Raw genomic sequence first — 72,089 nt, forward strand, 5'->3', positions numbered from 1 at the left:
GATCCTTGAAGCTTTAGCATTATTAGCTCCTGATAAATTCATCCCTGCCTCCACTGTACTTGGCATCCTAGTTTTTAATATTTTTGTCTTGACACAGTCTGTCCTGGTCTATTTTTTGTCTCTGTCTCTGGATTTTCTAGCTATAAGATACAGAGTTCCATTGAATCTTCTTGTTATTGAATGCAGAGATTTTATTTCATAAGAAGACATTTGGGGCGCCTGGGTGGCTCAGTCGTTAAGCGTCTGCCTTCGGCTCGGGTCATGATCCCAGGGTCCTGGGATCGAGTCCCACATCGGGCTCCCTGCTCTGCGGGACGCCTGCTTCTCCCTCTCCCACTCCCCCTGCTTGTGTTCCTGCTCTCGCTGTCTCTCTCTCTCTGTCAAATAAATAAATAAATAAATAAATAAATAAATAAATAAATAAAAATAAGAAGACATTTGATTTGGTCCTTCCCCATATTCTCCTCTTTTGAATTGCTATATATTTTCATATGCTTCATGATTACTCTGTTTCTTCACACTTATAAAGGGAATTGTACACTCAGATAGTAGTAGAAATTAGATTAAATCTCTTAGAAATTCTGTTGTTTTCTGTCCTGAATCTTTAACACCCATATAAGGTTTGAAATACTCATATATAACAGTATTATTTTGCCAGCATCCTATGCTTGTTTGTTTTCTGCATCCTTAGGTCATTTTGGCACTATCTTGGATACAATGCCCTCACTCCCTGCTTTCTGTATGACATTGTTTTCCTGTCATGAGCTAATTAGAGTCATGACATGTCTTTTTGTTTTCTTAGAGAAACACCCTCCAGTAGGAACGTAATGTGAGCACTAAGAGAGAGCCACACATATAATTTTAAATCGTCTGGTAGTTACTTTTAAAAAAGTAAGAAAAAACAAGTGAAATTATTTTAATGATATATTTTCCTTAACCTAATATATCCAAAATGTTATCATTTCAAGATGTAATCCATATACAAATAATTAATGAGATACTTTAAATTATGTTTATATACTGTTTCGTTGTTTGTTTTGAAATTTGGTGTATTTTAACTAGTCACTTTCAAGCACTCAATAGTCACAAGTGTTTGTGGGTACTGAGTTGGACAGCACAGGTTTTAAACTATGTCAAGTATAAAGTAATGGTAGCGTCAAGCTCACCTCTGGGTGAGTGGTGTATTCTCTGTTGTGTTACCAGATGCTCTGGAGTAACATAGGTGGTAAAACCTACCTTCCTTATATGCAACCCATCGCCTTTCCTTGTTAAGAATTTTAGCAAGTTTTCAGGCGCCTGGGTGGCTCAGATGGTTAAGCATCTGCCTTCAGCTCAGGTCATGATCCCAGGGTCCTGGGATCGAGTTCCGCATCGGGCTCCCTGCTCCTTGGGAGCCTGCTTCTCCCTCTGCTTCTCTCTCCCTCTCTCTCTCCCTCTGTCTCTCATGAATAAATAAATAAAATATTAAAAAAAAGAAATTTAGCAAGTTTTTTCTATCATATTATTTACTTACCTCCCCAAATAATGGCCATTCTGTTTACTATAGTAAGTTAAAATTCTGCTTAGCCTTTTCTTTAATCTGATGCTAGTTGTATTACATTGGTACTATTTTTTTTTTCAGCATTTAGCTGAAAAACTGCCATTCTTAGTTTCAAGAACAGATGCTGATCTTTTTACTATTTCTATGTAATTTATTATACTTTTTTATTTTTCAGTTCCAATAAGATCCATATTTTAAAACGTTAAACACTTGCATGCAGTTTTCATCTTATCCAGTAAACATATGCATATGAGTTTCTTTTAGAAACTCAAAAAGATAATCTGAATATATTATAGAAAAAATATTTCTTGGGTGCCTGGGTGGCTCAATTGGTTAAGCGACGGCCTTCGGCTCAGGTCATGATCCTGGAGTTCCAGGATTGAGTCCAGCATCGGGGTCCCTGCTCAGCAGGGAGCCTGCTTCTCCCTCTGACCCTCCCCCTTCTCACGCTCTCTCTCTCTCAAATAAATAAATAAAATCTTTAGAAAAAAAAGGAAAAAATATTTCTTTTTGAAAATCAGTTATTTATTTTAAAACCAGGCCCCACTAGAGAAAAAGAATCAGTGTGTTCCAGGCATACCAGCCTGTAGTAAAAAGAAGAGCAACAGACAAAACAAGATGATAATTCCTATTATGAAAAGAAATTCAAATATACTTTCCTTTGATGATGTTAAATTTTCTAGATTTCTTAACCAGGTTAAAGTTACCTTTATTATACTACATTTTATTTAACCACTCTGTGACATAATGTGTTTTTAAGACATCTAGAGTAATACTTTTCTTCTGAACTTTCAATGTGTGTGTGTGCTTTAAAATATAAAAAAGCTATATTTACTAACAGACTTTGAAAGCAAATGTATATTCAGTGCTTGGAAAATACACTTGAAATTGTTGGATGTCAACTGTCCAATAACATAATCAAAAGGTTCCTGGACAATTATCTAAAAAATGCAATGAATAGGTATAAGTCTGTATGTAGTTATAAAATAAAAATATTATTGATAGGTTCATGTTTTATTGCTATTTATACAGTTCATTCTATATGTGTACAATAGTTTAAAAATCATCATATATAATGTGCACCATAGCAGTTTGAGTTAGGTATCATCGCTATTTTACAAATAAAATTAAAGCTTGCAAAGAACAGATATCTTGTTCAAAAATACAAAACTCATTAAGCATTTCACTTCTATACCTAAGCCCAGGGCTCTTCCTAATGCACATTTTGTTCTGAGTTTTTATTTTTTCTTTCTTCCTTTTTTGAATAGTTGCAGTGATAATAGAAAAGAAGACAGACACTACTTTCCATTGCCCTTATTTACAAATTGGCTGAAATTATGGGGTAGAAAAATGTATAAATGGAGCATGGTTAAAAGAGAGAAAAATAACACATCTAGCAGCAACAGGGGGCATATTAATAACAATATTAATGACAAAACAATGCATTTATGTTACTTCTTACATTTGAATAAGCTTTTAAAACATTTTCACAAAAAGCCTTTTAGAGAAAGAAGGACACTTTGATTTTAGGACAGTTATTTTTAAGACAGATTAGTGTTCCTGATAAGGTGGTTTGGAAATCTCTTTCAGCATTTCCTTTCCTTGTGTCCATCCTGAGCTCGATATATATTATTCACTTGGGGTCAAGATTTATTAAAATGTCCTTGATTTTTACCGGGGAGTCAGATTCACATAGTAGCATATCTTAAAACCACTCACTGATATTACTTAGTGAAAGATGTAGAAATTTGAGTGGGGAAAGGAATTGGAAATAATGGAAGAATTAGAAAAGAAAAAGAGGTGGCGAAGGAATATTAGGCGAAAAATAAAGGGATTGGACCTGATAACAATACAATTGAAAATGACCCAAACTCTGAAATTTGGGAAAGTGAAAATTAATCAGATTAGATTTTCTGTCAAGATTTCACTTACTGTTGGAGAGGGGTTTACATCTCCTTCCAATTATCATGGGTGTTCATGCTTCTGTCTTTTACCACTTTAATTTTACTAGTCAGTGGGCTAACAATTACTTTAGCTGTTTTAATACAGATTGTTGATGCTCTTGGTGTTACTCATGGGTAATAGCTAGGCTGATGAAAAGTTCTCCGTTTGTTTCAATTCCTGCTATGGATACAGGGAATTACTTGCCTAGGCTGCTATAATGACCTTTCCTTTACTCACAAAGAGTAAGGTCATCCATGATGACCATTTCTTCTTAGATAACTAGAGGCAGAGAGAACTATAGACAACCTGTCAGTGAACTCTTCAGCTATTAACCAGTTACTCACCAAAATAGAAGTTCTCTTCTTTTTCTGCAATGTAACAAAACAGAAGTTTTAAATTACTGATTGCCTCTTGGTACCTCAAAATGTTACCTGACCTGTATTTTCAGCACAAAAATTTCATCAGTTTGTATAATAAGAGCTTCAGTCTCTAACAGAAAGTTATAGAAACTCTTAATGGAATTTGGGCATTAATCTATGTTCAACTGTGAAGAAATTCTTTAGGAATTGAAAATTACAGCCATATTAATACCCTTCTCTTGTGCTGTGAACAATAAGTGCCAAGAGGCTTTTTCCCCTTTAATGATTAACTGCTTTTTGGAAAGTACTGCCATTTACCACATGCAAATTTCTTGCTTTGTAGATCAGATGTGACTAAGAACACTAGGTGGTTGCCTCTTGTGAATAGATTTAGAAAGTACTAATTATAAGACTAACATACCACAATCATGCTTAATTTGTGTAACTCCCTTAATGTGAGATGACTGAACTCTGGGAAGCAAATTGAGATGGCAACAATAGGATTTTTACCTTTTGTCTATTTACTTCCTTACAAAATAGGATTGACAGCAGGAAAGAAGAATTCTCTGACTATATAACCTTTAAAAAGAGTTATTTGTTACACTCAAGCAAATAGAATTTAGACTTTTTGTATATCTTAAATTAAAATAGCTCTTAAATTTAATAGTGTTTTAAAAAGTACCTAGATGGGTTGTCAGTGTCCATGTTTAGAATTGTTACCTCTATCAGAGTTTTAAATATAATTTGGTCTCCTGTCCCTTTTTAAAGGTCATAATACCAAATAGATAAGTATTCTATGTTAAAACCAATAAAATACATGCTAGAAATTAAGTATTTATGAATAGAATATAAAAAGGAAATGTTATGGATTTTTTTGTTAGAATTCTAGTAATTATCTAATTCCATCAGTTAAGAGGGGGAAATGAGGGAATAAAAAAAATAAACAAATGTTCTGAATTGTAGTTCCATCAGTGCAATTTCTTATTTGAAGATCAGAAAACAAAAATCAGTTAAGTTGGAACTTACAATTTCAGAGAAAGATCTGCTAAAACTAATAGATTGTAGGAACGAAAGAATATGATTTACCTAAAATAATTCAAAGTATAGATTTTCATGTTATAGTAAAATTCAAATAAGCACATAAAATTGTGAATGCAGAGTTCAACAGAACTAAAGCTCTAAGCATGGACATATGCCAAGCAGGCTTTTAAAAGCAATAAAAAGTAAGCTGAGCAGTTGGCCAAAGCAAACATACAATGAGACAATCCCAAAAATTAACTTTAAAAAAATTAACATTTAGGTAACATGATAAAAATGATATTTAGTGATTTCCAAATAAGAGATGGCTAAAAATAATAATACTTAAACCAGGGACACCTGGGTAGCTCAGTTAGTTGTTAAGTGTCTGCCTTTGACTCAGGTCATGGTCCCGGGGTCCTGAAATCAAGCCCCACATCGGGCTCCCTGCTCGGCGGGAAGCCTGCTTCTCCCTCTCCCACTCCCCCTGCTTGTGTTCCCTCTCTCTCTGTGTCTCTCTCTGTCAAATAAATAAAATCTTTAAAAAATTAATAATAATATTTAAACCAAATCATATTAGATTTGTGCAAACTAACGCACACACATATTTACAGTACATTCTCCTATGGAGTTTATTATCTTTTGAGAAAAGAATTTAACTCTGTTGGAATTCTTTTCACGATAGGCAATTACATAATGGGATGTCTAATCAAACTACTGCACTGTTATAATGCAAATAATTTTTAAACAATGTTCCTGTTCTCAGACTGCCAACAGATTTTTTTTTTTTTTGGATTAGGATTCATCACAAAAAGAGATTGCCACATAAGAACTATTTTTAGAAATTACATAAGCTTACTGGTTGGAAGAAATATATCAAAGACATATCCATTTACTCAGTACACATAAAATCTCGGCCTAGTATATGTTAGGCACTCTGCTGGGGGCTGAAAGCCAGAAAGAACTAAGCAACATACAATAGATAAAATGTGTTGGGTATGAAGTGTGTTGTCAACCTAAAAACAAAAAACAAGTGGAAAAGAATTTTTGGGGGGGTCAAAGAATTGCATTTTGGAGTACAGAGATTTAGGTAGAAACCCTTCAAGTGCCAATTACAGGAGGTAGACTCAGAGTTTTCATGGGGGAAGGAAAGGAAGATTCAATAAGTTGTTTTTAAGCGTTCATTGGTACTGGAAAGCAGAGTTAGATTTGCACTTCCATGATTGGTCAGGCTCCAGGTCACTAGGCCAAAGTTCACTTTTATCAGTCTTTTCAAACAGGAGTTTCTTGTTTTTTCTGATTTACTGAAATTTTGGTGGTTTGACCCAGTTAAAAGTTTAGAAAACAGAATGTGCAAAGCAGTTCCTGTGATATGGCTATTCCTGTTTTGTTTAAATTGGTTCTGCTTACATCATTTTTCACAATATGCCAGCCATTATGCTAAGAACTTCACACAATTATTTCATTAAATTCATTATATCTTCACAGCAATTCTGTATGTAGTAGGTGTAATCATGCTCATGTTACAGACTAGAAATTTAAGACTGAAAGGAGTTAATAACTTTCCCAAGCTAGGCATCAAGAATAGTCTAAGATAGAAAATGTAGGGGCCAGAAACATGGTTTATAATTCCACGGCAGAAAAGTTTAGGAAATAGAGGATCTAGGCAAATCTGTTGAGAGTACAGCTATGAGTTTAAAAGTATAAATCAAGAACATTATTAAAGTCTATGAAAATTAAACTCCTTTGACAATATCATTATAAACTTGCCACTAGGAAAAGGTCAATTTGAATGTTTCAAGAATTTTTTTCCAGTCCACTAGAGGGACTAGTACCTTTAAACAATGTGCTGTCTCAGCAAGTTTGTCCTCCTGTAGTCTGCTGAAAGTCATTCCAGTTTCTAGGAAATAATTAATGCCAGGTGCCTACCACCTCTCAGTAGTTGCTTGTGAAATGTCAAGGCTCTTTCAGTCTGGTTTAAATATGGAAGGGGAAGAAGGACAAAGGATTACTGACTCTGGGTCATATAAAAGGACACATACACAGATTCGCCTCCTGGAAACCACCAGCCAGCTTGCAAGAGAAATCAATGTACTGTTACAGTTTCTCATTTATCATATTATACTGGCCCACCCTGGTGTATTCCTTAGGCATCCTGGAATCTGAGAAGTAGTGTAAAAAATTACTGACACTGTCTTCTCCAGCTTGTTATAACCACCTTCTCTTTCCCTCTGGCCTCACATTTCCAACAGTAGATTCATTTCTTTGAGTTAGAGCACAAGGATGGGGCATTCATTGCCTCTAAAATGTGATGGTTAAAATGGACATATTTTGACCAATGGGGAGAAAGTCCTTAATGGTAAGATTTTACTCCTATTTCACAGAGTATCTATGGAATTTTGAATAAATTACTTTATTTCTTAATTTCACTTCTCTACATCCCATTAAAATCATAGGAGAAGGTGATGTCTTCAGGTATTTTAGAACTGACATAGCAGGAATCTGTAAAGCTAGAAAGTAGTAAACATGAATGACCCAGGAGTCACCATTTATTTACTAAAAATGTATTAAGGAAGAGTCTCTCTATAATTTGGCAGGGAAATACATAGCACAAATGTTGATGGATGTGTCCTGGGTGGGTATATGTTGGTGTTATATATAGAATGGGAGGAAGCAAGCATAGTGACTTTTGTTTCCTTTAGGTATTAGATTCTTAAAGATAAAATGAAGAAAGGTAGAATCTTTCATGTAATAATACAGGATGTGTTTGCTGCTTCTCCACCCTTGGGGAAGGGGTTTTATTTATCCACTTGTAAGACATGAATAGCTCTGGGAGAGCTTGAGTTATCATGAAGATGAAATACTGCGGAACACTATGGGCAGTAATATTTTGTTTTTATGTGCCATACTTCTGAAATAATTATTAATGAACAAGTTACACCTTGAATGTATAGGAATTGTACCCCAAATTTGGACTTAAATAGCAAAAGGTACAGCTGCATCTTTTTGTGTAGGTTCTGTGGTAGTCCTTCTCACGGAATTCCATGATATACCACCTCTTTTCTGTAACTGTTAATGTTTGGGCACACTAGTTCTGGAAACATGCTAGTATTTAGTTATACTTTATTGTAATCATATCTTATTTATTTCTATTATTCATATTCTGAAAATGTGGCATCTACTGAGAGACATTCAAATCCTTCCACTTCTTCCTCTTCTTCCTTATAGTTTGATTCCATCTTTTCCTTCTTTACTCTCCCCCAACACCTTTTTCTGCTTCTGCCTTCTCTATTTCTGCAACTAGAACTAATTTTTGTATTCATGAATAACTCAAAATGAGAAGTTGAGTTAAAGGTTTTTAGCAGACCTCAGTTAGGTGATGTCATATTGTGTGTGCCACAGTAAATATCATTCTCTTTATTTTTTCCAAATCTAAGTTATAGCTTGATTGTGGCTATTGTTTTTATTATATAAAAATAGTAAATTATTCTCTCTATATTTTTATTCCATCTCAAGCAGATCTAGTCTTATTTACTTTATGAATAAATGGAATAGCTCATGTGGTCCACCTACTTTTTATATAGAAATTGTTCCTAATTTTTTCAGTTTTTTTAAATTAGAACATAATTTATAATAGTAAAGTCTACCCCTTTTAATCATAATTTTGAGAGTATCAGCAAACATATGTTTGTGATTACTACTGTAACAAAACACACAGTAGTTCCACCAACAGCAAAATTCTCAGTGTTAACTGTATACTCAATCATTCATCCAATCCCCAGCCCTGGGTGCAACTGATCCCTACAGTTTTGCCTTTGCAGAATGCCATAAAATGGAATCTTAAGTATCTAACTTTAAATTTGGCTCCCTGCACTTAGAATAATTCATTTAAATTTTATTTATATTGTTACACAGATTAATATATTGTTACTTTTTTTTAAAACTAAGTAGAAATATTTGTATGGATGTACCTTAGTTTATCTTTCCTTAATTAGGGACATTTGGGTTGTTTCCAGTTTGGACAGTTATGACAAAGCCTCTATAAACACTATGGTTTTTATTTACATTTCCCTAATGACCAGTGATATTGAGAATATTTTAATATGTTTACTTGCAATTTATATTCTTTCTTATGTAAAGAGTCTGTTCCATTCTTTTGACTTTTAAAAACATGGCATTTTCTTATTAAAACATTTTTTAATATGTTCTGGAAAAAGTAGAATCTATTCTGGTAATTAACATTAGCTATATAACGTGCAAGTTTTCTACCAGCCTGTGCCTTGTCTTTTTATCCTCTTAACAATAACTTTCATGAAGAAAAAAATTAATTTTGACAAAGTTAATTTATGTTTTTTCTTTCATAGATTGTGCTTCTGATATTGTACCTAACAAATTAATACCAATCTGAGGTGACACAGATTTTCTTACATATTTTCTGCTAGAATATTTAAGTTTTACACTTTACGTTAAGGTTTCTGATCAATTTTGAGTAAATTTTTGTGTAAAGTGAGAGCTGTGTGTTGAGGTTTATTTGTTGATTGCATATGGACATGCAATTCTTTCAGCAACTTTTGTCAAAAAGACTGTTTTCTTTCATTGAATTGCCTTTAAATTTTGTCAAAAATCAGTTCATTGTATTTGTGGGAGGATTTTTTTTTATGAGTTCTCTATTCTCTTTCATTGATCTATGCGTCTGTCTTTTTGTTAATATCACACTGCCTATCATTATAGCTTTATAGTAAGCCTTTGAATCTTGTAATGTGAGTCTTCCAATTTTGTTCTTCAGAATTGTTTTAGCGATCCTAGATTTTATACCTGTACCCTTAGGTCTCTTGGGAGTATAAGAAAATTGTGAATTGTTAGATTATCTCATATATTTTCATCATGGGATGGGAATGAAGCTTTTATTTTTAGGAAGAGAGAGCGAGTGCTAGTGAGGGGAGGGGCAGAAGGAGAGAGAGAATCTCCAGCAGACTCCCCACTGAGCGTGGAACCCGACCGCGACAGGGGGGCCTGTCTCAGGACCCTGAGATCATGACCCCAGCCGAAATCAAGAGTTGGACGCTTAACCTACTGAGCTACCTAGGCACCCGAAGCATTTTTTTCTTTATGTAAGATGTGATATAGGAGATGGGCCTGAGGTGGGCTATGGAGAAAAAAATGAATAGGAGAGTAAAAAAGTGACCATTGTTTTGTAGGTATAGATTTATTATGTTCTATAAGGGCTGAACTTTGTAGTTGATACAGAATATGTGATATTTTATACAGGAAAAGTAATAATGACTTTTGAAGTGAGAAATTTTTTTAAAAATCACAACCTTTCAAAAACCTTCAATATCTGTATTTAGAGAACATACCGACTTTAAACTAGGCAGATAATGAGAAAGGGTAAAGAGAGTGTCCAGGCATGATAAAGGTGCAACTAAACTACACTGGCTACTGATCTGATGCACTTAAGACTATTTGTCCTTAGGCTCCATCCCCCATATCCTAAATACAGGCCCATGAAGAGACATAGCAGCTGCCATTATCTGTGCTTATGAAGAAAACAGTAGCTGCTCTTATATCACAACTACAAGAACTTACAGTCTATACTAGAGCTATATATCATGACAGGTTCAGTGGTTCATAATTGTCCACTAGGATATCAAGATGAAATTCACCCCGCTTATCATATGTTTTCCTAAATAAATGAACAAAGTATAAAGCTCCATCCCTTCCACTAATTTTTAAGCATTTTCTTCTGTGTTATCTTCATAATTTTCTACCTTTTATGGTACTCACCTAACTCCCATTTTCTCCCTTCTCTCCCCAAATCTACCACCCTACTCTCCGTAACTCTTATATTCTAATTAGTAAAACCACTTACATCCTTGACATTTCTCAGAGAGTGTTTCCATCTCTTTGCCAAAAATAAAACTTATATTTACCTCATAGACTATTTCTTGTTTAACTCTATGAAAGTGTGGGTGGTTTATTTTCATATCCTCATGACTCGGAGCTGAGACTGATGACTTAATTTCTTATTGATGCCACACTGTTCCATTGAACTATTGGAAAAACTCTTCTCTCTCAGTGTTTATCTCCACCTCAACTTCTCTCTGTAACCTGTGAGGTTTCATCCTCAACATGGCCTCCTCAGTACACACACACACACACACACACACACACACACACACACACACACATATACACACTGGATCTTCAGTTCCTTGACCTCCTTAGCACCAATGACCATCTCCATTACACTATAGGAAATCAATCCTCTGATTTCATGAGCTCAAGTATCCCACTCTTACCACAAAATTTCTCTTTCCTGTTTGTTTGCCCAACCACCCGGATTATAACTGTTTCATAACATGATTGAAACATAAGGTCATCTTGTCTTAACACCCACATTTCATCCCCAATACACCATGTCCATGTCTAATGCTCTGCAGTTCAGGGTTGTTTCTTGACTTCTGTTTTTTCTTCTTACCGTGTATCTGAAACCCAAATATGACTACACTCTAATGCTTGTCATCTGTTTTTTTTTTCTCATACTACCAAAAATGAGTGATACTTAAAAATATTTATACCATAGGACAGATTGCTAACACTCCATATTCATTGTTCACCTTATGCAACAGTGTATTAAATCTTCTCATGTTTCTCACACACCCAACTCTTTCCCATTCCTCACTGAGCAAAAGGTCCTGTATTCAGAAATAACAGAAGCTGCCAGATGGGAACCCCTTTGGGTTCCTATCAAGCATTCTGCCTCCACCCCTCAGTTATTCAGTCATCCGCAAACTATTTATTGCTTCGCACTGGAAGCCTTTTGGTGAACAAAACAGATTCAATCCTCATCCTTATATATTTACTAGAGAAAAGAGAGATTAATCAAATGGAAAAAATATATACACTTTTAATTATAAGTGGAATACATTAAAAAAATATAGGACCTTTTTAGATTGGACAGGGATCTGTACATTTTCTGGAGAAGTGTCATTTAAATTTAGCCCTAAAGGATGAGTAAAAATAATCATGTGGACAGTGGGAAGAAAAGCATACCAAGAAGATGAAACAGCAAGTGGGAAAGCCTGAAAAGGAAAGGAGTTTGATACATTGTAGAAACATTAAAAATACCATTGTGGTTAGAACATAGGGAGCTCTGTATGAGAAGCCTATGGAAAATTATGCTGAGCAACAAACAGCCTGGGTAAAGCATGTAGATTAATATTGTCAATTCTGGAATTAGACAACCTGTGTTTGAATTCTGACTCTTCCAGTCATTGGTTGTATGGGCAAATTGTTTAATCTTCATGTGCCTATTTTTCTCATTTATGAAGTAATAATAATAGTAATAATACAATCGACATTATATAAGGCATAAGGTCATTGTGAAATATGAATCATTTAATATATGCAGAGTACTTAGAAAAGTTTCTGGCTCAAGATAAAAGTGGACTAAATGCTAGGTTTTGCTGTTGCTTTTGCTCTTAATTAAGTTCATATTAAGGAATTTAGTTTTCATTTTCAAAAGTGTGAATAGTCATGAAAGAGTTTTAAGTTGCAAACTGACATGATACTGTAGACCTTTTCAAATATCAGTTGGACTGATTATAAAGACTGGACTGAAGAAGGCAATAATTAAATCTGAGAAGATATTAGGAAACCAATGCAATAATCCAGGAGAGAAATGATAATAAATTAGCTAAGGGTAATAATTTAAGGGTTGGTGTAGTGTATGTACAATTAGAGAGAAAGAATTGACTTGAAATATGTTTTTGTGCCAACAGGTTCCAAACGTTGCAAAATATTGGATATAGTGACTTAAGAGAGGTGATGTAAAAAAAAAAAAAAGATTCCCAGGTATCTGGTTACCGTAGGCATATTTATATAGATAGAAAAGAATGAACTCTTGGGATACCTGGGTGGCTCAGTCATTTGGGCATATGATTCTTGGTTTCATCTCAGGTCATGATGTCAGGGTCCTGAGATTGAGCCTTGTGTCAGGCTCTGTGCTCAGCATGGAATTTGCTGCAGATTCTCTCTCCCTCTGCCCCTCCCTCTGCTCTACCCCCTGCTCACACTCCCTCTATCTCTAAAATAAATAAATAAAATCTTTTTTAAAAAAAGAAAAGAATGATGGAACTCTTAAGTTATTTTTCTCAAAGAATTACCTCCTTAAAAATTAAAAAAAGAAATTTAAAGTTTTTTTCCTATTCCTCATGTATGTTTCCAGTTCTGAGCTCTTCTAGGCTTATTTCTAAGCTGATCTTCTATTACTCTACCACTTGATAATTATGTTTATCTACATTATTGGAATATGATGTCCTCTCTAATTAGTGAATGATTACTTTTCCTTATCTCCTCTTTTTTGTTCCAAATATATTCACAATAAAAAATCCAGGAAAATGATGTATGCCAAAAACAATAGCTACATAACTCCAATTCTATTTTTAAAGTATATGTGTAACCCTGATTGTTTTAGGTAGTGATTTTGGTTTCTTGCTCCCTGTACCCACCCACCTCACCTGAAACCAAGATGGCCAGAAACTTAGAAAAATATAAATTGGAATGAACAAAGAGGAAACATGTGAAACTTTCCTGATACTAGCTGGTATCTTTCAATATCCCAACTCTGTTACCAGAAACTTCTCTCACAAATGTATATACTGTCAGAATATTGCAAGAGCATTGAATTAGTTGGGTTCAATCAGGAGACAGAAACCACACAGTAATATATATAGGAAAAGCTTAATATAAGAAATTATTAACTCAGACAAGGGATTTGATTAATGAAGGACTGGCTTATTAGAGTTCTCCAGTGAAACACTGTAAATGATATAGAGGGATAAAGACATGGAAAAATTTATTTTGAGGAATCAGATTGTGAGAGCAGCCAAATGAAACCTGTAGGGCAAAGTTGGTGATCTGGAGATCCAAGTCACAGTTGATGTTGCAGTTTTATTCCAAAGATGGAAAACTCAGGCAGAATTCCTTCCTCTTCAGGAAACCAGAGCCTTCTCTTAAAACCTTCAACTGGTTGGATGAGGCCTGCCCCCATTATGGACAGCAATCTGCTTTCCTTAAAGCCAACTAAATATACATGTTAATTATATCTAAAAACAATTGTATAACAACATCTAGAGCAGTGTTTGACTAAATCAACTGGTTAGTATAATCTTGCCAACCTCACAAGTAGAATTAACCATTATGGCTAGGAAGAAGTAATAAGAACTCTAAAGAATTTAAGAGTAACAGGTATAAGGAGTAGCCAACTCCTTGAGCTAAGACACAGCACCTTAAGAAGAGACCTCTGGACCCCCAGGGTTGAGTTTCAGACCTTGCAAATGAATGGCTGTTCCTCACTGGATGGCAGAGAAGTAGCTGTGTTGCTGCACAGTGGAACTTACTTGAAATTTATCCTCTAGGTTGCCACAGAAAATAATGTCACAGTCTGCCGAAGTGGGGATCTAGGGAAGCTACTGGTCACTGGATGCATCTGACTGCTGTGTAGTACAGAAATTGAGCACTGAGGAGGCTGCCTGTGCCGCAAGGGCTGGTGGTAGGAAAGTGTCCACACTGCAGTAGTGGACCCTGATAAAGCCTAATGTGCTGCAGGACCTTGCCAAAAAAATCAGAACCATGAATGTGAGTCTCTATTTCCTGTATTTATCTCTATCACCCTGTACTGACAAAAGCTTTATACCTTGCCAGCTGACAAAGGAAAAGCATTTAAACGCTTTAGATCCCTTTTTTGCAATGATAAGTGGATTTGTAGCTGAGATGCAATAAATTAAAAACTATCACAAGCATTGTATGTGATGACTTGTGGAAGCTACTCCATGCAACAAGACCTACAACTACAGAAGCAAATTTATTACGGGGCCGCAATGGAATCGGGTAAGCAAATGTGTGCCTTGTAGTTCTGTCCTGTGTCCATATGATATATGGTAGAGCTGTCTATGGGAAAAATAGCAGAGAACATCACCGGTGAGAGTGTTATTGTATTGGAAAATATTGCTGCAGGCAGATGAAAAGAACCAAGATTATTAAGCTGGAAGAACTAATTGTACTTCAGAAGTAAAGAGTCTATCAGAGTTAGAAAATGCATGGTAAGGATTTCTCTCCTACTCACAAATTCTCAGTCAGGACATGGCCTTGAACTCTTTCTTAACACAGGACTAAAGGGAACTGCTTTACATTTATTGCAGTTAAAGAGGACTCGCATTAGTCGGGGATCTTTCTCAAAGAAGCAAGCAAACTGAAGTAAGATTGAAGAGACAGAAATGGGACTGAGTCCAGAGCACCCTTTGGAATACTCCTTTTGCATATCCTCATTTTCCTCAACAAGCAGTGGGTGGACCTGGAGCATTTTTGAGTTAAAGAGACCATAGGAATAAAACTCAAATATTCACTGTTGAAAATTTCAGTCCCTGTGTCCAAGTTACTGCATTGGGAAGTCTTATAGACAATGTCAGCTTTTCTTCCCTGTGAAAACCATCCCAGTGTTATGATACTGATTATATTGAGCTAATGCAGAAAATATTCATATAATTGAATTTTTATAGATATTTTTAAATCCCTCTAATCCACAAGCAATGGATTTTTTTCTTTCTCTCTAGGAGAATCAGATATATTTAGCATTTCCCATGATTAATCTTAGTGTGTGCATAGCTTGTCACATCAGGAACCTCCAGTTCCTGACCCCTGAGGACTAGCAGCACAATTAGCAGTGATACTTATCTCACAGACTTTCAGAGGAAGAATATAAAATTGTGCACTGTGATAGTATTTTATTTGTTCCTGCACAATACTACACTTCCTCTTACTGCAAAACTAAATGTCAGTCCAGGATTTCTTGCCTTGTGAAATTAAGAAACTTTATTAAACGGAACATGAATAAAGTCATCTATATTTTAGTTTACATTGGTTTCTGGATGAGAAATCCTAGCATTTTAAATAGTATTTGGCAGACTTTCCTTGAAGTGGATCATAGGTTTTCTTTTCTTTTTCTTGTTAGAATATCTTTGTATTCATCAAAACACTCTAGTTGTAACAGATATAAAATTATGCTCATTGAAGTTACACTGAGTGGAGTGGGAAATGGGTTGTGAAATCACTCAGCAGCATATAGTAGAATAGGGTGCAGATGAAGCTGTATAACAATGGGAAGCAGTTTTTAAAGCCAGAGCTTAAGGATCTATTTTCCTTTAACCTAGATTTTGGTTACAATAAGAGTTTACATTCGTGTAGGGTTTTTTTTTTTTTTTTGGTAGTTCTAATATTTCAAAATATATTTTTGATAATTAAATAATTAAATATTATTCTAGTGTAAAGGTAGAAGAACAGAAGTACTAAGGAATTAGTAACTTCTAATAAATTGTACTGCCTTTTGATATTTAGTTTATAGGATATCATAATAAATAAGGATAAATAAGGAAACAAAGGTGCTAATTCTTCCCTAGTGAAGGAGGACTGTAAGAGACAAGAAGAAATATCTTGGCATTTTGACAAAGGGAGTTCTCTGTATTATCAGTATTATTCTTATTTTTATGCCTACAACTATTACTGCTCAAGAAACTGGAAGGTCTTCTCTCTAGTCTTTGATCTTACAGTCACAGAATTTCCCTGTTCTCCTTAAACCTAGCTATTACCTCACTGTATATATGAGAATTTTCCAGAAATACATAATATTCATACATAGAACAAAGAGTCGAGACACTCAATTCAAGAGAAAAAAAATTACTGACACTTTATAGGAAAATTCATTGCTCTAGAATATTTTGTTGATTCTCCTCAGAGAATCAATGCATAATTCCTAACCTAAAATCCCTCTGCCTATATTTTAAGCATCTCTCCCCACTCTCCCTTCCCTCCTTCCTTCCTTCCTATTTTTTAGCCTAATTTTAATCCAGTCCTTCTTAAAACTCTATTTCTAAACTCTTGACTGATAAAGAGCCATGTCCCCCCACCTCCTTTTTTTTTTTTCTCCTCTGAGTTTTGTGAAAACTCAGATTAAAAAACATTCATATTAAAAGACCTTTTATTCCTATGTCTCACAGCCCATTGATCTTTTCTGGTGGAACTCTGGTGCCCACCATTCTTTTCTGAAATCTCCAATTCACATAATGTATAAATCTTACACTATTGTTACCATTTGAAAAACATAATTTATTACACGGATATAGTTAACACAAAATATGCATTGTTCATAAATCACAGAGTACAAAAATTGCAAAACACTAAGTGCTTTCTTACTCCTTTTACTTCTGATGCCTAACTCAATGTTCCCAAAGGATTTTTAGCAAATTATTAATTCAGGAAGTGCTCTTTGAAAAAGAAGTTCTATGGATAAATAATTTTGGGAAAAAATCCTGCCACATCCTCCTCAGAGATTTATAATGCATCTTAAAGCATCTGATAAAGATAATTCATCTCAAACATAGTTGATTGTGGAACCCTTTTATTGTTAATGCATGTAAATAATTTACATGTTACTTCTTGAATTCTGTCTTATTCGATTCTTATCAAATTCCTGAAATATGACTAATATTACAAGCAATTTATGGATAGAAAGTAGGATTATTAGGTATTTCAAAATTACTTTCAAAATGAATTCTAGTAAGTGAAAGAGGTAGGATTTAAAGATTTGTATGTGTGATTTTTATTTCACATTGTCTCCAAAGCAACCAAAAGCTACAACAGTTAAGTGGAACTAAAATGTAAGATTGTTTCTTCTTTTTGTATGCCTACGTTCTACATACACTAACAGTTGGCCTCAAATATTCATTTCTCTCTTCTCCCTATGCAGGGACTACATCTCACTCTTACTTCTTTTCCAGAGAGGAAGCCTTACTAAAATAATTAATCAAAGCCCAGCACACTCTTCAAGCCAGGTTTAAGGATGGACAATAATGTTATTCTTTAAAGAAAGGAGCAGAGGTGCCTGGGTGGCTCAGATGATTAAGTGTCTGCCTTGGGCTTAGGTCATGATTTCCAGGTCTTGGGATGAAGCCCCATGTCAGGTTCCCAGCTCAGTGGGGAGTCTGCTTCTCCCTTTCCCTCTGCCTCTCCCCCTGCTTGTGCTCTCTCTCTCTCTCTCTCTCTCTCTCTCTCTAAGGAATAAATAAAATCTTTAAAAAAATAAAGAAAGGAGCAAACACTTTACCCACTTTTCACATGTTCTTGTTGTAGCTTCTAAGAGCAGGTTTTGTTGTCTCAGGGCAGTTCATTTGGCCATCCTTATCCATGTAGGTGGTTAAGAAGAAGCCAAGGTCTGCTCTATAGACTCAGTCACCTCAAGTTGAAGAAGTGTCTGACATGAGCCTGGCAAGACTTACAACAGAAGTCCTATACTGGGGCACAATGAAATAAGCTTGCACAGGTGTTCATAAAGAATATTTCATTACCTTTTGTCTGTTATTTTCTGAATAGCCACACTCAGGAAGGGCTTGTAGGGTATGAGAACCAAATTCACACTTTTTTTTAATTTAATTTAATTTTATTATGTTATGTTAGTCACCATACATTACATCATTAGTTTTTGATGTAGTGATCCATGATTCCTTGTTTTCATATAACACTCAGTGCTCCATGAAGTACATGTCCTCCATCATTGGGCTAACCCATCCCCCACCCCCTCCTCTCTAAAACCCTCAGTTTGTTTCTCGAAGTCCATAGTCTCTCATGGTTCGTCTCTCCCTCCAAATTCCCCCCTTTTGTTTTTCCCTTCCTTCTCCTAAGGTAGTCTCTCCTATTCCTTATGTTACACAAATAAGTGAAACCATATGATAATTGACTTTCTCTGCTTGACTTATTTCACTTAGTATCATCTCCTCTAGTCACATCCATGTTGATGTAAAAGTTGGGTATTCATCCTTTTTTGATGCCTGAGTAATATTCCACTGTATATATGAACCACATCTTCTTTATACATTCATCTGTTGAAGAACCAAATTCACATTTTGAAACTGTGTTGGTAAACAGAACCAATCCAAGCACATCCTTGCAGGCAAGTAGCCTAAGATATGACAAAACAGAAATTATAGTCATCACCATTAGTAATGAATAGTTACTATCTGCTTACCATGTATGAGGCAGCATGCTAGATAATGTAAACAAATTGTATTCATTTAAATCAGAGGCTCTTAGCTTGCTGCTTATCAGGATCACCAGGAGGGTTTTTAGAATATGCTCGGGGCGTCTGGGTGGCTCAGTTGGTTAAGCAACTGCCTTCAACTCAGGTCATGAGCCTGGAGTCCTGGGATCGAGTCCCACATCGGGCTCCCTGCTCAGCAGGGAATCTGCTTCTCCCTCTGACACTCTTCCCTCTCGTGCTCTCTGGCTCTCATTCTCTCTCTCTCAAAGAAATAAATAAAATCTTAAAAAAAAAAAGAATATGCTCAGACCCAGCTACAGTGAGTTTAAAAATGATGGCTTATACTAAAAAACTGCATTTTTAAGATAGCTATCAATTCAAATTTGCTTACAAATAACTCTGGCAATCTTACGTACAGAATATGAACATATTTCTAACCCAGCATCACTGAAGAAAATTAGTTACATTCCCTGGTATAGTATGCACAAAATTGTTTTATATAGCTTTATTTACATTTACATATATATTTTCCTTATGAATAACTATCATTGAGGTAGTTAGTAATTTGATCACTGCTGTCCTGGGTAATGTGTGAAACACGGCTGAAGACCTGGATTATATTTTTCCAATTATAAAACCTCTGAGCTTCACAGTCCCTCATCAACCAACTTTCAAGTACTAGAATTTTACAATAAACAGAAAAGTTGACATGGTTTAATTCATTCCATTACTTACAAAATGCCAGGAGGGTTTCAAAGTCATAATAATTATTATTGTGAAACAGAATAGGCAATAAAATAAGGTTTTATTACTGCAGAAAAAACAAACAAACAATCTTACCTTCTGTAAACATCAAAAAAGTCCTATGATTGTTGAAACAAAAATGAAAAACAAAAAGTTACTTCCTCTGAGAAATAAAACAGTGGACATATTATAGTCTTGGGACCCCAGATTTACATAATATATTTCAGTACACAAGCACCAAAGTAACAAGTACTTTTATGTGGATGGTTTTCTTCCAAGATATGTAGGCGCTTTATATGCATTATTTCTATAATCCTCTCACATCACATCTGAATGAAGCCTCATTATTAAAAAAAAAATGATGCAGTTAAATGAGTCACCAGTATGTCCATATAAGAAACTGATGAATTAGGAATAAATGAAATTAATTTTTAAATGTACTTATCAAACTGAAAAATAGCAAAAATTATATTAATGCAAGTGTATATCAAGTCAGTGATATTCAAAATTTACTTACATTAAACTCATATGTTAACCAAGAACAGTAAATATTAAACTAGTAATTACTTTCAAGAACCAAAAAACATTACGTTTAGCAGACCCACTTAAGAGTATGCCTATTGGGGCGCCTGGGTGGCTCAGTCGTTAAGCGTCTGCCTTCAGCTCAGGTCATGGTCCCAGGGTCCTGGGATCGAGCCCCGCATCAGGCTCCCTGCTCCGCAGAAAGCCTGCTTCTCCCTCTCCCTCTCCCCCTGCTTGGGTTCCCTTTCTCGCTGTCTCTCTCTCTCTCTCTGTCAAATAAATAAAAATCTTAAAAAAAAAAAGAGTATGCCTATTTTGAGAATACAAACTTTAATATGTTTATAGCACTATTACCACTATTTCATATTATAAACTATCAATACTTGATTCCAGAATTATATATCCTAAATAAAGTTTTCAGCTGAGAAAATTGGTATCATATAAGCAATGCATTATCCATGCATGTTTATTTTATTGATAAATCCATTAAAAATGAGAAGTATTTCCTTTGTTTGGTCTAGTATCCTTATTTATCAAGCCAGTGACTTATACTAAATTTCTAAAGTCTAATCCATTGTTAACAATTATACAATTACAGTGAATGATTTGTACTGACAATTAACAGTTTAATAATCATAATACTCCAATATATACAATCTGTAAAAACCTCAAATAATGAATCATTCCTCATTCCACACTGTCCTATCATCCTCACATTCTTTTTTTTTAAGATTTATTTATTTATTTGAGAGAGAGAGAGAGAGAGAGAGGGTAGGCTCAAGTGGGGGAAGGGGCATAGGGAGAGAATCTTCAAGCAGACTCCCCATTGAGTGCAGAAACCAATGGGAGGCTCCATCCCAAGGCCCAGGAGATCACAACCTGAGCTAAAACCAAGAGTTGGCTGCTTAACTGACTGAGCCACCCAGGTGCCCCTCATCCTCACATTTTAAGTCCTATGTTTTCCTTTCATATAGTATTTCCATCTATTCTCATACTCATAGTCTTTACTGCCACATCTCCTTCTCTACTCTCTTACTCCCTATCCCAATTAATTCCTTTAATATTGAAAAAGTATTAACTGTCTACTATGTGTCTAGCACTGGCTTTCATTTGTCACTAAGATAGACATAGTCACTAATAGTCTAAAGAAGAATGCAAATATTAAGCAAAGTAATAAATTAAGTATTTAAAATTTGTCAATTTTTTGAAGCAAAAGTTAATCTGAGAATGTAATAGGAAGCTTTAAGTTTAGTAAGGTTAAGGGAGCTGATAGTTAAACATCAACACAAAGTATGAACTGGAGTTAGCTAGATAAAGTAGTTTGAGAGATAAGAGTTTCCAATCAGAAAAAAGTAAGTTCCAATGTATTAAATCGAGAAGGACTAGAGAGAGAAAGATGGGGGTGAGAGAGAACATACTAGACTAGAGAAAGTTTTTGGGGGGTTATGATAATAGAGCATTGGTTATAAGATTAGAAACTTAGGATGACAAGCAAATAATAAAAGGATGGATGATAGAAGCATTGGACAGGGATGCATGGTTTGTATATAGATAATTTAGTGGTTAATTAAATTTCATAATTAAAACAGATGAAATATTATTCTCATTAATGTAAAACTCTAGCCAATGAATGAGCTCTTATAAAAGATCATGATGGAATATTCCTTAAGTAGATGCAACATAGTTAGATCATTCATGAACATGACTATTTGAGTGAATGTCCTATAAAATAATAAATAAATTTTAACAATACAGTTACATATTTACTTGCAAATATGTAAAGTCTTGAGGTATTTAGGAAGTATTATGTACTACTAAACTATTCGCTATGATTTTTTATCACATGGGAATATTCACTTAATTTTTATGACTCATTTTTTCTTCAGTTTTCGATCTTCTTACCCAGTTTTCCCTCTGGTACATATACACACATATTTTCACATAGTAAAAGCTTTCTTGATCTATCCTGCTAAAATTTCCTGTTCTTGGTTTTTGTGCAATATACTTAAACATTGGAGAAAAAAATTATGAAACTGATTTAGTAAGAATTTAAATTCCTTAAATAGGAGTGGAAAATGAGTATAACACAAGTAAATGCCAATGAAATCGATTTAGCAAGGAGAAAACAAGGTGTTTTACTTTAAAATATTTTTTAATGGGGACTTCTAATGCTATTTGAACAGATTTTTTTTTAAAAAAATATTTATTTGAAAGAGAGAGAGAGTCCAAGAGAGAGAATAAGCATGAGGGGTTGGGGGGCTGGGCAGAGGGAGAGGGAAAAGCAGGCTCCCCACTGAGCAGGAAACTGGATGGATCAAGACCTGAGCAGAGCCTAAGGCAGATGCTTAACTGACTGAGCCACCCAGGCACCCCTGAACAGATTTTTTTTATAAATAAGTAAGTGCCAGATCCCAAAGATGAAAAATGGTAAAATATAAGTATGGAATTTTAACTTGTTATCCGTTTTCTCAAATAAGCATGAAAGCATTTTTAGTAACCTCCAACTATGTTTTTTTCTAAATTTTCAGTCACAAAAATTAAGTGATATTAAAAAAGTAAATAACAAGTACAAAAAAAATACCATGTATTAACACAGTGATTTAAATAACTTAAAGGATGAATTCTTTTTTTGTTTTTAGGTCTTTTAAGTAAGGAACTGACTTTGAAGATAAGTGGCATAATCCATGAGAATTTCTTAAAGTGTCATGGAAAAAATAGAAGAGCAAATATTGTTATGCTTCAGCAAAATTTATTATTAAATGTTTTCATGAAAATAACATTTATATTAAAACAATACTGCATTTCTACCAACTTTATATAATTTTCCCAACGTGGTATTCGAATCCAAAGCAGGAATATGAATGTCCCTATATTGGTCAGAAATTTTGAAATAAGGATAGGCATGCTGTTTGAAGCTACAAGTTGTATTAAATTTCATTGAGGAATAATCCTATGCCATGTGGCCTAGAGTAATAATGATGAAAAAGAGAACATTCATATTGATTCTGACGTTCTCTGTTGAATAAAGAGTGAAACTATTTCTATTTCTGTTAGTGTTTTTATCCATAATGATGTTTAATTTTACAGATTTTTTAAAAATATATAAACCAAGTCGTCATATGAGTCCTTATATTTATTAATGGTGATTAAGTATAATAGATTTCCTTCCACTGAATCATGATGCCATATATATGTGTGTGTGTGTGTATATATTTTTTTTCTGTCTAATAATACTCTATTTAGGATCTTATCTTCTTTACCAATAAGTGATATGTCTAGATTTTTTAGGAGGCTGCTATAGTCTTGAAGTTTAAGGTGTCAGTGGTCTGTTCTCATCAATATTGAAATCTGGAAATTTTAAAAATCATTCTCTGATCCGGAGAAGTTTAAATACTTGGAAATACTGGTTCTTTGGGCACTCCAATTATGAATGTCTTAAACTCTGACTATGTTCAATGCATAGACATTTATTTCTAAATTTTTACTTTTTATTTATAATGCTTTATTTTTATCATCTTCATTTTGTTTTAGTTTGTACTTCCACAAAAGCAAACTTTGTGACAAAAATTTAGGGACAAATAGTATATTTGGGAAGTTATGTCATAAAATGGGATAAGGAAGGAAGGAAAGTCAGAGAGAGTATGCTAAAGAGTGGGTTTCATCCTCTGAGAATCTGTGTAGAAAATACCTCAATTTAAGTGTTGGCCAAAAAACCTGAGATATTTCTTCACCTTCCTCTATTTGATTGGTTGAGGATACCTCCTGAATTATTAACACTCAGGCCAGCATGCCACATCCATAGTCCAGGCAGAACATGTTCCTGTGGCTAAGGAAAGCCTCAGCAGAAAGTCATGCAAGTACTCGAGGTCCAAGGTCCCGAGCTCTCGGCTTATATTAGATCTGTCTATCCACTGATGCCAATAGGCCAAGCGGGAGCTAGGTGTCCTGGGGGAATGGTGGGAGAGGAGAGGAAGACATTGTCTCTCTGTCTCTTCATTTCTTTTCAGCAGTCTCTTCTCCCTTCGCTCCCCTGACTCCTTCCAATGCTATGATCATTTTTATGTTTTTCTTTCCTATCATTTGTATGCACCTATTTCACTGTTAAATATATTTCTTAAACTAAACTGAATGTCTTCTCTTAACTTTAAAGAAACCCTGACTGATGCCAGGTGGTGTGAAATAATCATTTCTTCTTTCTAGATACACATTTTCACCCTAATTCCAGGAAACTAATTCTTCTCAATACTTTCCATCCCAGTGGAGCTATTTCTATTCTCCTTTGTTGTCTCCTTCTTTCTTTGACTTTTAAATATTGGAGAATTCAGGGGCTCTGGCCTCTGTCCTAATATATTCTCTACTTAAAATCACTTAATATGTGATTTCTATAGAAATTATTGGTATCTCCACTAAGTCCTAGCAACCCCCTTATTTTCAGTCTCCCTGTCAAAGTAAATGATACCATGCAACAGCTTATTTTTTTCTCTCTTTTTTATTGTTATGTTAATCACCATACATTACATCATTAGTTTTTGATGTAATGTTCCATGATTCATTGTTTGTGCATAACACCCAGTGCTCCACGCAGAATGTGCCCTCTTTAATGCCATTACCAGGCTAACCCATCCCCCACCCCCCTCCCCTCTAGAACCCTCAGTTTGTTTCTCAGAGTCCATCATCTCTCATGGTTCTTCTCCCCCTCCAACTTATTCCCCTTCATTCTTCCCCTCCTGCTATCTTCTTCTTTTTTTTTCTTAACATATATTGCATTATTTGTTTCAGAGGTACAGATCTGTGATTCAATAGTCTTGCACAATTCACAGCACTCACCATAGCACATACCCTCCCCAATGTCTATCACCCAGCCACCCCATCCCTCCCACCCCCCCACCACTCCAGCAACTCTCAGTTTGTTTCCTGAGATTAAGAATTCCTCATATCAGTGGCTTATTTTTTTAAATCAAATATATATCCTTCTTCTGTTCTAATCACCCAGATATATTCTAGATACTCCACCTCTAAAGTGGAGTTATTATAATATAATATTATTATATTATGAATACAATTTTCCCTCACCTTCACTACTATCACCCTAGGCCAATTCCATCATCATTTTCTTCATTTCCTAGTTTCCTAACTGGTTTCCCTTCTTTCATACTGGTCTTTTATGGAGTATATTTCAACACAGCAACTAAGGAATCTTATAACCTTCTACCCAACATACTCCAGATTCCCATCATACTCTAGAATAGCATCCAAATCTCTTACCATGAGCTACAAGTCTATAGATACCATTCTGCTCCTGGTATACTCTGACCTTCTCATGGTTTGTTCCTCAGTGTCCTTGGATTAAATTATGTTATTTTGTGCCTCTACTTATAAAATAATTTACAATATATTCATGGGAAATGTCAGCAGGACGAATGTATATCATTCTGACATTTAAGAACCAACATGTGCTTCATGTTCAATCTTATTTTTTTCCTTCCATGTTAACCAATGATGCTTACCTAGAGGCTTCTAACTTAGCCTTAGTTCTAGAATTAAAAGAGCATCGAGCAGAGGTACACCTAACCCGTGATGCGTGGATAGCATATGAATAAGAAACACCTATTCCTGTAAGCCAGCACACTGGTATATAAGGATTGAAAAACATACCAAATTTCTTTCTTTTTTTTTTAGGATTTTATTTATTTGAGAGAGAGAGACAGAGACAGAGATAGTGAGAGAGAGCACAAGCAGGGAGGAGAGGAAGAAACAGGCTCCCCAATGGGCAGGGAGCCTGACATGGGACTTGATCCCAGGACCCTGGGATCATGACCCGAGCCAAGGCAGATGCCAAACCAACTGAGCCACCCAGGTATCCCAAATTTATTTCTTTCCTAAGGCACTGTACATGCTGTTCCATCTGCCTGGAACCATCTTCTTCTAGCACAAAACCATCTTCTCTTATGGTTTACTTCCTCACTTAATTTTACTTCTGTTCAAATGTCAACGCTTTAAAAGGTCTTTTTCTTACTTGTATAAGATAATAAACTTCACCTTATTTTCTTTAATAGTACTTACTATTAAATGAAATTATATTATCTCTAAAAATATCATAAGCTAAAGAAAGGCATACATTTTGTCTATCCTGTTCACCGTAGTATGTGCATTAACTTATACATTCCTCGCACTTCGCAGAGACATTTACTGAATGGAGGATGCTAACAAATACTTGTTGGATGAATGAGTGCATTAATTAAATAGTTAATATATGAAAATTTGTATTACATTCTATGAAAGGTTGATACAGATATATTAACATCAAGTGAACTTACTAAACTTCAAATATAAAGGATTGCTTAGGCAACTGGACAGAATGCATGACAGATAAGAAAACAATGAGTTGCCTTTAGACTTCACCATAGTAATACGCAACCTTAAAAGACTATGATCAGTACCTTCAGGGTTCTGAGAGTGAAGAAAGTGTAATTTAACAGTACCCCTCAACCAAAATCCCATTCAAATATATGACAACTAATATTCTGAAACTTAAAAGAGCACAAAAAACATGGCATCCGTTAGCTCTTCCAAAATAAAAAGATTGAACACTGAAATCAAGATTATTTAGACGTAAATTTAAATGAAACAAAACAAAACAAAACACATGATCAGAGGACTCTGACAAAATGTAAAGTCCACACTAAGCTTTTGTACTTATGATTATAGGACCCAACATAAAATGTTCTAAGTATTTAAAATGTAAAAATAATAAAAATTGGCAAAAATGAGAAGTAGTTAGAACGAGGTGGAAGGAAATGAAGAGTGCTAAGTAAATTATTTTTAATTTCAATGTATCAGTTGTTTCTGAGTTTAGAGTGTATCATTTAGAAAAATAATGACTCCATGGTGTGTTTTTTTAAACATTTTTTAATTTAAATTCAATTAATTAACATACAGTGTATTATTGGTTTCAGAGGTATAGGCCTGTAATTCATCAGTCTTATATAATACCTAGGCTCATTACATCATATGCCCACATTAATGTCCATCACCAGTTACCCCATACCTCTACCCTTCCCCTCCAGAATCCTCAGTTTGTTTCCTATGATTAAGGGTCTCTTGTAGTTTCTCTCCCTCTCTAGTTTCATCTTGTTTTATTTTTTTTTCCCCTCTCTTCCCCTATGATCCTCTGTTTTGTTTCTTAAATTCCACATATGAGTGAGATCATATGATAATTGTATTTCTCTGATTGACTTATTTCGCTTAGCATGGTACCCTCTAGTTCCATCCATGTTATTGCAAATGGCCAGATTTCATTATTTTGATGGCTGTGTAGTATTCCATTGTATATATATACCACATCTTTTTTTTTTTAAATTTTACTCATTTATTCATGAGAGACAGAGAGACAGAGACAGAGAGAGGCAGAGGCAGAGGGAGAATCAGGGAGCCCAACATGAAACTCGATGACCTCAGATGAAGGCAGATGCTTAACCGACTGAGCCACCCAGGCATCCCTATGCCACATCTTTATCTATTCATCTGTCAATGGACATCTGGGCTCTTTCCATAGTTTGGCTATTGTGGACATTGCTGCTATAAACATTGAGGTGCACATACCCCTTCGGATCACTACATTTGTATCTTCGGAGTAAATATGTAGTAGTGCAATTGCTGGTTCATAGAGTAGCTCTATTTTCAAATTTTGAGGAACCTCCATACTATTTTCCAGAGTGACTGCACCAGCTTGCCTTCCCACCAACAGTGTAGTAGGGTTCCCCTTTCTCTGCATCCTCACCAACATCTGCCATTTTCTGACTTGTTAATTTTAGCATTTCTGACTGGTGTGAGGTGATATCTCATTCTGGTTTTGATTTGTATTTCCCTGATGCCAGGTGATATGGAGCATTTTTTTCATGTGTCTGTTGGCCATTTGTATGTCTTCTTTGGAAAAATGTTTGTTCATGTCTTCCGCCCATTTCTTGATTGGATTATTGGTTCTTTGGGTGTTGAGTTTGATAAGTTCTTTAGAGATTTTGCATACTAGCCCTTTATCTGATATGTTATTTGCAAATACCTTCTCCCATTCTGTTGAATGTCTTTTGGTTTTGTCAACTGTTTCCTTTGCTGTGCAAAATCTTTTTATCTTGATGAAGTCCTAATAGTTCATTTTTGCCCTTGCTTCCCTTGCCTTTGGCGATGTTTCTAGGAAGAAGTTGCTGCAGCCAGGTCTAAGAGGTTTCTGCCTGTGTTCTTCTATAGCATTTTGATGGATTCCTGTCTCACATTTAGGTCTCTCATCCATTGTGAGTCTATTTTTGTGTATAGTGTAAGGAAATAGTCCAGTTTCATTCTTCTGCATGTGGCTGTCCAATTTTCCCAGCACCATTTGTTGAAGAAACTGTCTTTTTTCCAATGGATATTCTTTCCTGCCTTATTGAAGATTAGTTGACCATAGAGTTGAGGGTCTATTTCTGGGTTCACTGTTCTGGTCTATTGAGCCAGGTGTCTGTTTTTGTGCCAGTACCATACTGTCTTGATGATTATAGCTTTATAATAGAGCTTGAAGTCCAAAATTGTGATGCCACCAGTTTTGGTTTTCCTTTTCAACATTTTCAACATTCCTTTGGCTACTCGGGGTCTTTTCTGGTTCCATAGAAATTTTAGGATTATTTGTTCTAGATCTGTGAAAAAAGTTGATGGTATTTTAATATGGATTGCATTGAATGTGTAGATTGCTCTAGGTAGCATAGACAGTTTAACAATATTTATTCTTTTAATGCATGAGCATGGAACATTTTTCCATTTCTTTATGTCTTCCTCAGTTTCTTGCATGAGTGTTCTATAGTTTTCTTAGTACAGATCCTTTGCCTCTTTGGTTAGGTTTATTCTTAGGTATCTAATGTGTACAATTGTAAATGGGATTGACTCCTTAATTTCTCTTTCTTCTATCTCATTATTAATGTATAGAAATGCATTGATTTGTGCATTGATTTTATATCCTGCCACTTTGCTGAATTCCTATATGAGTTCTAGGAATTTTGGAGTAGAGTCTTTTGGGTTTCCACATAGAGTATCATGTCATCTGCAGAGTGAGAGTTTGACTTCTTTGCCAATTCAGATGCCTTTTATTTATTTATTTATTTATTTATTTATTTATTTTCTGATTGCTGAGGCTAGGATATCTAGTAATATATTAAACAGCAATGGTGATAGTGGGCATCCCTGCCACGTTCCTGATCTTAGGGGAAAAGCTCTTAGTTTTTCCCCATTGAGAATGATATTTACTGTTGGCTTTTTGTAGATGGCTTTTATGATATTGAGTGTATTCCCTCTATCCCTACACTGTGAAGAGTTTTAATCAAGAAAGGATGCTGTACTTTGTTAAATGTTTTTTCTGCATCTGTTGAGAGGATCATATGGTTCTTATCCTTCCTTTTATTTATGTAGTGTATCACATTGATTGATTTGTGGATATTGAACCAACCTCGCAGCCCAGGAATAAATCCCACTTGGTTGTGGTGAATAATCCTTCTAATGTACTGTTGGATCCTATTGGCTAGTATTTTGGTGAGAGTTTTTGCATCCATTCTCATCAGGGATATTGGTCTGTAATTCTCCTTTTTGGTGGGCTCTTTGTCTGGTTTTGGGATCAAGGTAATGCTATCCTTATAGAAAGGGTTCAGAAGTTTTCCTTCCATTTCTATTTTTTGAAACAGCTTCAGAAGAATAGGTATTAATTCTTCTAAATGTTTGGTAGAATTCCCCTAGGAAGCCATCTGGCCTTGGGCTCTTGTTCATTGGGAGATTTTTAATTACTCCTTCAATTTCCTTGCTTGTTATGGGTCTGTTCAGGTTTTCTATTTCTTCCTGTTTGAGTTTTGGTAGTTTGTACATCTCTGGGAATGCAACCATTTCTTACAGATTGCCTAACCCGCCTCAAAATCAACAAAAATAGGTCAACACCCTGACCTATAATAGTGAAACTTACAGATCTCACAGACAGAGAGAAAATCCTGAAAGCAGCTTGAGACAAGAGGTCTGTAACCTACAAGAGTAGAAAATTAGATTGGCAGCAGACCTATCCACAGAGAACTGGCAGGCCAGAAAGGACTGGCATGATATATTCAAGGTGCTAAATGAGAAAAATATGCAGCCAAGAATATTTTATCCAGCTAGGATGTCATTAAAAATAGAAGGACTGATAAAAAGCTTCCAGGACAAATAGAAACTAAAGAATTTGTGATCACCAAACCAGAAATATTAAATATTTTTATTATTAAATATTAATAAGGAATATTAAAGGGATCCTCTAATCAAAGAGAGAGCTCAAAAGTAACAAACCAATCAGTAACAGAGACAATATAAAGTAAGAGTCACTTTACCGGTAATATAATGGCACTATATTGATATCTTTCAATAGTTAACCTTAATGGAAATGGGCTAAATGCCCCAATCAAAAGACACAGGGTATCAGATTGGGTAAAAAAGCAAGACCCTTCCTGCAGGAAGGGAAGAATGAAGGGGGGGAAATCAGAAGGGGAGACAAGCCATGAGAGACTATGGACTCTGAGAAAAAAACTGAGGGTTCTAGAGGGGAGGGGGGCGGGGGGATGGGTTAACCTGGTAATGGGTATTAAAGAGGGCACATTCTGCATGGAGCACTGGGTGTTATATACAAACAATGAATCGTGGAAAACTACATCAAAAACTAATGATATATTGTATGGTGCTTAACATAACATAATAATAAAAAAAAAAAGCAAGACCCATCAATATGCTATCTGCAAGAGACTCTTTTTAGGCCCAGAGACACCTCCAGATTTAAAGTGAGGGTGTGAAAACTATTCATCATGCTAATGGACATCAAAAGAAACCTGGGGTGGCAATCCTTATAACAGACAAATTAGATTTTAAACCAAATACTATAATAAGAGATGAGGAGGGATACTGTATCATAATTAAAGGGTCTATCCAACAAGAAGATCTAACAATTGTAAATATCTATGCCCCTAACATGGGAGCAGCCAATTATATAAGCCAATTAATAACAAAATCAAAGAAACACATTGAGAATAATACAATAATAGTAGGGGATTTTAACACCCCCCTCACTACAACGGACAGACCATCTAAACAGAAGATCAACAAGGAAATAAAGGCTTTGACTGACACACTGGACCAGATGGACTTCACAGATATATTCAGAACATTCCATCCTAAAACAACAGAATACACATTCTTTTCAAGTGCACATGGAACATTCTCCAGAACAGATCACATACTGGGTCACAAATCAGTTCTCAACTGGGACCAAAAGATTGGTATCATTCCCTGCATATTTTCAGACCACAATGCTTTGAAGCTGGAACTCAATAACAAGAGGATATTTGGAAAGAATTCAAATACTTGAGGCTAAAGAGCATCCTACTAGAAAATGAATGGGTCAACCAGGAAATTAAAGAAGAATTTTAAAAAATCATGGAAACAAATGAAAATGAAAACACAGCTGTTCAAAATCTTTGGGATGCAGTAAAGGCTGTCCTAAGAGGGAAGTATATAGCACTATAAGCCTTTCTCAAGAAACAAGAAAGTTCTCAAATACACAACCCAACCTTACACCTAAAGGAGCTGAAGAAAGAATAGCAAATAAAGCCTAAACCTAGCAAGAGAAGAGAAATAATAATGATTAGAGCAGAAATCAATGAAATAGAAACCAAAAGAACAGTAGAATAGATCAATGAAACTAGGAGCTAGTTCTTTGAAAGAATTAATAAGATTGATAAACCCCTGGCCAGACTTATCAAAAAGAAAAGAGAAAGGCCCCAAATAAGTAAAATCATAAGAACATATTATGATCAACTATATGCCAATAAATTAGGCAATCCATGTTGTTTTTTAAAATTACTATTATTTTCTTTAACAAAAAAATGTTTTAGGAAGTAACATATATCCTTTGAGATGAAGTTACAGTTATCTTTAGTATAGTAATTCTTTTAACATGAGTTTCTTTTTTCTTTTTTTTAACTTAAAGTCTTTTTTTTTTAAGTTTTAAGAGGTATGGCGTTATGATATTTTTCTATGAGCACATATTTATATCTTTCCTTTCTTTCTTTCACTATCCACCTCTTACCAAATAGAGAAAAGATATATAGATGGATATATTATTAGGATCAGAGTGGATTATCTTTCTTTTTTTTCTGCATAAATTCCTTATAATTATTAGCATGTTTCCCATTTACAACAACAATTTAGTGAGTTTTTTTTTCTTTTAATTGGAATGAAATAGAAAAGAGTGGGAGAGAGTCATGTGAGTTAAATCTTCATCTTTCATTATGGTTAACAGAATCTGTATAAAGTTATTAAATGCTATATAGAAATATGAATATTATCACCAGAATACCTCTTAAAAGAAGATGCATATTAATGACAGAGAGTGGATAATGGATTATTCTTCTTTGTAATTACTACTGTAGTATTTTATTTTTCCCACATGTACAGCTTATTGATTTCTTTGTAAATACCTCTTTCTACTAAGAAATTGAACGTATAAACTTTCAGCCTATCACAGAAAATGTGCATGGAAAATAAGTTCACTTGGTGAAGCTGTACAAAAGGGAGTTAAATGCCAATGCTTCACCAAATACTTTGTCTAAATCTGGGGGGGGGGGAGCCTATCGTTTCCCTAATCTAAGTAGTCTTGATGTTGAGCATTTTGTATGTCTATACATGCTCAGTATCTCATACACAAGCCACTTTTAGGTTTGAAATTAGCAAGAGAGCATGACTTTATCCTGGTTTTATGAGAATGTATTCTTGACCCTGAGTCTACTTGATTAAAACAATTATATATGTGTGTGTGTGTGTATATACACATATATATAGCAGAAATATAAATATAAATAAATCAACTTAAGAAATAAAAATTAAATATATACAATTATATACATAGTATATATAGAGAGGGTATATATAGATTTTATTATAGTAGAGTATTTAATAGAGCATATATATGTATATATTCATATATACACTCATATGAATTTTAGGACCATATGTGAAGTAATGCCGATATTAAAATTAGCATCCATTTTGTCTAGTAGTATTCATATATGAATTTAGTGATTTGACATACCATATATTTAGTAACTTATCAAATCCCTACAGTGTGTTTCACAATTTGCCTTTTGACTAATTGATGATTTCTTTATACTAATTTTTTGCTGAATTTGATTTGGATGGTTTTCAAAGAGAAGTACAAATACAGGATGATATTTCTATTTCTATTTTTATATTTATTTATTTATTTATTTTTATTATGTTATGTTAGTCACCATACATTACATCATTAGTTTTTGATGTAGTGTTCCATGATTCATTGTTTGTGTATAACACCCAATGCTCCATTCAATACGTGCCAGGATGATATTTTTATGTGCCCCAGGTTGTTTGAGGGAAAGCCTACAAGGGAGACTGCCAAGCTGCAATATTTAGGAGTGGCAGAGGGGCAAGAAAAGCAATCTTTTCCCATGAGTACAGTATAGGCATAGTCAGAAGGAGCGCAATTATCCAATAGCTGTTACTATTGCAACATAATTTTTTTCCTACTAACCACTCCGATGTGGTTTCATCCATTTATCACAGTTAAGAATGACATAAAAGTCAACATCCTCCTGACTTCGGGGTAACTCATAGGCATGTGTTATTCCTTATTGTTTCACAAGCCCTGGAAAGGACAATTGGTAAGATCTTTCTCCTAGAATTCTTAATCTCAGGAAACAAACTGAGGGTTGCTGGAGTGGTGGGGGATGGGAGGGATGGGGTGGCTCGGTGATAGACATTGGGGAGGGTATGTGCTATGGTGAGCACTGTGAATTGTGCAAGACTGTTGAATCACAGATCTGTACTTCTGAAACAAATAATGCAACATATGTTAAGAAAAAAGAAAAAGAAGAAGATAGCAGGAGGGGAAGAATGAAGGGGAGTAAGTCAGAGGGGGAGACGAACCATGAGAGACGATGGACTCTGAAAAACAAACTGAGGGTTCTAGAGGGGAGGGGGGTAGGGGGATGGGTTAGCCTGGTGATGGGTATTGAGGAGGGCACGTTCTGCATGGAGCACTGGGTGTTATGAACAAACAATGAATCATGGAACACTGCACCAAAAACTAATGATGTAATATATGGTGATTAACATAACAATAAAAAAGAACCTTCCAAAAAAAAAAAAAAACTAATGATGTAATATATGGTGATTGACATAACAATAAAAAAAATAAAAAAAAAAGATCTTTCTCCTAGAATTGGAGAGTGAAATACAGATTTTAAGGTATGGTACTAAGGGTTTCTGTTTAGGATGGAAGATGAGGTCAGTGAGAAATTCAGCTGTGGCTTTGACTGCCATTTGCCCTTATCTAGTTTATGAGGACAAAGTAATCAGTGTTACAATCTTCTGCCTGTTAGTATGGGTTTTTCCTGATGAGTTTAAAACTAAGAAATTCTTTTCCTTTCTTTTCTTTTCTTTTTCACTTTAAGGCATACACCATGCTTTAATATCTGTTATTTAATTTGTGTATTGTCCTATCCACCTCTGTCTTAGTCTGAGATTACTCTTGCCCCACACACTATCTACATAATTATTAGAGCTATCATGTGAATAAAATATGTTGCTAAGCCTGACCAATGCTTATTGCTCTTGGGGGGAGAGAATCTGACTCATTCAAGGAAATGAGTCCTTTTCTGTGATATTTGTATATGTAATCTAAAAGGAAAAGTCCATCGCTCTTCTGAGTGAATAGACTGTTAAATTTCTATGTGGGAGCTATTGGCAACCATGTTTTCCATACAGCTTCAAGAAAAATTCAGTGAGTGGAAATAGAAGCAGTCTCACAGAATTGGTAAAGACTAAAAGAAAGGCATGGCGATTTTTAACTCCTCAAAACCATTGTTCCGGACTTAGTTCTATTCCAATTCTCTTTATAAAACATTTTCCAATTTCTTTAAGTTATTTTAGGTCATGTCTTAGTTATTTGCAAAGAATCCTTATCAATACATTATATATATGCAGAGTTATGTATTCAATAAGCTTTTAGAAGATAATTTAAAATATTTCCAGTTAAGTGTTTAAAACCAAGTCTTCCCAATGGGTGAGGAAATCCTTAGTCCCATAAGGAAAACAATGCTAATAATGAAAAGCTTTGCAGCTATTAAGGAACACATAGATGTCATAGGTCAAGTTCCCGAGAAACAGCCTCTGAGATATGGATTTGGGTGCAGAGTTTATTGAGGATTATCCTCAGGAACAATACTATAAGTGGGAGAGGAAAGCACATTGGGATAAAGGAGAAGTTGAACTGCAGTGCAGTTGATAGCCCATAGGAAGCTATCAAGCTGGATGGCCTTCAAAGATGTCTCTATGGTTAGGATTTACCCTCCGGTCAATTAGGCATTGAATGTAGTCACTGACTTCTAGTTAAGGTCAATTCCTGAAAAAAGGATTCAACTGTGTTTTTTAGGTGTTGAATTTGATAAGTTCTTTATAGATTTTGGATACTAGTCCTTTATCTGATAAGACATTTGCAAATATCTTCTCCCATTCCTTCAAAAAATGGGCAGAAGGGACACCTGGGTGGCTCAGTCGTTAAGCATCTGCCTTCGGCTCAGGTCATGATCTTGGGGTCCTGGGGTCAAGCCCCGCATCAGGCTCCCTGCTCAGCGGGAAGCCTGCTTCTCCCTCTCCCACTCCCCCTGCTTGTGTTCTCTCTCTCCCTCTGTCAAATAAACAAATAAAATCTTTAAAAAAAATGGGCAGAAGACATACAAATGGCCAACAGACACATGAAAAAATGCTCGGCATCAGGGAAATACAAATCAAAACCACAATGAGATACCACTTCATACTGGTCAGAATGGCTAAAATTAACAACTCAGGAAGCAACAGATGTTGGCAAGGATGTGGAGAACGGGGAACCCTCTTGCACTATTATTGGGAATGCAAACTGGTGCAGCTACTCTGGAAAACAGTATGGAGGTTCCTCAAAAAGTTGAAAATAGAACTACCCTACAAAAATTTGCAGGCTGATGGGGAAGTTGGTACTGAGGGCCCAAAGCAGGGAGTTTTGGGCAGTATACCACAGCACCCACTATATTAGATACAGTGATATCTCTAATTCTTATTTAATTTCTATTTAGCTAGTGATTTTTAAAATATATTATTCATTTATTTAAGAGAATGCAACAGAGAGAGAGAGAGAGCACAAGCAGGGAGAGGAGTGGAGGGAGAGGGAGAAGCAGGCTTCCCGCTGAGCAGGGAACCCGATGTGGGACTCGATCCCATGACCCTGGGATTATGACCTGAGCTGAAGGCAGACGCTTAACTGACTAAGCCACCCAGGCGCCCTTTAGCTAATGATTTTAAGATAATGTTTCTTTTTTTTAAGATCTTATTTATTTATTTGAAAGAGAGAGGGAGAGCAGGAACACAAGCAGGGGAGTGGGAGAGGGAGAAGCAGGCTCTCCGTGGAGCAGGGAGCCCGATGTGGGGATTATAACCTGAGCCGAAGGCAGACGCTTAACCGCTGAGCCACCCAGGCGCCCCTAAGATAATATTAATTAGCAATATGTATGTCCTGTGTGATTCCTAGCAGTGTAGTAAAATGTGAAGGGAGGCGAGTAGACTATCAACAATCAAACAATTAAAAAAAGAAATCATTCTCTCTCGTAAATACTTTCACTTTTCATCTGATATTCAGGGATAGAAAGTAGAGAGAGTGATGTTTGTAATTGGAAAACACCTCACATATTCAATGTTTAAATTAATATCATCTGAACCTAGGATAAAATAATCCCTCAAGAGATGAAGGAGACATAATTTTAAATAAGAGATTTGATAACATATAACCTTTTGTTATTGTTTACTTGACTCTAATAACATTCATTGTGGGGGTTATGTAAAGAGAGGGAGAGTCCAGAATGGAAGTTAAATAATGTCCATATCTTCCACATCATCCTCCATACTCACTTCATCAACCAGTCCAGCCCTATGACATGGAAAAATAAGATAGATGGATAATGATTTTTCATGTTTTGCAGCAAATGTACAGGTTCCATAATGAGAAAATAATTATAGTTTAAATTATAATAATTTCTTTGATTATCTGCTAGAAATCTTCACTGAACATTACCCACTGATATTCTCACTAAATGTCACTACTTTAAAATTCCAGATTATTCACAAACTCAAGGGCATAGAAGCACTTCTTCAGAACCATAGGTCACTGTGTAAGAAGTCTGTTCACCGGCGTATTGGCAATGGTGACAGCACAGTAAAGGAAAACACCATTTGCAAGCATTAGAATGTAGTAAAAGAGCTCCAACCAGAATCCTTGCACCTCTAAGCTTTGCAAAATTAGGCAGAAAAGTCTGAACTATTCTTAATATTTTTGTAAATCTAAATTACATTTTTTAGTATTTTGTGAACTAGAAATACATTTTCTTTTTAAAACAGGAATTAACTAATTTTATTTTATTTTTTTTAAAGATTTTATTTATTTATTTGTCAGAGAGAGAGCGCACAAGCAGGGGGAGCAGCATGCAGAGCAGACAGAGGGAGAAGCGGGCTCCCTGCTGAGCAAGGAGCCCGATGCAGGACTCGATCCCAGGACCCTGGGATCATGACCTGAGCCGAAGGCAGACACTTACCTGACTGTGAGCCATCCAGGCATCCCTAGGAATTAACTGATTTTAATATCTAATTTCTGTGCTGATAAAATATATTATTAATCATTGTTGTGGTTGTTAACTAAGAGGCAAGAAAAGTTTTTTGTTAATTAAAAATCACTTTGTTTTATAGAAATGATATTTTAAGACTTAAGAGCTATGGACAAAATAATAAAAGCCACTTTAGCAAGTTCAAAAATTGTTGATGTAAAAAAAAGGATTTTGGAGGCTAAAAACTAGAGTTATGATTCTACTTCTGCTACTAAATAGTTATGTTTTGGGAGGTCACTTAAAATGTCTGCTCCTCTGTAAAATTAGATAATAGGATAAGTCATCTTGAAAAATCTCTTTAAACTCTAATGTTCTGTCATTTTTCAATTTTTTGATATTCCATTGTCCTTCTACACTCCAGTTCCTCTCTTTGACCCCAAGTAAAGAAGTGGGGAGGAAATCATTTGGAACATTTCTGCTCCTTTGCACACTTCAGCAGGATAATTATCTTCACAAGATTCAACAAATGTCCATTTCTCATCCATTCAGATTCATTTATTCATATAGAAAATATTTCTTCAGTGCATTCTAATTATCATTTATCTGCTAGATACCAGGAACAAGATAAAATGTGTTCTTAAGGTGCTTATAGTCAAGTAGGAGAATCGGAAGTGCATATATAAGTTATAGTACTTGGTACTGTATTGTAATTTGCAAGAATGGAAGCTTGTTCAGTATTCATAAAGAGCACAGGGGAAGAGCTGACCAACTACAGAGATATTTTGGGAATATTAGCTGAGGAGTAGTAGTGTACAGCTGGCTGGATTATAATTCTTGCCTAAGGTCCCATTGACTTTTTTTTTTCCTGAGAGAATATGAAATTCCTGGGTTGAGTTTCCAACACAGCACCGACAATCTCCAGCTCTTATAGATTATCCCTAATAGGGTTTCAAATATTTATTTTTGCCCTTTGTATTTCAATAATATTTGTGGCAGAATCCAGTCACAAATAAGAAAGAAAACTGAATTAAATTATAATAATTAGTTTTTGAGTTATTGCTTTTAAACTTGTGTAAAGTAATTTCAGAAAATTTCTTCCTTATGAAGAAAGTTGAAACATTTTTAGAAAGATGCGGAGTATGGTGTTAGGGGCAATCCAATCTGCTTCCATTAACTCATTTTTCTCTCTTACAGTGCTTCCTTGTACAAACACTTATCCACTTTCTCCTCTAGCTCCTCAAAATAAAAGCTTCAGTGTATATCAACTCTGACAAAAAGTCCTGACATTTCTGCAGACATCCATGTTCTGGAATCTAGTTAGTGTTCAGTCCTTTTATCCAACCACATATTGGGAGTCCACCCTGAACACCATGCTGAGTTCTTTTAAAAAGTGTCTAGTATAGGGATGTCTGGGTGGCTCAGTCAGTTAAGCGGCTACCTTCAGCTCAGATCGTGATCCCAGGGTCCTGGGATTGAGTCCCACATTGGGCTCCTTGCTCATCAGGGAGCCTGCTTCTCCCTCTGCTTGCAGCTTCCCCTGCTTGTGCTCTCTCTCTCTCTCTCTGACAAATAAATAAATAAAATCTTTAAAAAAAAGTGTCTAGTATAAATACAAAACAATGGAAACAAGTAAAATACTGTTTTATTTTTAAGGAGCACTTAGATACTAAGCATGGAGATGAAAGCCAAGATTATTATGCAATAGTCCTTGAAGAAACTATCATTTTTTATAAAGACAAGGGTCAATCCAACAAATTCAAACCTGGTGCATATTTATATTTAAGGTTTTTTTTTTTTAATTCCAAGTACTCTTCTTGGTGTTTCAAAAGGAAACAAAATGTTATCCTTTATCTGAAGATTATATTTGTTTTTACAATGAAACTCTGATTTTATGTGAATCTTTGAATATTTGGCACCTAATCTATAGTGTATGTTTAGACTTTATGGAATTTATCTTAGAATCTAGAGATGTCTTCTCACTTCATATTCTCCCTGAACTCATCCAATTTCATGACTTGACTTGCCATCTGTAAATAGATAACTTCCAAGTTTTTATCTCTAGTAAGAACTGTATTACAAAAACTCAATGCAATACAGGTAACTTTCTACTTCACATCCTTACTTATATGTGTAAGAGACACACAAAAACTTCATTTATCAAAACATGAACTCCTGGTAACTACATGCAAATGTATATAAAGAAATATACACACCTGCCTAAAAACATACACACATAAGAAATCCTCAGTTTGTGCAATGTTCCTTATGTTAACAAGTATGATGACCATTAAAAAACGATGGTTATAAAATAAATGCATGTTTGTGTTGAAAAATTGCAAACTATAGGAAAGTATAAATCCAATAATTTCACCTGTTATCTAGCAACCTAATACTCCTGGCATTTTCAGGGATTTCCTTTAGCACATTCAATTTCAAACAGCTCTTTCTTGGCCATTCACTCCTTAATCATGGCATTTTTTTATTCTTTAGATGTAAATATATTTTTAAACTTTTCTAAATATATTCATTAAATTATGTGTTTGAATTTAATCTTTTTTTATTTTTTCACATATATATTTTTCTCTTTTACTTTCTACATTTTCCTTAAAGTATCTAATAACCTCTGTGTATAATTTCATATTTAAACACAAGATGAAGGAATGATTGATTGTAATCTCCATTAATGGCTACTAGGCCATAAGTTGCCTTTGGTAAAATTTTAGAAAAACAACCTCTTCTTTGGAAAAATGCAGTCCTAGCACATGGCTTGGTAAGTAGAGTGTGAGCAATGCTTTAACCCTACTAGCCTTCCTGATCAGGCAACTTCTGTGTAGTGTATGCTGTGGTCCTAAGGTTGTGGGAGCCTTAAATTCTAGATTGACAAGGTGCCAACATTCACATTAGCTTTCCCCCTCCTCCAAAAAATTTAATTAAATGTCTTTACTCGAGAAGCCTCTGAATTATTTTTATGTTGAGGACTTGAGTACAATTGTTCTGTACTTAAGAGTAAATGGAGGTGGGAAAGTAAAATAATTCATGAAGCAAACATTACTTTGTCCTTTTTATTCAGCTTCATATCTTCTATTTCCATATATGACACCTGTGGCATCAGGGTTTGGAGGCTCAACAGGGTTCTACTAGGCAGATCTGCTCTATTCTGTTTTGGAATGCACCTTCAAAAGTTGCTTTCTTTACTTTTCCTTCATTTGTCACTTTTCCTTCCTAATTTCCATCCTCCATAAATAGATGAAGTAACTTTTATTGATACTGTCTTTTTTCCTGTGGATCTATATTTTTTCCTCTATTATCTTTTTAATGAAGTTTTAGTAAAAAGAGAAGGTAAAACATTTTGCTCAAATCACCTCTTCAACCAGAAGCCCACTAAGCATTTAAAAATGTAGTCAAAATATTTTCCCAAATGAGCCATTCATAAATGTCTTAAGTGGGGACGCCTGGGTGGCTCAGTTGCTTAAGCGGCTGCCTTCAGCCTGGGTCATGATCCCAGGGTCCTGGGATAGAGTCCCACATTGGGCTCCTTACTCAGCAGGGAGCCTGTTTCTCCCTCTCTCTCCTCTGCTTGTGCTCTGTCAAATAAATAAAATCTTTAAAAAAATAAAAATAAAAAAATAAATGTCTTAAGTGTAGCATTTCCATTCACTTATTAAAGAAACATTTCATAATTATTTTTAACTTACTTTATTGATTTAATTTTAAAGAGCTTTATATAATCTTTCCTTTGGTAACAGGATGGGCTTACCTTCTTGGACTTCTCTCATGTTTGTTGTTTAGAATTTTCTGAGAAGTTATGTTTTCCTACCATTTTCTGCCATTGTTTCTGTTATCTATGACTGTGTTAGCAAACCATCCTGCAACTTAAGCAATCATGTTATAATTTCTTGAGTCTTTGATTTGGCAACAGCTCAGCTGAAACATTCTCCTAGCCTTTCTTAAGGTTTCTCATGCACCGGCACTTGGAGGTAGTCAGGCTGGGACATCCAAAATGGTTTTACTTATATATCTGGCATCTTGATGTTGGGATAGCTCAAAGGCCAAAACCTCATTCAGTCTTGTGTGGTCTTTCTAAGAGTCCAGCTTACACTTCTTTGCTTTGTGGAACCTGGCTTCAAAAGTGAATGTTTACATGTGTAAATATGTAATAGACCTTTGTTTACATCTAGATTGCTATTGTCATGTCCCATAGATATCAGTCACATGACCAACCCAGAGTTAATGTGGGTGGAGACTAAAAAAGTGCGTAACTACCAGGAGTGTGGTTCATCAGTGGTTATAACAGTTAACAGTCTACCCTAGCCATCTACTACCAACAAAGATGTTCTGTTATCTATTTGAAGAACGTATTACTAAGTAATTTGAATCACTACATAATTTATGCATGAGGCATCTTGATATAAAAAATAGAAATAAAAAGAATAAATTCAGCATTCTTATTATGCTTCTTGTCTTTGCTGCTTCCTACTATTGAACTCACTTCCTAAAGTCCAAGAAACTGCTCTTGCATATTTTACTGTGCTGAATTACTGGGAGCTAGATTTTCATAGCAGGTGTTTTTTTTTAAGATTTTTTATTTATTTTTTCTTTATTTGACCGAGAGAGAGAGTACAAGCAGGGGGAGTAGCGGAGGCAGAGGGAGAGGGAGAAACAGGCTCTCTGCTGAGCAGGGAGCCCGATGTGGGGCTTGATCCCAGAACCTGGGGATTATGACCTGAGCCGAAGGCAGATGCTTAACTGTCTGAGCCACCTAGGTGCCCCTTCATAGCAGGTTTTATAGAATATAATCCCAATAGCCTTTCCCTGCCTCCATGCAACATTTATGTCAACTGTACTTTCGTATATGTTTTACTTCTCCATATTCCATGCTTTTCCCATTTATTCAGAGTGTCCAACCCTTATTAATTACAGGAGCCCATTCATTCAAAGCTCTGTTTAGACTGTACTTTATTTTATAAGATTTCCTGTGACTGATTGAACTGATAAAAAGTCATCACTATCTCTTCTCTTCCTTGATCTACTATTTTAATATTTATAACTCTGATAACTTTCCCAACTATTAGATTCTAAATAAATATATATTGAAAATTGAAATCAAAGTATAATGACTTTATCTTATTTATATTTGTATAAGGTCACTGGCAAAATATCCTATAAATAACAGACTCTAAATTAATATTTATGTAATTATTTAATTTTGAACACATATTTGTGTCAGATACTTTTCTAAGTGTTTTACATGTATTAAGTCATTTAATTTTTTTTTCCTTCTCACATACACATTCAGACACACATAAAGAGGGAGTACTTTTTTATTTCTATTAAAGATATAAGGCAACTAAAGACTATTTCTTAGAGTCTCATTGTAAGTCAAGATTGAGATGAGGATCTTTTTTTTTTTTTTTTTTTTGAGATGAGGATCTGAAGCCAGTTCTTCTTTAACTAGAGCTCATGATCTTAGTCATCTTGCTCTACTGAATCATTATTAATTGGCTTGAATGTATTTTTTAAATAAAACTACAGGTTTGTAATTAATCTTTTCTCTCTCTTTTTTTATCTATTAATGTTGCATAGAATCATAAAAATCCAATGATAAGACTTTAATGTTCACCTAGTGCTATAGCCTCATTTTCTTTTCTAATGTTTATTTTATTTATTTTTTTATTTTTATTGTTATGTTAATCACCATATATTACATCATTAGTTTTTGATGTAGTGTTCCATGATTCATTGTTTGTGCATAACACCCAGTGCTCCATGCAGAACGTGCCCCCTTGAATACCCATCACCAGGCTAACCCATCCTCCCACCCTCCTCCCCTCTAGAACCCTCAGTTTGTTTTTCAGAGTCCATTGTCTCTCATGGTTCGTCTCCCACCCCGACTTACTCCCCCTCATTCTTCCCCTCCTGCTATTTTCTTCTTTTTCTTTTTTCTTAACATATGTTGCATTATTTGTTGCAGAAGTACAGATCTGTGACTCAACAGTCTTGCACAATTCACAGTGCTCACCATAGCACATACCCTCCCCAATGTCTATCACCCAGCCACCCCATCCCTCCCACCCACCACCACTCCAGCAACCCTCAGTTTGTTTCCTGAGATTAAGAATTCCTCATATCAGTGAGGTCATATGATACATGTCTTTCTCTGATTGACTTATTTCACTCAGCATAACACCCTCCAGTTCCATCCACGTCATTACAAATGGCAAGATCTCATTCCTTTTGATGGCTGCATAATATTCCATTATATATATATATACCACATCTTTATCTATTCATCTGTTGATGGACATCTTGGCTCTTTCCATAGTTTGGCTATTGTGGACATTGCTGCTATAACTAAAGGGCTAATATCCAAAATCTATAAAGAACTTATCAAACTCAATACCCAAAGAACAAATAATCCAATCAAGAAATGGGCAGAAGACATGAACAGACATTTTTCCAAAGAAGACATCCAAATGGCCAACAGACACATGAAAAAGTGTTCAACATCACTCCGCATCAGGGAAATCCATATCAAAACCTCAACGAGATACCACCTCACATCAGTCAGAATGGCTAAAATTAACAAGTCAGGAAACAACAGATGTTGGTGGGGATGTGGAGAAAGGGGAACCCTCCTACATTGTTGGTGGCAATGCAAGCTGGTGCAGCTGCTCTGGAAAACACTGTGGCGGTTCCTCAAAAAGTTGAAAATAGAGCTACCATATGCCCCAGCAATTGTACTACTGGGTATTTACCCCAAAGATACAATGTAGAGATCTGAAGGGGTATGTGCACCCCGATGTTTATAGCAGCAATGTCCACAATAGCCAAACTATAGCCTCATTTTAAGGAAGAGGTAGCATTAATGATTTACTCAAGAAAAATCCAAGACTATAGCTGAGATTCTCTAACTCCCTGACTAGCTTTTACTTCTTAACACCCAGATTTAATATTACAAAGGCCCACTTATGTAGCAATGATAAATGTTGGGTATAAGAGGGAAAATAATTTGAGAGGATTGGAACTAGTAGTTTGGGATAAATTTAAAGGGAAAAAAAAAACATGCTCAGAAGATTTTGGAGCCAGTTCAAAAGGTATGTATTTTTTTTCCAATATTCAGTAAATGTCTTTTAAAAAATACAGTAGTAACTAATTAGTGGCAATCAGAACATTAACAACAACAACAATATATAGTCACATCAGAAGTCAACAATATACATAGTGACAGATTTGAAAATTGAAAACACATCCAAAAAATCATACTTACTTTTTTGGATGAGCATGTGGGTGTAGAGCATACCTCAAGGTCCTGGAATTTCTCAAATCATGTATTTTTGATGATATTAGAACTCTGGATAAATAAAAGTGGTAGGAGAAATAGTTTATGGAAAATATGCACTATATTAGAAAAGTAGGGAACAGATTGCCAATAAAAAGAATTTTCAGCCTTATCTGAGATTTGCTTTAATTGAGATTTTAAACCAAAATAAGCCTTAATATAATTAGAAAACTCCTCACAAACCATTCCATCTAATAAAAGGAAAATTTTATCATTGTTCTAAATGTCTCTGAGGATTTTCCCCCTTTGTTAAGGGAATGTAATTATCCCCAATTTCCATCTTAGACTGATTTCCCAAATAAATCACAGTAAGAAAATTCAAATGTCTTGTCATTGAAAAGTTCATGAAAGCAACATACTAATTTCAGAACTGTCTTAATGGAAAAACACGAACAAATTTTATTTTTCATATACTTAACCTCCTTTTGTTCTTCATAAAGGGTAACACTAAAATAGACTTTGGCTGAAAGAACCCCTAAGGGATTCAGAAATGACTTCTGGGAAATTTTAGTTATTATAACTTCTATTTAGAACCTCAGCATAAAACACAGTTATTTTGTTGTTGTTGTTATTGAATAGAGTAATTCAGAGTCATTTCTTTTTCTGCAAACGTACAATGTAAAAATACAATAAGATTGCTTTTATTTTAAGCTGCTCATTTTTCTTCCATTCAGTGTTTTTGCCTTGAGAACATTGTGCAATATTGTGTTATTCTGAATCACCTGGCTTATTAAAAACAAAATTTCATGACTTACTTGGATTATTCTATATTAATCAGGATCCAGTCAGGAAAGCAGAAATCAATCTAGGTTTACAAAAAGTAGAGAAGAAAAGGTGGCAGGGGGGTAGATTTAATACAGGGAATTGGTTAAACAGATTTTGGGAGAACTGAGAAGACAAGCAGGAAACAGTGAGATACTCCAGACAATTGCAAGGACAGGAAGCCATTAATTTGCGGAGTTGAGAGACAAAGATGGAGGTGGTGCTATTAGGGCAGAAAGGCTGGGGCTGTGGAAAGGGAGCTATAATCTTAGCAGGTGATTTTTAGTCCAAGATGGAGTATGGAGATCATGCAGGGAGGAGCCAGGTATGGAAGCCAGAGGGAGAGAAGAGATGCAGCCACCACAAGACATGCCATGAAGCAAAGAGACTTCCTGTTCTGGTCACATCAACCCCATGCTAAAGGATAAAAGAAGCTGCTAAATGCAATTCTCTTAGTTACAGAGTGGAAAAGGGAAGGGTGGTCTATGGATTTGAAGGCAAATAAGCAATTGATAAGCATAGTTTAGGAATCCAATTTGTCTCAACAACTTTTAAATGTAAATTTAAATAATTCAAAAATATTTTTGAAAAGTTTTTGTTGTTATTGTTATTATTGAAGTGATTTCATAAGTTCAAGAACAGTACTCTCCAATAGGAATTTTCTATGATGGTGGGAATATTCTGCATATGCTCTGCCCAGTACTGTGGTTGCAAGTCACATGTGGCCATTGAGAATTTGAAATGTGGTTAGTGTGACTGAGGAACTAAAGTTTTTATTTCATTAAATTTTAGTTAATTTAAAATTACAGAGCCACATGTACATGTTGATTACCATATTGTTACAGCACAGATCTAGACATGTTAGGATAACCAAATTTGTTCAGACTAGTTGATCTAGATATCTTTGTAATTTACCTGACAAGTAATAACTAAAAACTGATTGATAAATGTGTCAAACCCCAGCGGGAAAGTATTTACAAAATGAATTGTATATTATGCAACTAAAGTAAATTCTTAAGTGTAATTACTTCAGGATTTCTTTACTTCCCTCTCATTTTCTCAACATGAGAAAAAAAAACAAAAAGAAAAACAAAAAAACAAAACCTATATTCAGAGTTCAATATGATCTATTCTACTCAGAAATCTTTCCTTAGTATAGAAATATTTTTTCTACTAAATCATTTGTTGGTTTCTAAAGTCATTAGAGAAACATGTTTTCTCTAGTGACATTAAAAATTTATTCAAAACAATTTTTTGACTCAAAAGTTCATAGACAAAACCTCAGTGAATAAAAATGTGTGAGAGAGAATTCAGAGAGAAGATAAACATCTAAGTGATCTCAAATTATGACATCCATAATAATTATTTACTATTTTGTCTTTAAGTAAAACAAAAAATGTTTTCTACTGAAAGTTTTTTATAGAGCTTTATTGAAGTATAATTCATATACAAAGGACTGCACATATTTAATATGTACAATTTAATGACATACAAACCACAATCAAGGTAATAGACACATCCACCACCTCCCAGAGTTTTCTTACTTCTCTTTGTTTGTTTGTTTGTTTGTTTTTTCTTGTGGTAAGAACACTTAATATGACATCTATTTTAACAAATTTTGAAGTGCAAAGTGTTGTACAGCAGATCTCTATAATTTATTATTCTGGCATGAATGAAATTTTATATCCACTGAATAAACAACTTCTCATTTCCCCCACCATCCAGACACTGACAATTAATACTTTGTTCTCTACTTCTATGAGTTTGACTATTTTAGATACCTCATATAAATGAAATCAAGAAGTATATGATCTTATGTGACTGGTGTATTTCACTTAGCATAATATAATGTCTTATAGGTTTATCTGCATTATCACAAGGCAGATATTTACTTCTTTTTTAAGGCTGAATATTTCACTGCATGCATGTATATGCCACATTTTCTTTACCCATTCAACTGTTGGTGAGCATTTATGTTGTGTCTATTTTGTGGCTATTGTTAATAGTGCCGTGGTGAACATAGGTGTGCAGATTCCTATTTGAGACTCTGATTTCAATTATTTTGGGTATATACCCAGAAGTGAAATTACTGGATCATATGGTAATTTTATTATTTCCCCTAGTTTCTGTACCATTTTACATTACCACCAGTGTACAAGGGTTCTAATTTATCCACAACTTTGTCAGTACCTGTTATTTATTTATTTAGTTAGTTAGTTTTAATTAATTAATTTATTTTTAATAGTAGCCATAGTAACAGATATGGGATGATATTTCATTGTAGTTTTGATTGCATTTATGTGATAACTAATGATCTTGAACACCTTTAATATATCCATTGGTCATTTCTGTGTTGTCTATGCAGAAATGTCTGTTTCACTCTTTTGTGCATTTTTTAATCAAGTTATTTGTTTTTTTTTCTTTTTTAAAGTTCTAATTTTAAGACTAAGCATTTTCTCGTCATTAAAATTTCATAAGGCATAATTTTGATAGAAATATAATACAGATTGATTTTAATTTACCTAGTCATTTTTATATTATTCATCATATAGGTTGCTTTTTAATTTTTAGCACTTTTGATAATCTGATTTGAACAGATTTTGAATTGTTTTTATATGATGACTTTCTATAATTACTAGGTCAAATGTTATAATGAACTGTTTTTAAGACTCTGGACATAGGCTAGAAAACTGCCATCTGGAAATACTGAAAAAAATTTCAACTCCCATCAGAAATATATAAGAATATATACTGAATCAAAATAAAGTAAGAATCTTAGCAACCTAAATTTAAGATATATGTAAGATTTTGAAATGCTAGTCACAGATATAGGATCAGTACTGACGAACATTAATTCAACTGTCTTTGAGTCAAATGGTTTTTAAGGCTTTATTTTGGAAAAGTATCACCTAGATAGCTTTTTTAACATAATTCTTGAATACCAGCAAGAATATCATTCAAAAGTCAGGATGTCTGCATGTTTAACTAACACTCCTCTTGAATTCCATGCAAATATAAGAAAAGCTCTAAGAAATGTTGCTTTAAATAGAGAAATTAGGAGTGCACCATGTTTTTGTCTAAATTTTCTAAGTCAGAGAGTAAAATATGGATTCAATAGAGATGAACAGATAGGATCCTGATGGTCAGTTTTTTATGTTAACTTGGCTCATCTGTAGTCCCTGTTATTCAGTCAAACACTATTTGTCGTTAATGTGGTGAAGGAAATCTGTAGATGTGGTTAACATCTCCAATCAATGGACTTTAAGTAAAGAATACTATCTTTGATAATCTCCATGGTCTTAATCCAATTAGTTGAAAGGCTTTAAGATCAGAATCGAAGTTCACCAGAGTAAGAATGAAATTATACCTGTGGACTCAGCAACTGCCCAGAGTCCAACCTGCCCTCCTGACAGCCTGCCCTGTGGATTTCAGTCTTGTGAGGTGAGCCCCCACAATCATATAAGCCAATTCCTTTACATGTATTATATATTTTTACTAATTGTTCTCTTTCTCTAGTAGAACCCTGATAATATAGATATTAATATCGTTAATATTTATATAGTTATAAATTAGTATAATTACAAACTCATATATGTTTCTTACAACTGAGTGTTTTTAACTTAATTATCTTATTTTTGCTTAGTGAATAATTATTGTGTAGAACTCAACCCTTGATATTCCATCCAACTATGTTTCTCTTTCAGTTGTCTTCAGCATTATTCTTTATGATTCCACCCTTGTCTTCTTTTCTAATTTTGGCTGTAATTACTACAAATACAAAATTTATCACTCCTTTGTTCAAAACCTTTCAAATCTGCCCCATTGTATTTAAAATAAAATTTATTTGCTAACATATGGCCCAGAAACCCCTCCATTTTCTGGCTCCTTCCCCCTTCTGCAATCCTATCACTTGTTCTGCTTGTTCTCTAGTCCTGCTTGCTCTCATTGTTTCAACTGCCCTTTATGCATTCTACAACAGCTAATGCTACATGACTTTACATGACTAACTCTTGATAACTCTTCAATTTTCAGCTAATATATCAGTTCGTTAAAGAGGTTTTCTTGGAAACTCCATCTTATTTATATCCTCATAGCATTTTATACTTTCCTTCACAACCTCATCACTGTTTTAATAGTTTACATATTCAAGTGATTATTAGCTTTATATATGTCTCCTCAGTGAGACAAACTGCAATGTGGGTAGAGACCATATCTATTTTATTCATTCATTTAGGCTAGGTTTCCTTAAAAACAAACCTTTAATAAGGGGCTTGTGTGCAGATAATTATTTAGAAATGAATTCTTTGAGCTAGTGTAAGGGAGAGAGGGGATATGCAGGGAATGAGGGATGCCAATGAGGATGTCTTTATCAAACTGGCCACCACTATTGGTGACTGATGCTCAATCTCTAGGTATATTCTGAGGATCCCTAGGGAATTCTTATCAGAACTGTCCTCAGTGGGGATGAAAAAAAAAAAAAGAATGGTGTATTTATTTCGTGGCTTTGTCATTACAGCACTCATACTATTAGAATGCCTATGTGTGAATTTTAAATAGGCCTCTGTGGTATCCCATGATGCAGAGACAGGGAAGCCAGCAGAAAACAAGAAGTATGTGTGATGGTGCCAGAAGCAAGGTGCAGTTAAATTACATCTGTGCAAAGCTGATTCAAAGTTTACACTGAAATACTTCCCACAGAGTTGCTAGAATAAGAGATGTGGCTGAGAAGATATGAAGTAGTATAAAAGACATAAGATATAGCCTGCCATTTGTGCCCTCAAATCATGTACACTCTCAAATAAAATACAAACCATCACAAAACTGTAATACATGTGAGCTAATGGAATAAGCTATAGTACCCATCACTTCAGCCAATACCAAGGTCATAACTGATATTTCCATTTCTCTCCTCCACCATACTCCATGGATTTATCTTCAGCCAAAACATGGCTGGTCTATGCTGCTTTCTTAATGTGATGACCCTAACTTTCATCCATGAGGAATCTTAAGTTTTTAATTCATTTGCCCTTACTTACTGGTTCCTTCAGTAGCTGGTTACCATTAAGGAAGCTTGAAGAGATTCTCCAGTATATATTGTTGTTTCCAGACATACTTCTCCCTTCCTCAATTGTGTAGCTGCTATCTCAGTTCCCCATGATACTCTGTGTCAATTACCCTATCCCCTGAACCCCCCCTACTGTATGAACTCTTTTTTTCTGTACTGCTCACTGCATGAGAAGCACAAAGTGACCACAAGGCAGATGAAACCTCGAGTGTAAATACTACCATGATCCCTTGTGAAAGCATCCCCCTTGAGAATCAAGGTCTCTAATCCTTTGCAAAACTTATCACTGTGAGGACAGGGGCCAAAAACACAAGTAAGTCATTAGATTGACAGTGAGAGGAGAAAATCCTATGTCCATGTTTGTTTCATACACTCATTCCATTACTGAGAATACAGTTCTCTCTTCTCTCTCTCCCTCGCTCTCTCTCGCTCGCTCTCTCTCTCAGAGTATTCAGAAGAATCTGGAGGTACAAGTTTTTTCAAACTCATCTCAACTTTCAGGGTCCAGCTCTTCACCTATCAAGTTCTTGATTTTGACACAGGACATACACTAAGCCTGCATTTTCAGGTTCAAATGTTGCTTTTCCAACTTTATATGAGACTGGACACTTATTTTTAGCATGGTCTGTCATAAGCCTATGTGAGAAGAGAGGCTTCTTAAAGGCTGTCATAGAAGCTTTCTGTCTTTTAAGATATACCTTGAGTTACTTTATTTATTAATTTAATTTAATATTTAATTTATTTTTAAACCATTTTATTGAGTTATAAATGGCAGGTAAAAAGGTGTACACATGTAATGTACACATATACAGGATGGGTGTACATCTGTGAAAACATCACCACCATCAAATCCACAGACATATCCATCACCTTCTAGAGTTTATTCCTGCCTCTAGTAGTAGTAGCAGCGGTAGTAAAAACACTTAATATAAGATCTACCCTCTTAGAAAAATTTAACTATACAATATAGTAGTATCATTTGTTACAGGCATGTTGCTGTATAGTAGATTTCTAGAACTTACCTTATAACTGAAACTTTGACCTTTTGACCATAACCTGGCAATTACTATTCTATTCTCTGCTTCTATGACTTTGACTGTTTTAGATTCTGCATACAGATGAGTTCATACAATATTTATTTTTCTATGTTTAGTTTATTTTACTTAGCATAATGCCCTCCAGGTCCACCCACATCATGGAAATGACAGGATTTCCTTTTTTAAGCCTGAATAATATTCCATTGTGTGCATAATGCATATACCACATTTTATGTTTTTAAGGCTTCCAAAGAAGTTAACAAAAAGCATACAAGTGCACACTCTTTATGTAAGCCTTGCCCCTTCTTTTTAAATGCCACAGCTTCCTTGTAACTGAGCACTTCATTTTCTACCTGCACCTAATCACAGTCATTTTGGGTGAGAGTTACGATCATTTTGTTGCTACTACATTGGACAGTGATCATCTTTCTAAATTACCAAAGAAATAGGGACCTCATTCCCTGCAACTGGCCAAGGGATCCAGCTTCAAAATTCTATATGAAGGTTACCAATTGCTTTAACATAGGTAACCAGGAAGGCAAAGATAAAGGCTTGAATAAAGATAGTTTATTGACAATATGATTTCAGAGAGTAGGTGACTGTGTCAACTGGTGATCTGGAAAGTGTCAACTGGTGATCTGGAAAGTCAAGGAGGAAAAATTAATGCAAAGGTGCAATATAAATTTGTTCACTCTTATGAGTGACTGATACTCAATTCCATGGGACATTTCAAGATTTTCACGAAATGAATCTCAAGAACTATTAGTAGGAGATTAAAAGAGGTATATGTTTTTTTTCTTTAGTACTGTCCCCTATTGGTCAAAGGAGACCCTGTGTGCATCAGTTTCTGTATGCATCCAGGTTGCACACATATGGATGCCAAACAACATCCATTTTTTTATCCTACCTTGAAGCAACAGAGAAACCCTTTGAAGGAAGCAAGAAGCACATGATGAAGTAAGTACACAAGGCAAGGAACTGTAAGGTTTTAACTATGTGAACCTCAAAAGCCCGTGTGGAACATATCCTTAAAACAGTGGCTGGAGTGAAAAAAAATGAGCCTGAGAAGTAATAGAATTATAAATCGGATACATTCATGATGCAACCTCTGATTCTTAACACAAAAGAAGAAATCAATAAACATTTTCTGGATGAATAAATTAATGCATGTATACAATTAAAATATGGTTAGTAGCTACATGGTTTAGGATAGAGCTATTTATATAGTTTTTAGCTGAAGTAAATTTTGTGTATTGGTGAGTACAGTTTGCATTTTGTCTATACATTGCTACCTTGAACTGATATGTCATTTAGACAAAAATGATATTATTATTATGGGATATCAATTAATTCCTTTATATATCTAATATTAGATATATATCTAATGAATGAACCTTCATTTAGTTATATGGCTTGGAGAAGATAAAAAACTCAAACAGTCTCTTACAAGTATTTTTTTCCAGCTTTTTCTTGTCCCCATATTATTTAAGTTCTCTATCTCCAGATTTACAGAAGGGTTGCCAAGGGAACCAGAAATTATGGTAACATAGACATTATTATTTATCTTAGGGAAAGAAAATATGTACTGTTCATACACTGACCCTTTAGCTCCATGCTGTATTGAAGATAACAGCTGGAAAACAGCTGTAATAGTCTTCCCAAATCTATTTTTTTTTAATTTTTCTCTTTGGTAGGTTCTATGTAATTTAAATATACTTGGGGGCTTGAAAGAGTGGATCCCCAGACTACCAAAGTATTAAAGTTTTGAATTGTTTGGATCTGGCCCTGTGAGATAGTAATTCGTTCTTCAAGGACACCAAGCATTTTGGAATTGCCTATGTTTTCATGGGCACATCAAATTTTCTTTCTGAGATTCAGTTTTCTTAGCTAAAAAGTTAGGTTTTGTATGATAAGTATCTTTAGACCTTTTTTTATTGTTATTTCACTTAGCTTTCAGCCTGGAATGTCTTGTTGAAACACTGGTAGATTTCCATATATGTTTGCAGGATTTTTTTTAAGTGACTATCAAAGGATAGTGTTTTTCTTAATAAATACTGACTGCTCACTAATTGTTGCTATATTTGAACCAAGAATTCTTATTTCTTTTTTTAGGGATTATTTCTCTAAACATTTAGTACAACAACCTTTCTTTCATACAAACAAACAAAACAAAAATTGCCCCATTTTGTTTTTCACCAAGCATGTACCAGATCAATCCTAAACACTTGCACTATCTTAGTCACTGAGGGATAGGGAAAGAAAAATTCCTTCACTGAGAAGCTGTTTGATCTATCACTTTTTCCTTTCTCATATCCTCTCATATTTTTATAAGAATGCAAAATTATACATCCACAATGGATCAGAATTTAGCAACATCTTTCAAAAATACATTTACATTAACAATTGACATAGAACCCTACTTCTAATAAGACTCTATTCAAAACGTATATCACAAAATATGAAATGGCATAGGCACAAATTTATTCACTTAAGTATCACTTATAAAAATAAGATATTGGTAAAAACTCACGAAGTGAGTTTAGAAGGAACATACTTCAACATAATAAAGGCCATATATGAAAAATCCACAGCTAACATCATATTTAATGGTGAAAAAACTAGAGTTTTACTCTAAGATCAATAAAAAGACAAGGATGCCCACTCTTGCCACTTTTATTCAACATGGTACTGGAAGTCCTAGCCACTGTAATCAGACAACAAAAAGAAATAAGAGGCGTCCATACTGGTAAGGAAGAAATTAAATTGTCATTATCTGCAGATGACATGATAGTATATATAGAAAACTCTACAGACTCCACCAAAACCTCTTAAAATTAATAAATGAATTCATTAAGTTGCAAGATACAGAATTAACATATGGATCATTTTTAAGACTATTTCTAATTTTTTTGTTCCTCTGTGGCTATTGTACAAATAGTAATGGCTATTGTTTTCATGAACAGTAACATTATATGGAAAAATAAGTGAATTGTATATGCAAGGGTAAGAAGTTATAATCTACTTAGAAGATAAGTAAGAGGTAACAGTTCAAAACATTTAATAGTAACAGTCATTTAATGCTTGATTAAATAGGTAAGAGCCATGGTGTTTTATTTTTAAATCATTATTTTGAATCCAGTATTTAAAAAATAAAACTACTATACCAAATGCTGATGATAAATCAAATGAGATTGAAGTTCCAAGAATGGTCACTGAGCTAACCAATGGGATAATTTTATGGTTTAGCAACTTTTTTATTTTGTTGGTGAGACAGGCAACATTATAGTGTGAAGAGGAATGGTTAGAAGATGAAGAGGTGAATTTAGTAACTGTAAATGAGATAGTATACTGTAAATGAGATAGTATACTGTAAATGAGATATACTGTAAATGAGAATACTATGAGATAGGCACCCTGAAGGCATATTTGGATAGCAGATAAGTTTTGTTCAGCCTACATAGTATTTTTTTTTTTTTTTTTGCTGTGTTTTATTGCCTTTAGTTATGGATACGATTCCCAGGTTCTCAGAATTCTTTCTGCTCTGTTTTTATAGGTCTGGTCTCATTAACTGCTTTGTTTTATCTGCCCAGACCCTGGAGGATTTGTTTGTGACTTAAGAATTGAGACCACTTAAATGAACATTACTCAATCATTAGGTCTGGCAACTAGGACCACCTCTGTCATTGTAAGTTTTCTCTTTCAAGAGAATTCTTGCCTCAGAAGATAAGCCAATAAAGCAGTAAATAATCTCACTATTTGCTTTAGACAATTATTACCCACCAATTACCTGGACAAAGGATGCAAATAAGGGCAAAGGAAAAGTTAAAAATTTTGAATGGACTAGTAATAATTCTGGAGGGAAAACATCTATACATCTACATATGTGTGTGTGATAGCTAACTATATTTTTGTTTCCAGAATAATTCTAGAAAATAACAGCCACAGTTCATTTCATAAAGTGAGTATAACCTGTATATATGTGTGACAAAATTATTAAATAAAATAAATATGTAGACTTCTCATTTATAGAAACAGACACAATATTAGGCCTTTATTGTGATTATATTAACAGATTATTTAATGTAAACTTTCCTTGAATTTATGCTCATAATTTATAATTAAATATATTGTCATATTAAAATTTTAGATATTTCATAGACAAAGATCCATGGACTAGTTTCCTTCCTAGCTCTATGTTACTTAGAATACTTTTTACATGCTGTTGTTGGGCCCAGCATAACTCAATTATTGGTGACTGGGGAGAGTAACCAGAAATTAATTAGAAGCAGATGGGGCTAAGCTTGGTAAAGTGAACTAGAATAATTGTGGTTAGCTATGATGCTTCAGGCCTCTGTAAAATGGAGAAATTAATTTTCTATCTTGCCTAATTATATAATGACGATAATGCCCAAACTCTTATACTAGCTCCTAAACTCTTCTGCAAGCCATATCGCATCAAAACAAACACGTGATAGCTTAGTGATGCAGCCAGTATCCAATGTGATGCCAAAACCATTTATCTATCTTAAAATGAGATCCATATATGAGGTATTATGAAACTATTTTCTGGCTTGAGTAGTTTGGCAAGACTTGATTTAAAACGTAGAAGTCTAATTGTCAACTTTAATGCAGGTTACCAAAAGAAACCTTCAACAGATTTTTTTTGAACATTTGTAATTGGTAACAATTCTATTTTTTTTTCTGGAATTACAAAAACAAGCTTCTATGAAACATTTTCTCATTAGCATACGTTCTACTAGTATTCAGGAATGAAGAGGAGAATATTGGAAATGGATAAAAGAAAAGTTTAAGGGAGTGGGGTGACCAAGGGTGGCCTGGCCTATATCTTACCCAAGGCAAGCTTTATTAGACATGTGAGCCTAGCAAGACTAAGATCAGTTTGCTCCTGTGATTAGATTAGGGACAATAATGTATCAATGCACGTATATGTGTGAAATAATGCATGTTAAAAATACCTTAAAAAATTTGTATGTGCTATATATATAAAACCATTAGGTGATATTATATAAACAGTGAATGTTTTATTAACAACTGTCAAAGAGTTGTATCTTGAACCAATAAAATCATGCCACATTAAATATGAAAATGCCTACATTATCAGGAAATGTATTGACATTTGAAATATATATATATATATATTTATTATTTCCTTGGATATATATATAAATATGAATATAAATATATGTATTTATCTCCTTTAAAATTTTTCTATAACAGTTACCCATTGGGGTTAAACCAGAAAAAAAATACAGTATCCAAGGAGATAAATACCACTTAGATCAAACTAATTACTAAACAAGGAGAAAAAAACTCCTAAAAATGAAAAAAACAAAACAAACAAACAAAAAAAAACAACCTTTCCTTCATGTCCCAAAGTATATAGTAGAGAATTCTTATTTAAAGAGGATATTCGCCTGGGTGACTCAGTTTTAAGTGTCTGCCTTCAACTCGGGTCATGATCCCAGTTTCCTGGGATTGGGCCCCACATCGGGCACCATGCTCAGCAGAGAGTCTGCTTCTCCCTCTCCCTCTGCCTGCCAGCCTGCCTATCTGCCAACTTGTGATCTCTCTCTCTCTGTCAAGTAAATAAATAAAATCTTAAAAATAAATAAATAAATAAATAGGCATATTTTCAAAAGGAAGTTCCAAACCTTTCTGCTTCTGATTCTTAAATGTTACAGCTTTTATCAAGAGAATGTAAGATTGATGAATGCTTTTATAGTTTGATATTGATTTTGGTCATTTCAGTGCCCACTAAAGTAAGATGCATTTTGACTGTTATTTCCACTAAGCCACCCTGGGTCATGTAAATGAAATAAGCAATCTGCCCTCTCTTTGCACTCTAGAAATAGAGGCATGGATAATGGCAATAATGAATATTCCTTTTTGTTTTAGTCACATTTAAGTCTATCTGAAGTGCTCCAAATACCTCATAGGTCTGTTGCATGAACCAAGCAAACTTTGAAAATATTAGAATGGTTATTGCATGTAGAATATTATTTTTATTAATATTATAGACTCATACCCACAGAAACTGAAATAAAAATTTTAGCTATCAGTTCTTTAACATTACCTACAAAAACATACTCAAAAACAAATTTTAAAAGCCTCTCATAAACTGTATATTTTTTTAATAGGGAGAGATTCAGAGATAGCCAAATAACTCAATAGGAAAAAAACTGCATATTGAGAAGTCTGAAATTCTCATCAGCAAGATTTTATAATCTAATTAATTACTTGATACATATATAATTTAAAATTTATAAAAATGGATGTTGGAGGCAAGAAATGGTCAGAGATAAAAACAGATGATTTTGTTGAAAAAGTATATTTAGAAAATCCATTTTTCTGTATTGTCTTAGCCAGATTCTATAAATCTCCTTACTTAAATAACTCTTCAGACTAATCTCCTATTCTTCCAAATAGGACTGAAACAGTGACTTTCCCTTTAGACTCAAGGGCTAATTATAATTATATCAAGTTCCAAATGATTAATTAATGAGTTTAAATACTTGGTGAATTTTCTACTGAAAGAAAACCCTTCTCAGGATGCCCATCTTATCTGTTATTTTTCATCTCCTTGTACAGTCTCTTCATCTTTTACCTCATATGGGAGTCTACTTTCCTAGAATAATAACCCAGGTTTGAAAATGCCTGGCTGCCTTAAACTAACTAACCACCTTATCTCACCAGCCATGAAAATTGCCTAGAAAGATCAGAGGAGGATTTAACAATGGTTTCTGCTTCTCAAGTCTGTACTGTACCCTATCTCTCCAATAGAGTTACATAGCACTTAGAACTTCAGTCATAATATAATATACATATAAGCTACATAATTAGAAATTGACTTATAGTACTTACAGGTAATGGCTTTTATTCTATAGGTTCTTATTTCCTGTTATTTACTATTGTCTCTGCAATTGTAGGCTCCTTGAAAGCTGGGACAATGTGTATTCTACTTCACCTGGTGCAGTAAACTAGTACAATAATATGTAAATTAGGACTCATTATGTGATATACACACATAAAATTCACTTACTTTGCATTTCAGGATGACTTAAACAATTTGATTTCGATATAACAATTTTTGTTATTTTTAAGTAATCATTTGTGTAGGATTTACCATGGATATTGATTTTTTTGCAGAAAACAAAATTGGTTTATTTGATTGGAATCATTCAGAAATGTACAACTTGTCCACTTTATATGTAGTATGTTGTTTACTAAGTTTCACATACTTTCAGAATGCAATGGTCAAAAGGGGGCATAGAGGCTAGCAGGTGAGATAAAAAGGCAAATTTATAAGGCTGTAATACCAGAGAGTAATAATTAATATATATGAAGGTGGATGCTTGGCGGTAGGAAATCAAGCCCTGCTGGTATTCCTGGGATCAGTTGGAAAGCAGGCAGCTGATAATGGGAGAAGCTTAAGAATATACATAAGAGAAAATTCCAGGTTTGGGACAATGCTTGTTTTAATGGTAGATTCAAGTACACATTGCATTCAGCTGCTACATATGGGTTCCATATAAAGCTCAATTTGCATGATATTATTTTTCTCATTTAATATCCTGTGATATTTGATATCACTTACTTGTGAGGTTCCTTGATAGACTTGTACTATCTTCAAGTTTGAACATTAATTTAGTCTTCTCATCTTTCTCAGTAAATCCCAGTGATATTTTCTAATCACATTAGAATTGGGCCTTAAACCAAGAAATCATCAACAGAACCATGCTGGGTGAAACAACAGTAGAGGCCGAGCTTGTCACTTGCTGTTGGAAGTATATGAGTGCAAAGGAAATAACACAAGACAAAATATCTCTACTGGTTTAAGGACATTTTTCTTAAAACATTGAACCCAGTTCTAAACATTGAAACCCCCCCTCAACCCCTCGGATAGAATATATAGTCAAAAATTCCATTAAAGTCACCATTTTAGTGTTCATATTTTAGCTAAGTTTTAAGCATGTTATATATGATAAGTATTTTTACCCTCACAACAAACCTTGATCGATATTACCAACCTCAGTGTTCTTTGACTCACATGCGAAGAAACAGACATGAAGCCAGTGATGGTACTGACAGTGTTTATGGCAAGCTCATGCCCAGGATTGAGGGAAACAGCCTTAGTAAGAGGGATGCCAGGCTGCTCCCCAAATTGTGGCCAGGAAATGTGTTTTAAAGGGCTAAAGCGGGAAAGGAGTGATGATCAAGCATGGAGGGACAGGGAAGTTGGGCACATAGATGCAGTTGACAGAATATTCTTCTTCATACATGTATGTTTTATTTGCATGTTAAGTCTCCACCCCTGGGGGCACCTGGGTGGCTCTGTTGGTTAAGTGACTGCCTTCAGCTCATGTCATGATCTCAGGGTCCTGGGATCGAGCCCCGCATTGGGCTCCCTGCTCTGCGGGAAGCCTGCTTCTCCCTCTGACCCTGCCCCTGCTTGTGTTCCCTCTCTCGCTGTCTCTCTCTCTCCCTGTCAATTAAATAAATAAATAAAATCTTAAAAAAAAAAAAGTCTCCACCCCTGGGCTTGATTTTTAGCATGATAATAGGGAAAAAGTTAGGTGAAAGGCCAAGGATGGGGCCCATCTTGGCTCTGACTGGTCTGGTTTGATCTTTGTAGGAGGAAACCAGTTTTAAGTTGGACCCTGGATCTTGTTTCAAATTTGTGGTTTCTGGCTTCCTGATTACATGCAACACCTGCAAGGTGGGCTAGAGAAATAGGTTATATAAAGGGGCCTAAGGTTTTCTGCAAGTTACTGTTCTGTAAAAGAAGTACCCCAGAAAAGAAAACTAATGGGCGGCAGATATTCAAGGACCTTTTATTTTGAAACAGACTGAAATTGTAAGGAGACCAGGGCCAAGGGCAACCTCATCCCAAGATGTGATCCCCATTCCCACAGTGCCAGGTAGGTGCCTCAGAGTCCCCATCCGTTTCATCAGCCATTAATTTTTACTTCCCTTTAACAGATGAGGAAACTGAGATACAGGAGCTTAAGTAAACTTGCTTGAGATCACATAAATAAAGTGCCAAAGCCAAGATTCAAACCTAAGCAGTCTTGTACTGAGAGTGGGTGTTCTTATGCACTCCTCCATATCATCTAATAAAGTTGTTACATGCTATTCATAATGACATTATGTAGTTATATTTGTATGATGCTTTAGGATCAAAACTGAAACTTATCAAATGCCCGTGAAAATCTTTGTATTCAATTTGCTTATTTATTCATTAATCTGTGCAATCATTTTAGATAACCTGTTTGTGTTAACCATTTGCTACACCATGGAAATGCAAAAATGAAACCACCTATTTTCTATTCCCTAATTCTCTTCTCATATTTTCTATTCTCAAGTCTGTAGGAATAGAAAAAATAGGTAATATTCTTCACTGTTCATACTTAATACTGAAAGTATGGAATTTTACAAAAAGAACTTTTTTTCTTTAGAATTTTATTTTAGTTTATATCACAGAAGGGGTGACCACAATAGACTAAACACTTCTGTTTAGTTTAAAATCAAGGATAATGACAAAGTGCCAGGGAATTGGAGAATAGATTTGATAGTTTTCATAAAAGTATAGTGTAACTGATAAAGTTTCCAAGATAAATTGTGAAAGTGGCCCATTTTTTATCCCACCTTGTGAACTGTAAGTCTAAGTTTCCTCCGCTTGGGCAGTGGATCCAGGCAGTCTTTTCCAACAATGTGCATTTCTCCTAACCTGGGTCTCCAAACACAAATCCTGAGTTACTTTGACCAGGGAGGGAGGCAGCCTCTTTGATACTTGAACAAACACAAACATCTGCCCAATAGATTGCTACTTAGTGACTTCTTTTCTGCACTGTTGTTGCACTTGGTCCACTTATGGGCTCATTATACTTTCCTCCGAGACTGATGGACCAGACAAAGAAACCTAAAGTGCTGTTTCTTCCATGGACCTTTACAAATGAAGAAGGACCACTGCTGCAGATAGAAGTGTAGACAAATAATGTCACATTATATGAAGTAGAATTTTAGTTAAGTGTTTCTTCCTTTTATACTTAGAGCTAAATTTGATCTGAATTTTCTTAGAGTTATCATGTTCTATCACCATTTCTTTTTTACCCAGAGAGTATCAACTGACTCATATATTAATTTCCATCTTGCAGTCTGTCAGATTATATTGATCAGCATTGGAAGCATGCTTGAGACTCCTTGGAGTGGTGTGGGGGGTGGTGTTCATCTAATAGACTCCTTTTATGGTCTGTAGATAGGCACATGTGATTCTCAAGAACACAGATTGGATTACCAAATAGATTTGAGTTTAAATTCTGCTCTTATGCTTATGAATCTTGCAAATGATATTTTAATCTAAATTTATTTCTTCCTTTGGAAAATACTGATAATGAAGACTCTCGCCTTAAAGAATTGTTGAGGAGAATTGAGTAAGATAACTAATGAAGGTACTTAGCACAAAGTCAGGCACCCATTAATTAGCCATACAAACATAAAAATGCATGTGAATCTATTGCATTCATAACTGGGGAACATAGAGTTAGGGCCTGGATTTCTGATGTATGCATTTGCACATATCCTACATATTCCCATAGTTTCATTTCTCTATTCTCTGCAATGAAATCAAACCAAAATCTCTTTCCTGTCAAGGCAAAGAGATTTACTTTATGTCATTGCAAATCATTCATAATTAGGCTACTGTAGTTCTGTCTTTAGCCTCCTAAACTGTTACTAAATTTTCTAGGATATGAGTTTTCAGAAAGACATCATTAAACTATTAAAGGAATAAAATAAGAATGATTTTCCCTAAATTGAAATTGGAACTTTCTATTATTTAAAAGGTAGAGAAGTATAAAGAAGTGAAATTTTTGAGAGACTTTGAAAACCTAAAAAAGTCAGAATCACTTCCATTTGAGGTAAGAAAGGAAATGGACTCCGAAAATGGAAGAAAAAGATACTGAATAGTTAAATTTCCATTGCAGAATGAAATAATAATGGATAATGAATGATGATTTATAGTACTTTAAAAACTTATGCCATGAAACATGCATTGTAATTTGACTTTTCTTGTTAAACTATTATTACGATATACTAGGAAATGATTGGACTGAGCCCAGTACTTACAGATTGAAGGAAAGACTAATTAAGAAAATGAATATACTAAGTTATGAGAATTATGATACATTAGGAGAAAAAAGTATCCTAGCTCCTAAAATTGACGATTTACAAACTGTGTTATGCCATTTGCAAATTATTTTTATTAATTTCCAAAAATATAGAAGGACATTAAACTTGCCTTTGGCTAAATTGCTATTGAAGTTAAACATGTTTTATACTTTTTAATTTCACAATTGTTCTATCATGAAATTGTCTTATTAATTCATATTAACTTCCTGTTAATCTAATTTGAATGGTTCACTAGGTTCATTTAGGGGATATTTTGTTAACCCAGTTTTTTTAGTTTTATATTTAAATCCAAATTTCTAAACTCCTGAATTCTGTAACAGAATATATGAACTGAGAATTTATCTTTAATGTAAATTTACAGGTAAATAATTTTCTTATGCCAAAATCCATTTTTAAATACTATTATTTAAGAACTGGGTCTCTTTTAAATTCAAAATAATTAATTTAGGGGCGCCTGGGTGGCTCAGTTGTTAAGCATCTGCCTTCGGCTCAGGTCATGATCCCAGGGTCCTGGGATTGAGCCCCACATCGGGCTCCCTGCTCAGCAGGAAGCCTGCTTCTCCCTGTCCCACTCCCCCTGCTTGTGTTCCCTCTCTCGCTGTCTCTCTCTCTCTCTCTGTCAAATAAATAAATAAAATCTTTAAAAAAATTAATTTAATTATCTTTAAAACAGAAAATGTTAGTGACATTTCTAATTGAAAAAGAGTTTAAGAATTAACATTTGGGGTACTATTAGAAAAAATTTACTTGTGTTTTTGAATGGGAACAGATTTCTAATGCATTATTTGTGCAGTCGACTGTAACCATTCCTTCTGTGCTTTCTCAGTCTTTTTCATTGATGCTCACAGAGCTCATTTTTCAAAATACATATTAGTTTTTCCAATAAGTCAAGCAAGCTCTATGGGAGCATATTACATCATTTCATGTAGAAGTAGTACAGGAAAACAATATTTAAAACTTACTGAGTGGAACTGATAAACTCTCATCACTGCTGTAAATTTAATAATTATCGAGTTATGGTTGTTTTCTAAACCATGTGTTCTCATATCCAAATACCATAGATTGTTTCAAATTCAAACTTTTCATTACTAGGGTCTTTTTCAATACTTTTTCTTTTGCTTGCTGTGACAAGAGCTGGTTAGCTCAAGGAACAAAAAAATCAAAACCAAAGTATTTAGGAAGTGGTAGAGATTCTTGACATATAGAAGGTGATGAAAATATATGGAGGAATAACAGTTTTTAAATTTCCAACTTATGTTAATCTTTTCTTCATAATTTAAGGCCATTCTAACAAGTCATATGATTGGATCCAGCCAATATAACAGCCCCAAGAACTTTGCAGGGAGTCTGATGATTCATCCTAGAATAACAGAACTATCCAGTGGATCTGAAATGTGTTCCCTCTTTCAGTCACGATATAAACCTCTTTTCATCATGAGATAGTGATGGCACCATACTGTGTGGTTCTAATTCTGACTATCTCAATTTCAGGCTTTGTTTTGCATTAGTTACTAGAAGGAGTGACTTTATTAGGTAAAAACAGATACCTCATAAGAGGTAAAAACAGATACCTCATAAGATGTTTACATAAGATGTAAACAGTTTTGATTATCTCAGAGCATTGTTATATATTATTACAATCATTGGACTTATTGTTCAAGAGATATTTCATAAATAATGTTTACTATAACTATTTAGATGTGAGTAAGGTATTACAAATATAGCAATATCTCTTAACAGGAACTACGGAGCTCTTTGCTGATATGCCTTGAGCCTCATCAGTATGAACTCCAGGATAATTATTTTTTCTATCAAGATTTCTGATGAAGCTATTTTCATCTGTTCTTACAAGTTTTATTTTGAATAGAAAGTTGGTTATTAGGATAAGCTTTTAGTTTTTCAAATGAAGACCTTGAATGTGTTCTTTGGTCTAATTCCTTACTTCCAAAGTACAGCCAAATTAAAAGATCAGAGACCCCGTAATTAACAGCCAATTTCCTCAGATAAACACATGAAGAAAGATAAAATTCCCATAGAATATATACCAATTGTTCTGTCATAAAATTCTTATTTCTCTGTTGCATTTACATAAATACATCAGTACCCAATTTTTTGTCAGTTGTCTGTCTAGTAGATATTAACCTTGTCTAGTCAGTAATACTCTATTTTGTTTAGTCAAAATCATGGAAGACAAATGAAAAGTCTTTTTTTTTTTCAGAGCATACAATAAAATTGAGGAGTTTGTAATTCAATCTATAAACATCTCCATTTAATTAATTTTTAGAATTTCTATGAAATTGTGGTTAATTCCCCAAGATTTTAATTTTAAGCTAATCTTGAGGGTCTCAATGGTAAAGTATTCTATGTGAGTCAATACAAAAGGACAATGATGGAAATGGTATCTGTGGCTCTGAGTGATATTATAAATAGAAACACGGAGAGGAAGAAGATGAAAAGACAAAGTTTCATTCCAAAGGATCTAAACTTGATGATTTTGAAATTCTTAGAAATTAGATGAGCAAGTGTGGGGTTTAAGATCTAGGGCACATTGAAAGAAAGAAGAATACCTGCACTGGATCTCTAAAGTTCACTGTTTTCATTATATTTCTGAGGGAATGGAATTGAAATAATGGTGGTATTCAAGATAATCTAATGTTATTGGAAAGGAGATAAATGTTAGAATCTTTCACTTTATGAGATTTAAATGGTACAAATGATTTCCTAGTTGAAATCTGACATGGATAATTATGTGCTAGTCTTAATGTAACCTATAGAATCTGTGATGGAATCTGAAGTTAAAAGCAAGTCACTGAATTCTTTACCAATACACTTGCTTTCTGATTGTCACAGTTCCACAAGTCTTTGTCAAAGTCTCAAAGAATTAAAAAGTGGGAATAACACATGACTATGTATTCCTTAAAGCTACATTTCATGATATTTCCACTCAAGCAAATCCCTATTCCTTTTGTCAAAAGGATATTTTTCTCAAATTTTTGACATAATTTTGTTTTTATTACTATTTTTATTCCAGTTAATTAACTTACAGTGTTATATTAGTTTCAGGTGTGCAATATAGTGATTATATGATTCAACAATTCCATACATATGACAGTTCCATGTCATGCTCATCATGACAAGTGTACACCTTAATCCCCATCACTTATTTAACCCAACCCCCCGCCACCCTCCGCTCTGGTAACCGTCAGTTTGTTCTCTACAATTAAGAGCCTGTTTCTTGGTTTCTCTCTCTCTCTCTTTTTTTCCTTTTTCCCCCTTTGCTCATTTTTTTCTTAAATTCCACATATGAGTAAAATAGTATGTTTTTTGTCTTTCCCTGACTGACTTATTTCACTTAGCATAATACTTTCTAGCTCAATCTGTGTCCTTGAAAATGGCAAGATTTCATTCTTTTTTATGGCTCAATAATATTCCACATACAATGGAATACTACAACTTCTTTATCTATTCATCAATCATATTTTTTTATAATTCTGTTAATTTCATGAATTAATGAGAGACATTATAAAGAAATGACAAAGAGCACAGATTCTAGAGCCAGCCTGTTGGGTTGAAATCTCAGTGCTGATGCTTGCTAGCTGTGTGACCTTACAAATCACTTAACCTTTCTGTGCTTCAGTTTTTGTTTGTATAAAATATTGCCTAAATGAATGTTATATTTTATGATGAGGATATTACAAGTTCTCTGTCCTCAACATAGAGCCTGCTTGAAATTCTCTCTCCCACTCCCTTTGCCCCTCCCACTTGTGCTCTCTCTCTCTCTCAAATAAATATTTTTTTAAAAAAAGGAAATTAGAGAATTGTTTTATAACTAAAAATAATTTTATTTTTATTCTATGAGCCTAGCATCTAAAATCAATTTAACTGATTGCTAATAATAAATAAATAAACCAGTACATTTTTGGGATTGGTTTTCTAGGGACCTCAAGTCATAGATTCATTGTTTAATTGATGATTGCAATATCCTTCTGAGACAGGTATTTGGTTAGTTATTACTCTTCCTATCAGAGATTTAGGAAGGATACCCAAGCTGGGACAGTTATAAAATACTATATTAAATCATAATGATGTATATTGCTAAAGTATACCTATTATCATATATTTTAATTTCTTGTCAACAATGAAAAAATAATTAAAGGGATTGTACACATTTGCCAATAAATGCATAGTCTGTAATCAAGGTCGGAGTATTTCTTTGCAATCTCAGTTCAATAGTTCAAAGATTGTTCTGTTAGTATCTGAGAAAAAAAAAACATACAGCTCTCAAAACAAAACTGACAATTCTATCAGAAGCTCATCAGATTGAGAGAAGTTATCATTAAACTTTTCGATTGCTAATGAGTAGAGAAGAACAAATCCAATCTATTGCTTCAAGATTTATATTAGAAAATTGGATTCTTTTTTCAATTGATTCTTTGACACTTAGAAATGTAGAAATGGTAGAAGATTTGTAGATTTCAAAACATTATCATTATCATTAAAAGAAAGCAGGCAGGGAAGAAATTATGCCTACATCTAGATGCACAACTAACTTGAATGCTTTGACTGAATTGCTAATGTGCTATTTATTGTCACTTTGCTGGTCAAAGTTTGCACAGATAGGGATTAAACAACTATTTATCTCCTCAGTACATTGTTTGCATTAATGTTAAATTGCCTCCAAATTGTTTCTTGTCTGTGATATTTGATTCAAATAGTCAAGCTTCATGTGTTTTACTGACAAAGACATTATTTTTTGTACTAAATTATGATTTTAAAATAAAAATGTCTATTTGAACAAAAATTGTATTATCCTTTACAGAAAGTATTTTTACACATTTATGCAGTAAATGTCCAGCTGTTATGAATGGCCACGGATAAACAAATTTGACATGGTTTCTACCCTCAGGGAGTTTTCATTTGGTGATGGAGAAAGAACAAAAGTAGATTAAAAACTAATTTTTACAAATTTAATTTCATATTACTATATTGTAAAACAATGTCAGAATTAAGAATATCTCACTGTCTAAGTTACTTAAGGTACCAGAGAAATTTTCACTGAAGGGCTGATTAAGCCAAAAAACTGAAGAATGAGAACAAACTAGTCATAAAAATAAGGGAGGTACAAATCATATTTCATGTTTTGGGTCTATGTAATTTAAGGGGATAGAATAAAAATGTATGCTTGTGTTATCCTAAACACTGATAACTCAGTAGACATAGCTGTTTTTTTTAAACCAACAATGTTAAGTGAGACTCTAAGATTTACATACATCATGTGAAATTGAACTCTTAAAATACTTGGGTTAATTTCTATAAGACTACTTTTAAAGATATTGAAAGTTAAATATGTTCAATTTCTGGAAATTTTGGGAATGTTAAATTTATATAAGTATTTAATTCTAAACAAACCAGAATAGAGCTCTTTAAAGTAGTCTTATTATATAATTTGGTAATACCAACAGTGGTTGGTAAATATCACACATACATAACATATACACATATATAACATATATACATGCATACATATATAACAGAAAGACAGGTAAAAATGGGGAGTTTATAGCTTTAATTCTTTAATTCATGGCTTTATATAAAAGACCCCTTTTGTCCTTGTTACACCTTAACATTTTTACCAGGGTTTTGTTTCTGGAAGATGTGACAAGTTGAGTTTACCTGCTTAATAGCATTCCCACCAATACTTGTGAAGGAAACCTTCAAAATTTCCTTTGCCCTGGGGTGCCTGGGTGGCTCAGTCGGTTAAGCATCTGCCTTCGGCTCAGGTCATGATCCCAGGGTCCTGGGATGGAGCCCCACATCGGGCTCTCTGCTTGGTGGGGGGCCTGCTTCTCCCTCTCCCACTCCCCCTGCTTGTTTTCCCTCTCTCACTGTGTCTCTCTCTGTCACATAAATAAATAAAATCTTAAAAAAAAAAAAAAAAGATTTCCTTTGCCCTGATGTGTAATCTTATGGAGGCTGTGGACTAAATTGTGAATGAAGGACCAAAAGGAGACCAAAGTGATATCTGTAGGAGGATAAAATATACAGCTTGTTCCCAATTACACTTTCAGCCATAAGTGGTTGTTCTTGGGGCTCCTGAGCCCCTTGATAGCCCCTCATGGGGACAGAAGAGGCGGAAGTTGTAGTAACTCTAGTTTAGGGGAGTTCAGAGTCTGTTGTGGAGAGGAAAAGGTCTGTCACAGGTAGACAGAGGGGTGGAGGAGAGAGGTGTTACTGGGAAGCAGATCAAAGCATTTAAGGGAGCTGAAAGAAAGTGGAATGTGGGAGAAATGAGAGAGGAATGGGAGTGATAGGAAAGAATAGGTTTTAGATGAGATAGTTTGAGGAGTGTCCAAGTTTCCCAGAATATCCATGGTAATTCTAAACTATCTTTGGCAAAATTTGGCATGTTTGAAGATACCGAACTGAATGGGTGCCATAATAGTGAAGCACACCAAAAGAAGTGAAGGGAATGAGAGTTACCTGTGGGATTAGATAATTCAACCAGCTTCAGTACCTTAATGGAGCCAGGACAGAGCCCTGCTGAATGAATTCCCTCACACCGTCCCCATCCCTAGGTTGGGAAGATGAGTAAATACTCCTCTCCAAACCAAGGATTTGAGGAATCAGTGAAGCTATCCCCATAATCTGTGTGGTTTAAGGAGCTTATAAAGAACAGAAGAGGAATTATAGAAGGGACACAAAAAAAAAAAAGTCTCTGCCTTAAAGAATCCAGATAACTCCTGATAATGGTACAGCAGACAATGCCTGGAGCCCGTGTTACGACTCACTACCATAGATCTGGATTTCCTCACCTAGGGAAGGACAAAGAGGGCGAAGAAGCTGGTATTACAACTTGAATGAAGACGTCAGGGTCTGAGGGCTGATTGGTATGCCATCTAAGTCATAGCCCCAGCAAACTGTTAAATAAAAACAAATCAAGGATTAGGCAAGGAAGTACATTATTCGAAAAGATTATTGCAATAGGGGTAAAGAGGCAATTACAACAGGGACAACACCCCAAGTATAAGATCTACAGGTATCTCAAAGATAAAGTGTCTCTGGCAGAAAAGTCTCAAGATTAAACAAGGTTAGAAAGAACAAGGCATGCTCAGACAGTTTATCAGAGAATGTCTCTTAGTGGTCAGCTTATACTCATGAGGGGCTATAAAACAGAGGCTGTATCCTGGCTCAGGCTGAGAATGGATCAAAATTTAAGGAGCTGGAGAAAGGAGAAAAGGTTAGTTAAGTAATGTTTGGTCAAGCTGGGCATTTTGTCCAAATTGGTCAGTGGGTACAAATATTCAGTTAATTATTTACAATGGAAGGAATGGACATTTGAGAGGATTGTGTCTGGGCTTGTCATAGGTAAACAAGTGAGAATGTCCATGAGTCTTACCTAAACCACACTGGGAAGAGTGGTTCTTGGCAGCAAGTCATTTCCTGAAACACAAAATTGGCGGTGGGGGGCAGGTTTCTTTAACTGTTGCTGCTTCCCAGGAACATAGATGAAGTTCAACAGAGTAAAGTTTAATGTCAGTTCTAAGCTGCAAGTTGTATCTTGGTCTATTTCATGTGTCTTTCATCCTCCTTGGACCAGGACTTCAGACTAGATGATCAATGGTCTTCTCATGACAGATTCTCAAGAAATAAATCTCAAAACACAAACATCTCTCATGTGAACGTTCATTCTGCTTATGCCATCATCATAGTATCACATGACCCAAAGAAAGTCACATAACTTAGCCCAAATCCAAGAAGTGGGGGAGAGTGGGAGAAAAAACAGTGATATGACAAAAGTAGGAGAAAGATGAAGAATGGATAACAATAATGCAATTTCTCATAGTCATAGAATATGGAATATCATGATCAAAGAAACTAAACTGTTGTATTAGGAGAGGTCTGGATTGAGAAAACAATGTGAGAACTTCCTCTACTCTTACATGTTCATGTTACACCTTCACGTGGTCACTGTCAGAGGTCATCTTACGTAGCACCTTCATAGTGCTTCATGGCTTTTCTAAAAACTACCATTTATTCACTCTTTTTTGCCATACCACCTTCATCTTCACACTTTGTCTTCCCTGTCATCCTCCTCGTCTGAGAACGTCATATCTAGAGCAGTTAGACAGACTTCAGAAAATAGAATAGGTCATGTTATTTCTCCCCTGTGCTTCTTTATGCAAGCAGTCGAAATACAAATTAACTGTGATTTCTTTCTTCTTTTTTTCTTAATATTTTGTACCTCCTAAAATCTCCCTCTGTGTATTGGTTGCACAATAAAATGGCTCCATTGTTAATAAAAAATACGTCACACATAGAGAGGTACAGCTATTCCCTTCATCCACAATTGTTGCATTTATTTCCTTCTTATCCTACCAATCATGTTCACTGACATAAGCAATATCATTCATTCATTGAATAGTGTTGTTTTATAACCACTATCTCATGTTTAACCATGTTGAATGACAATAATAGGAACTGAAACAAAGCAATTGCTCTGATGCCTAAAGTTTGGAGGGGGACATTTAAAGTATCATACACTCATGATCTAAGTCCACATTTTTTAAATTACAACTTCAGTGTACCAGTATGATTTCCGTTTGATGAATAACTGAACAGAGATTGTATGAAAATTTCATTCCTGTGAAACTTTCCAGTTATATGTCATAGCTTAGGATAGAGAGAGTGTGTCATTCTACATCTTCCGATGAGCCCTTCTCTATTTCTTTTTTTTTTTTAAATATGTCATATGGGCAGCAATACAAAGAGTACC

This window comes from Zalophus californianus, chromosome 1, assembly GCF_009762305.2.
Source record: "Zalophus californianus isolate mZalCal1 chromosome 1, mZalCal1.pri.v2, whole genome shotgun sequence".
Classification (NCBI taxonomy): domain Eukaryota; kingdom Metazoa; phylum Chordata; class Mammalia; order Carnivora; family Otariidae; genus Zalophus; species Zalophus californianus.